The 72,089-nt window shown below is 39.1% G+C and overlaps 2 protein-coding genes across 2 annotated transcripts; one reads left to right on the plus strand and one right to left on the minus strand.

Annotated features, from left to right (window-relative positions):
* The first annotated feature begins 2,592 nt into the window (after window positions 1-2,592).
* Window positions 2,593-29,535, plus strand: LOC144640223 (uncharacterized). The gene is made up of 8 exons (XM_078499424.1): window positions 2,593-2,922; window positions 15,284-15,517; window positions 16,459-16,589; window positions 17,245-17,316; window positions 21,797-21,868; window positions 22,312-22,383; window positions 22,588-22,659; window positions 29,418-29,535. Exons 3-8 carry the CDS (start codon window positions 16,468-16,470, stop codon window positions 29,533-29,535), a joined length of 528 nt encoding a protein of 175 aa, XP_078355550.1. The 5' UTR covers window positions 2,593-2,922; window positions 15,284-15,517; window positions 16,459-16,467.
* On the minus strand, window positions 8,091-9,243 carry LOC144640173 (uncharacterized). The gene has a single exon (XM_078499386.1). The coding sequence runs from the start codon at window positions 9,241-9,243 to the stop codon at window positions 8,164-8,166; it is 1,080 nt and encodes a 359-aa protein (XP_078355512.1). The 3' UTR covers window positions 8,091-8,163.
* Window positions 29,536-72,089: the final 42,554 nt, after the last annotated feature.

Below are 72,089 nucleotides of genomic sequence, written 5' to 3' on the forward strand. Positions count from 1 at the left end.
AAAAAAACAAATTTGGGAAAACATGCTTATCAAAATTCCGTTGCCATGGCAATGTCAAGTTCCTGACACAACATTCTGTGCCACTAAATTTATTCCAGATAAATTTTAGATAAACTCACAAAGTTTGGCAGGGTTTGGTTGAATCGTGGAAAAGTTATAAGCGTTTAAAGTCAGGGCGGGTCTCAAAAGCCCCACCCCCCGGTCTGAATAGGAGGTATTCCGCCTATTGACGTTTTCGATAAAGAAAACAATTAAAACAATTGCGATAAAAACCATTTGCGGCACTGACTTAAACTGAGATACCTTAGAAAGAAGCCTTTCGGGCCATTTGTGACCCTGATTACGCCAGCATTACCCGCTGTCTAGTCAATGCCAATAAAAGTCCCTCCTAATTCACATGTTACGCATTTGCTGATAATGAAGCGCTTTTGATTTTCAGTAAGATCGTATCATAGGTAAAGGTAAAGGTAAACTTTATTTATGCAGGGTGGCCCATTCAGCACAGTGGCTGGTATCCGGAGGGGCCCTGCTAAATACAATTTATAAAAATATAATATATCTAAAATTTAAAAATAGTTATAAAAATAGAGTTAAAACTTATGTCTAATACTTGAAATAGTTATATAAAAGAGAGTTTAAAAACTGAAACGGATTACAAGCAAGTAATCAAAAGAGTCGGAAGTAATCAAAGGAGTCGGAAATCAAAAGAGTCGTAAGGTCCTCGGAAATACTCTGATACGTTTTCGACCACAAAACGTTTTCAATCCTTAATGAAATGTTTGAGAAAAACAGACGACCCCTGGCCAAAAACCACACCTGAACATTCTAAAACACATGGAAACCAACAAGAAACCGATTAACCAAATGCAAGGCTGATTGTCCGAACAGCCTTGCATTTGATTATCGTTTTACTCTATATTGCTGATCCTGATCTACGCCAAGATCCGGCTTCACTTTGCTTCTGTTTAATTTGTACAAGTGGGCCTTGCATTATTTTGGTACCGTTAACAAGAAACCACTCAGACGTTCTTTCACTGGGCAACATAGTGGCGCATTTTCTTAGGTGTAAAGTTCTACTTCTTTAGGTTATTTTATATAACTGGTCTCTTGTAACCCTTCCTCTATTGACTCTATCGCTTATAACTGACTTTCTTTATGCACATCTTATACGTATGCGCTTGGACGTGCTTTCGACCTTTACGGACCTCTTCCAGATTTGGCAGTGGTAGTCGTATGGTCGCTGTATAATGTTCTTTAGAATGTTCCAGATTTCCTGTAAGAGATCCGAAGCACTCGAATGCTCTTCGTAAACAATCGCGCGAGATCGACAGATAGTCCACACTAACAAAAAAAATGTAAAATTAAGGTGAGGTAAAACTAACTACTTTCTGTCAAAATTTGAACCGAAAGCTGAGAAATAGGTAAGATGTTATACGAAAGTTAAGAAATGGCTGAGATCTTAACTGATAACTAATATCCAGCACCCCACCCTACCCTTAAGTTGAATTTTTACCTGGCACATAAATTAAAAAAAATGTCGTTTCTTTCTTTTAGCAAAGTTTGAAAAGAACTTGTTAACGATGTGCAAGTGGATCTATTTATCGCTGCTAGCGATTCTCTTATCAGTATGGAAATTAAAAGGTAAGATGTTAGATGATAAAATCATTTGAGACGAAAACATTCCTGCGGCATGAAATACTTATAATTGTCATGACATGTATAAACATGGAAATATTTTGTTTACAGTAAAAGGTAGATACAGTAGGTAAAAATCGGACGAACGTCGTAAAATGCCGGTTATACCTTTCTGGGCTTAGAATTTTGTCAGGGGTTTTGGCTTGGCTGTTTACAGTTGAGTTTATTTCTGAGCGGGCTTATCAGTAACGTCATATAAAAACCGTTTCGCTAACATGCAGCGTTTTAAAGTATCTCATGAGCGATGTATTGCAAAAGCCACTCAGATGAAAAGATGTATATAATTGATGTGTACTTTGTTTGCAAACTTGTTTATTGTCCATTTTACATTGAACTGCAATGTTCTATGAGGACGTTACTGGGTTGACATGGACATTTTGAATGGAAGGGAGATTATATCCAGGGGGACTAATAATCGGAATAGGACGGGTATAACCGACATTGACGGATTAAACATTTAAAAGTCGGTTTTATAAATTAGATAGGGCTTTCATATGTCTAGCAGTAAGAGAAATTGTCTACTTGGCGCCGAGTTTGGATTTTTTTCCGCTGCGAAAAAAAAAAAACATAAAAACATTGCAATTTTGATTGGACCAACGACCTTGCTTACAAAACATAAAAAAAACATCACATGTACAAGGAGTAATCTGGAACAATTAAACTTCTACTTCTTAACAAACTGTTCGTTATTTTTGTTTTCGAGTTATTTGCCTTTTGCAACAGCCTAAACAATATCACGTTTCTCATAACAGTTTGATTTCTTTTATCTTACAAGTGTTGCTATTTCTTTTTTTAATTATAACGACATATCTGACATTATCGCATTCTATTTAACAGTTGTGTATTGCACACAATGCGACTTTGACTTAGACTTAGACGCCAGAAGGACCATTCACTTCGATTCATTGGGGAAGGATCGGCGGTTCTGTGCAAGAAGACCGTATTGCAGCTGTGTTATCACGGCCTTACCGGAACATCATATCCGGTTAAAATTTGTGATTTTCAATCTGGCGAACTATTATAACATTTACGGTGATTTGACACAAGACTGGCTTTACGTATATAATGGTAATTCATCACACCTGAATACGTTATTGGGGAGTTTTACCGGAACAAAGCAATCATTCGCAGTGCAGTCAAGTGGCCGTTTTATGATGATCCAGTTGAAAAGGGATGGCTGGTCTCGCACTATCTTCAAAGCCTCTTACAATTACAGCACAACAAAAGGTAAGCAGTGTTTATCGTCGTACAGAGGGTTTATTTCAGAGGTTGAAACTGTTACATTCCTACACTTATCAATTTAACTGTCAGACGGACGTTTGAACATCTTTGAGAGAAGCTTTAGTTGACGAACCTTATATTTTACACAGTTGCTTTTTTATCCTTTAAAAAACGCTTTGCACAAGGATCGGTAGAAGAGACGGAAATTTCTAAGAATAAGTGAGGTAAAGTTGCAGACAATTTGGATAGTTTTATGTGATAGGGAGGGAGAATAAATTATTTTTTGTTACTTTGAACTTGATTTATTTCCTGTTATCTTCATTGAAGTCATCGGCTTCTTAGTAAAATTCTGCTAGTATACTAATGCAAATGCTGTAATCTGATTGGCTCGGCTACTGTACAGTAAAGGGGCGGATCCAGGGGGGAGTGTATTGTGTGGCTAGCCATTCTCGATCCAGCAAAAACTAAAATAAATACAATGAAAAGGAAGTAAGGATAATGACACTTAGTAACGTGTAAAATTGTTGATATTGTTAGCTCAGACAAGGTTAAAATATTTGCTAACATCCACTCCTTCCATAACAAGCCTGGGGCTAAAATAAAATAATCAACAAAATATTTGTAAACAGCCACCCCCTTCGAAAAATTCTGGATCCGCCCCTGTACTATCAGCCATTGGTTTGCAGTGGCTGAAAGTCGTCAAGAGAATGGCGAAATTTTCTTGTTTCTCGTAAGTTTTGATAGAACGCCTAGAAATATAATTGGAAAAGACTAAAAGAAGGAAATTTACAGTCAAAACGTCAAAATTTACCGAAGGAACGGATTAGTTTCAAACCACAATTCAGTCCGCGAACGATTTCATAAAGCGCGAAGTTCAATGTTACTTCAAATGTGAAAAATAACTGCATGTGTCATTAGAAATTGTTATCTAGAGGGAAATGAGTTAGAAACAATAAGATTATTTTCTCTTGATTCTATTTAAACAATAGAGTGTATCTGTCGAGGAACTGTCGGCTGATAGTTGCCCCGCAGAAAATTGATGTTCTTAAAACAAATATTAGCCCGAGAAGCGTAGCTTCGAGGGCTAATATGCTAGTTTTAAGAACATCAAATTCCCAAGGGGCAACTATCAGACCGATAGTTCCGAGACAGAAACACTCTATTGTCTTTATTGTTTACCACTAACTTTTTTTCCGAGCGCCCATACAAAAACGAGCATCGTGAATTAGTTTTTACTTTTTAGGATAAAAATCTCAATTGAAAGCCGAAATTTAACACACGAAACAAAACCAGACAAGAAACCCACTAAATGTAGTGAATTTGGTTGGGTTTTTTTGTCTGCAGGCTCGCTTGTTTACAAAAAAAAGTCACGAGCGGGCACTATCGATCCGGGCATTTTTCTTCTGCGGGCACCATTTTAACAATAGTGTTTCTGTCGAGGAAACACTATTGTTGATGTTCTTAACACTATTGTTGATGTTCTTAAAACAAATATTAGCCCGAGAAGGGAAGCTACGAGGGCAAATATGCTAGTTTTAAGAACATCAAATTTCCAAGGGGCAACTATCAGACCGATAGTTCCGAGACAGAAACACTCTATTGTCTTTATTGTTCACCACTAAATTTTCTTCCGCGCACACATACAAAAACGAGCATCGTAAATTATTTTTACTTTTCAGGATAAAAAAACTCAATTGAAAGCCGAAATTTAACAAACGAAACAAAACCAGACAAGAAACCCACTAAATGCAGTGAATTTGGTTGGGTTTTTTGTCTGCAGGCAGCTTGTTTACAAAAAAAAAGGCACGGGCGGGCACTATCGATCCGGGCATTTTTCTTCGGCGGGGCACTATGGGCTGATAGTGCCCTCCGGCGGACGGGCACTATCGCGTCACGTGATCAATTTAAACCAATCAGAATCGGAGAAAATTTAGTGGTGAACTATAAGGGCTGAAAGTGCCCTCCGGTGGACGAACACTATCGCGTCACGTGATCAATTAAAACCAATCAAAATCGGAGAAAATTTAGTGGTGAATTATAAGGGCTGATAGTGCCCTCCGGTGTACGAACACCCCCCTATCGCGTCACGTGATCAATTTAAACCAATCTGAATCGGAGAAAATTTCAGTGGTGAACTATAAGAGGTGATAGCTGATTCGGCCATCGGCCTCAACTATACATCACCTCATAGAAATCTCGAGCTCATCTAATTGTTAAATAATATACGAAACAGACTTTTATAATTAAGAAGCTGGCTGTGTAAGATCGGACCAGTCAATTTTTAGCGGAAAATGAAAATCTTTTATTTTCTTTACGAAAGTTAAACATCCCGTGCCACACACAATTTAACAAATCGTTAACGTCACATCGTGCATTATTGAGTTAAGGATGAACGCGGGAGGTTGCTAGACAAGAAAGAACTAAGAGTCGCTCGAGGCGACTCTATATTGTTAAGTGTTTGACAAACCTCCCAAGTGCATCCAGTTTGTTTCCCATCAAGGGGAACATCGAAGGGAAACAAACTCACTGTTTCCCGCGGGACAGTCATTAAATGTTTTGTTATACCCCCTAACTGAAATTAAACGCTTTGTTGTCTTCATTTGTTCATCACTAAATTTTCCTTCGGTGAAAACTACATAAATTTATTCACTGAAATTGTTAACACTGCGCGATACTTCAAGCTTTCCAATTTGCATTGAGATGTTTTCTTCTTTGAGCCAAATGAAATTTTTGTATGTACAAAACATTTATATCTTAACTGTTGACTCCCGAGTACGAAAAAACACGATGACTAAAAGTTTACCATTTATCCACAACTTTGAATGGCTTTGCGTTGATTCCAGGACTTGATACCGTGGTTTCCTGATCACATGCAAGATCAAAGGTTCAACCTGTTGTCGCCCTAGGGAGTTAGTGAGTTTTCTTCGCCCTAGGGAGTTATACAGTTTTGACGCGCGTCACGTGATATGCTCTCTTCCATGCAGTAGAAAACTGCATTTCAGTTGGGGGTATAACAAATCTTGATAGTTCACGCTGTGGCGTTTACCTTTTTTTGTAGCACAATTTTATGCGCTTTACTGCAGTTTCTCTGTATTAAAACTGCGCGGGCAAAAGTTACTCTCTCAATTCAGAATTGAACTTTGAATTGGATTCTGAATTCTGAATTTTTGAATTTAAAGTAACATGTGTAGTACTCACCAAAAAAGAGGTAAATCTTTTTAATAGGTGATTTTTTTTTCTGTCTATATCTTTCTCAGGTCGTTTTCTTCTGGTCAGATTTTTCTCATTTTTCTTTCTTCGCTTGCATCACTTCCTTGATCTTCTTCCTCCATCTTTCCTTTTGCAGGATAATTCTTTATATTTTTTGTATCCTTTTTGGGGGTAAATGATTCGTTAATCCACCAAGACAGAACAGAGATGCTTGAAGAGTTCGCGGAGCAATAATAAATTTGAGGTTCGAAACGCGCTCAAAGCGGAGGAAAAAAACCGTTGATAAAACAAAGTGTTGTACAAAGTTGTCTTGTGTGGAAAAATAATTAAAAAATGTTGATCAAAAACATAAAATGCTAAAAGTCGAGAAAAACCAGAATGTCAATCAAGAAAGACAAGAATAAAATGTTGAACCAAAAATAATGTTTTGTCGTCTTTGCGCGTTCGAATCACAAATCTTCAAACTTTTTGAAAATAGGTCAAATAAAAAAAAAATAGAAAAAAGGTGACCAAAAAAAAGAAAAACATAAAAATGAGGTCTGCTGAAAATAAAAGATGTGGACTGAAAATAAAAGATGTGGAAAAGGTGCTAATGTCAACGTCTCTGAAGAAGAAAAATAACAGAAGATTGAAATTAAAAAAAACAAACAAACAAACAAAACCAATAACAAAGAAGGGACGACGCGGTAAGGGACATGAAGCAGTGGTGGCGCAGTGGCGAGAATGCTCGCCTCCCACCGATATCTCCTGGGTTCGATTCCCAGACGCGGCGTCATATGTGTGTTGAGTTTGTTGTTGGTTCTCGTCATTGCTTCCCGTTATCCTGATTCTGGAAGCCGGTGCACCAAGAGTGTTTAGAGAAGTGGAAGAAAACGAACTAAGAAAAGCACGAAAAAGGATCCGTTTTGTCCCCAACGCTGCAACCCGTTCGAAGGTGCACGTGGGACATGCCTTTCTGTTGTTTTTTTGTATTTGAGGCGGTTCGAGGGCCGTAGTGCAATGGACCCCCTTCCATTCACTACAGAAAAGAAAACAACAGAAACAAACGGGAATGAACCGCCAAAGGTGAGAGGGCACCCTCATACGAGGCCGGCCCGCCAACTTCGCCAGGGAGTCGAACCCCGCCTCACCTACAGGATAAAAAGACTGGATAAAAGACGCGAGAGGAAAAGCAATACGAAAGACCAAAAGAGAAAAGAGAACATGGTTAAAAACTCAATTCCAATTTGGCTAAAAATGCGACAAACAATTTCAAAAGACAAAAAGAAAGAAGAATTGGGTTAAAAATATCAATTTCGTAATTTGGCTAAAAAAGTAACAAACAATTTCAATTTCGTAATTTGACTAGAAAAGTAACAAACATTTCCCAATGCAGAATGCAACCTTATTTAGGTTTCCGCACAGATCATCTCACAACGTCCGCTAAGACCAACCAATTAACATCCAAATAAGGACCGAAACCACACAGTGGAGCCCACGAGAAGGAATAGCTTGAATAACTTAAAAAAGATACAAGAAAAAAGTGTCCAGACGGGAAAAAACCGAATACGAGTGACAAAGGACCTGGGAAATGTTTAGAGACATGGAGATGCTAAAAGGAAAGTCCCAAAGGCCTCCCATGCAGGATGCAACGATGTTCAGGCTTCCCTACTGATCTTCCGACAACGTCCACGAGGACCAACCAATTAAACGTCCCAATTAAGGCGACCGAGAGCACCCACCAATTCATAAGCAAACGGAAGAAACAGCTTAAATAACCTGAAAAAGAGGCAAGAAAAAAGTTCCGAAAGCAAGTGACAAAGAACCAGGAAGATGTTTAGAGACATAGAGATGCTTAAAGGAAAGTTCCAAAGGTCTCCATGCAGGATGCGACAACGTTTAGGATTCCCTACTGAACTTCCGACAACGTCCACGAGGACCAACCAATTAACCGTCCGAAAAGGACCCAACACGCACAGTACATCCAATTAAGGCGACCGCGCGAACCAACCAATTTACAACCAATTATTCAACCAATTAAAACGTGTGAGTAAAAAACTAAAAAGACAAAGAGACTAAAAGGCGAGGGAAAAAAACCCCATCTGAAACAGTTCCAATGGCACCGTTCGCACCCCATTGGCGATTGAAATAACGACGACGACGCTCAGAGATGAAACGCTTGAAGAGCAAGGGAAGATAAAAACGGACTCTAGACTTCAAACATGCCAGGAGCCGAAGGGCGCCCGGTCGCTCCGAGCGAAAGCGGAAATCATTCCGCTGACACCAAATGAGAAACTTACAGACATTTAAAAGATAAGCAAAGACCCTGGGCACGCAGCGGAATTCGTCCCTGCCAAAACCAAAGAGCACATGACGCACCTCAATGGACGGAGCCAAAGGAGATGCTCGTGTTAAAAGTGACTGGATCCAAGAGATGCCACTCTGGGCAAGCGGGCAGTCGAAGAAAAGGTGCCTAAGACTCTCGGTGTGATGACCACAAAAACAAGCCAGGGGAAAGTCGTAGCCGAAGGAAACTAAACGCTCGGCGGTGTACAGGACCCCGTGAGCAATCTTCCAACTAAGATCAATGACTTGCCTATCAAGAGGCAAGAGAAAAAGGGAGCTCCAGGTGGAAAGCCAGTCAATGTTAGGAAAAAACGGGCGAAATTTGACAACACAATGCGGAGTGCACGGGTTGAAAGACAGAAGGAGCTGGTAACACTGCTTGCAGGTGATAACATTGACCGGAATAGGACTAGCAGAAGAAGATGCAATGACAAGACCATTCGGAGATCCAGAGCCGTCAAGCGCGCGCCAAGCTTTCAACAAGGCCGCGTAAAAGGGGGGCAAAACATCCGGGTCAAAACTAAACGGGTCCGAAAAAACCTGCATAGGCGAAGCATTAAAATGGGAATAAAACCAAAAAGACATCAGGCCAACCCAACCACTCGGGGAGGACGCAAAACGCTTGCTCCATTGGACCAAGAGGGACTGCACTTTAAAACCGGTAGAGACGACGGAAAAGCCACCATTCTCTCTAGCATGGATGACCACATTCCGAGCAACCAAATCCCTCTTTCCACTCCAGAAAAACTTGAAGACAAGCGAAGCAAGCTCAGACTGGGCCCAGGGGGGCATGTGGACCAAGGAGGCCACATACCACACCCTAGACAGAGCTAAAGCGTTGGAAACCAGAGCCTTGCCACCAAAAGAAAGGGATCTCGAACGCCAGGAGCTCAAACACTTTTCAACCGCCTCAATACGAGGAAGCCAATTTGAGTCGTCCAAGAGGCCATTGCCAATGAAGACACCCAACACCTTGATTTTAACAGAGGTCCACTGAATGGCAACGGGCGCATCGGTGCGACCGCGCCACGCCCCCAGCCACAAACCTTCACACTTGGAGAGATTCAACTTCGAACCAGTGCCTTTCTCAAAACGGTCGTAGGTGAAGAAGACTGCACCAGTGGCATCGTCAGACAAGGAAATGACGGATGTGTCGTCGGCATATAGAGAAAGCACAGGAAGAGGCTCAGGGACCCAAGGGAGCCTGAGACCAACAATGGAGGGATGCGCACGCAAATTCGCGGCCAACACCTCCATGGTAACAACATAAAGCAAAGGCGACAAGGGGCAACCCTGGCGCACACCACGCGATTGCCAGAAAGGTCTACTAGTGTAGCCGTTAATGAGGACAGCGCTTCGAACATTAGTGTGCAAAAGCCGAACCCAAGATACAAAAGACGGTCCAAAACCCATGTGTCTAAGTGTAGAAAGGAGAAAACCCCAGTCGACTCTGTCTAAGGCCTTTTCCTGGTCAAGGGCAAGAATTGCGGCCGGTACATTAAATTCATTGGCATAATGGGCGACGTCACTGAGTAAGGCAACATTTTCACCGATGTAACGGCCCCTAACACCACAAGTTTGATCGGGATGGATAACCAAATGCAACACTTTCAAAAGGCGACCAGCCAGCGCACGGGCACACAGTTTGTAATCTACGTTTAACAAGCTGATGGGCCGCCAGTTTTTATGGAGAAGTCTATCTCCCTTCTTGAAGATGAGTGATATTAAAGCAACTCTCTGAGAGGAAGGTAAAAGACCAGCATCAAAGGAAGCATTCATGACCTCAACAAGGTCAGAACCAAGAATATCCCAAAAAGCAACGTAAAATTCCATCGGCAGGCCGTCCGAACCAGGCGACTTGCCTCTCGCCATACCACCAAGGGCAACACGGACCTCACTAACCGAAAGGTGACCCTCACAGACAGGCACTTGATCAGCGGGCAAAGACAATGTGACTTTCGACAAAAGGTCTGCTTGAATTTCGGAGTCCGTATCACAAGCAGAAAAGAGAGAAGAGTAGAAAGTCCTCCAGGAATCACAAATCCCATCCAAATCAGAAACAGTTGAACCATCCGGGTTCTTCATTGCCCCGATCCAGTCCAGGGCACCCCTCTTCTTTTCCAGCCTGAGAAAGTATCTCGATGAGGACTCTCCTTCCTCAGCCCACTTAACTCTGGACCTAACTTTGGCCCCCTGGGCGGCAGAAAGATCCAAGTCAGCAATTTTAGACAACACATTATGGTAGATAGGCAGAAGGGACACAGTTCCATAATCAATTTTCATTTTGAGATGGTCGGCTAAAGCGACAAGGACAGACCTAGAAACATTTTGGTTTTTGGCTCTCTTCTTTGAGAAATCAATAGCAATACCCTTTATTCGCTCCTTACCACGATCCCACCAAGAGAGGAGGGAGTCAAAGGAGTTCTTCCTGAGCTTCCAACCGCACCAGAAAGTCTTAACAGAGTCCACAAAGTCCGCATCAGAAAGGATGGAAGTATTGAGCTTCCACCTACCAGGCCCACGAGGGATCGGATCCGGAATAACACACTCAAGAGCAACAGCCGAGTGGTCCGAGTAAGGACAAGACAAGATGTCACAGGACTCGACTAAATGAAGCCAAGTGAGCGGACAACCAAAAAGATCAATGCGCGAGGAAAGCGAACCATCAGGCTTGAGCCAAGTGAAGGCCACAAATGAGGGATGTAAATGACGCCACACATCAGCAACACAACAATTGTTGAAGAAAGACGCAAGAGCAACGGAGCTCTCGCGAGAAATGTCAGACACATTTGAACCACGCCGATCCAAAGCCCGATCAAAAACAGCGTTAAAGTCACCCCCAATTAAAGTAGGAACGGAAAGATCAATTTTAGATGCATAAAAATCATAAAACACATCCCTCTCGGGGTTACGGTTCGGCGCGTAAACACAAGCGACACCAAAGGAAGAACCATTATGTTTGAAATGGGCCAAAACAAACCTTCCATCGGTATCAAAAGAAAAACTCGAGATCGTAAACACCGACCTGTACAAGATGACCGACCCACAAGAACGGGTGGTTCCAGGGGAGGACACAGTCAGGAAACCATAGGGGGAAAACCAGGAGTCACACTCGCTGCAAGTGGAGACATGAGTCTCTTGCAGTAAAACAAAATCAACATTAAGGTGGCTAAGCCACTGCAACAGAGACATCCGCTTGTTCGGGTCACGTAACCCGTTCACATTTAGAGTCAAAAACTTGAACGTAAGAGCAGGATGAAATAAATACAAAGGAACTACTTGCGTCTGACGGGTGGCCTAGAGTTCGCCACAGCCGGCAAAGACACATGAACACCAGGCTTATGCGAAGACTTGCTAACACCAGCTTGAGAGGCTGGCCTTCTTCGAAGTAACCTGTCAACAACACTCGATTTTTCAACAATTCTAGGGTCCCTAGGACCCTGATCAATGTCAGAAGACTCCAAACCAATTCGGGGGTCCCTAGGACCGTGATCAATGTCAGGAGACTCCAAAGACTCCAGGCTATCGATATCGTTATATCATTATCGACTTCAACGATCTCAGGACGTAAAATACTTTGACTATTTTGGCTTGAAGGATCAGAACCATTCTCCAAAGAAACACCACCAGAGGACTCCGTGGAGTCGACTCGCTGCCCACAAGTTAAGTGGTACGCCTCCTCAGCAGTAGAAAGCGGGGGGGGAGAGTCCTGAACGGAGGAAACAACATCACGGGACGGGGGAACAGAAGCAACACCCTCAGCATTTCCCTGGGAACCAGGCTGAGGGGACACGACCATAGAAACACCATCATCCGAAGGCATACTAGCATCATCAACAACACGGGGAACAGTGTCATTCCCATCGGGGAAAAGGCTGACACCGGAAACACCAACAGCGTCCGAGGATGCAACAGAACCCCCGGACGCAGCAGATCGGGAAGACATGATCAACCAACCCTCGGCTCTATCAGCCCTATCACGCTCACGCTCCTCTGCGTTAATTTCTGGGGGATCATTTTCATCCGCATCACCAGAACCAGATGCACGAGAATTAGAACCCCAAGGGTTTTTACACTGGCGGGCAAAGTGCCCCGATTGCCCACATTTACGACACTTGTCTTTATTCGGGCAGTTGGCAGATTTATGACCTTGAACGGCACACAAGTTACAGACGAGCGGCTGCCCGCGGTACCAAATGCGACACGCATAACCATTAATAGTGACAAAGCGAGGTAAGGTTTCCGAAAGGACAACGCTTACAAGACGGGTACCAGTATACACATTGGGGTTGCCGACGTAAGACTGGCACCTCACGTTTCGAACTTCACCAAAATCACTAAAAACCTCCTTAATGGCGTCATGATCCTCCTCATAAGGGTAATCAAAGAGGTGAACCAAGGTGGAGGGAGGTCCACCACCAAGAACAGCACAGTACATGCCAAAGAGATGAACACCGGAGTTCCTCTTTGCAGCGTCAAAATTGTCTGGGTTATCAAAAGTAACCCTAATGATATCATATCCAATTTGGCACGCAACAACACCGCGCGAAAAGACCCTCACAACCTCCTGCATAATTTCATCTTTAGATTTATCAGTCAGTTTCCTGCCCATCTGGACATTTAAGGTCTTGGGAAGCCGCATATTAAGGGCTTCCTTCTTAAATACAACAAGATATTTGTTTCAAACTAAATTAAATTCCTTTCTTCAATAGTTATTGTTTCTTAGATACTATTCACAAAATATTTCAAAGTTTATTTTCTTTCCTAAATAATATTTCCTTAAATAGTTTTTCAAACAAAACAACAGATTGTTTTTCAAATTAGATACACTTAAACTAAATTCCTTCTTTAAGTAATACTGAAAACTAGTTATTGTTTCTTAGGTAATATTCAAACTAAGTTAATTTTTCTTTCCTAAATAATATCTCCTTAGGTAATTTTGTTTCCTAAGGCAATATTTCACTAAGTATTTCAAACTAAATACACTTAATTAATTTTCTTTTAAAGTAATATTTCTTCAATACAATTAAACGTTTATTAAAGCAATTTTCACTAGTTATTTCTCTACAATTAATTTTCTTCAATTAGTTATTACTAAAGTAATTTCCTTATATATTTCACTCAAACAATTCTTAGCTAACAATTGAGAGAGAAAAAAGCAAGCAAATAGAAAAAAGAAGGAAAAACGACCAAAGGCCCAAGAAAGCGGTCAAAAAGACCAGCCAAAAACACACAAGCAAAAACCGGCCCCGAAAGTGACTGCAAAAACACGCCAAAAAAAGCGGCCAAAAAGACCGGCAAAAAACACACAAGCAAAAATCGGTCCCGAAAGTGACCGCAAAAAGCGAAAAAAGAAGGCCAAAAAGCCTCCCGAAAAACACGAGGGAAAAAACGGTCTAAAAAGCAGACCGTAAAAAGCTTGCCGCAAAAAACAGCCAGAAAAAAACACACAGAATCAACAAAAAGCTGGGTAACAGCAACCCAACCAAGAGTGCAAAAGGCAAAAAGCCGGATGGGCAATGGAGCCCAACCGCACGGAAGAAAGACGAAAAAGGGTTCAAAGAACCCAAAAGACTGGCTTACCCCAAGTTACGGCAAAGAACGCCGAGCATGTGTCCTTGGGAGGGTCACCAGTAGAAATTTGGACAAGAAATCAGGACGTAATTATACTTTACCAAATCCTGACCACAAACGACTTGAACTCTTGTACAGCACGTCTTCTAGGAAACAGCGGCACACCACAAGGCTCCGGGAGAAAGAAGAACACAACTAGTAACCATATGGGTTTTTCGTCCTGTCTGGCACTACCCGAACGGATCGGAGAATGTTTCGGCCTCATTCAGGACTCAGATTCGCGTAGACGCCATTGGTATAGGAAGGACGAAGACAAAAATACCAAGATAACATGTTTGTTGTTACGATCCCATACAAATATTTTGTAATATTAAACGTTAAACATTATTAGCTTTAAACGGCAGAGGAAGTCGAGCGACACCTTTCCTTCTGGGTAGAAGAAGGAGAAGGCCGGTTCCGAGATATCTACAATATTGAAACCAGTGGAACAGAAACTGTCTATCTAGGATACTATCAAAAAGACGATGTACTGGAGTACGGATGGTTTAAGAGAGCTGTTAAAAAAGCCATTTATATCTGAACTCACAAAACTTTCCTAAATGCGCACAGAGGCAGATATTAATTACCGCCCGTATGTAACAGCGTTCTGGAAAGCGGACCGAATCGAATTGAGCGGTGAACTGAGTCGAACTAAAAAAAATCAGACCGGCTTGATAGATTTGCTCTGCAGGTAGGGTTTAAAATCAGCCCTAGCAAGACAGAAGGTTTGCTTGTGAACATCACAGCACCATTGCCAATCAAGATTGGACAGTTGCACCTTGCGATGACTAAATGCTTCACCTATTTGGAAATTACACACTGCAGTAGAGAGGGAACCGACCTGGAAAACCGACTGATGATTAGTAAAGCTGAGGAGCCTCCACAAAATTGCGACCTTTGTGGAGGAGCTTTAAGTCAAGCCCAAGGCACAAGCAGAAAGATCTACCAAGCTTGTGAACTCTCCGCGCTACTGTCTTTGGATCTGATTGTTGAAAAACGATTATGTACGATCTAAAAAAGCTTAAGGTTAAACAGAAAACCATCGCCATATTAAACAAATAAATATGAACGTAAATTGTAAACGAAACTTTATCCCGCCTGAGCTCTCGGTACAAGATTATAAATGTTTCTCCGCGAGGGAAGGAGGGCTACATTCCTATACCTTTGATATCTGTTTAATGGTCCTTCGTTTCTTTCATATGTCACGATTTGCTTGCAGAAAGACCAAAAACAATTGTTCCATCGCCAGTTGTGAGGACAGTACCAGGTCATTTCCTGTGGTGTTCTGCTGAGGGGTTTCCACCCATTAACATGACGTTGCTTCGGCACTATACATCTTTGGCTAATGGAGTTGGAATGGTAATGGAAAAAGCAGACAAGGAAGACAACTACACCTGTTTTGCTAGGAATGGGGCTGGCACTGACTCTAAAGAGTTCCCAGTAACATTTGTGGGTGAGTCTCTCCTGTTGTTTTTTTTAGAAGCCATACCTAAAATTTACAGAAGTGAGCTCCTTCCTTTGATGATACAAATTTATAAATAGTGTGCTATTGTGCACTGTACGGTAGGGTGCGGTTAGTGTGATGCAGTATAGTGTGTTGATCGGTGTGATGCGGTGTGCTGTAGAGTGCTGCACGTGTGCGGTGAGATGCGGTACGGTGTGGTGTGGTGTGGTGCAGTTTGGGGTAGTGTGGCTTGGTGTAGTGTGGCTCGGTGTGGTGTGGTGTGCTTCGGTGTGGTGTGATGTGATGAGTATGGTTTTTTGTGTTGCGGGGTGGTGCGGTGCGGTGCGGTGCGGTGCGGTGCGGTGTGCCATGAGTTGTGGTGCGGTGCGGTACGGTGAGTGTCGTGCATGTGGAATGGTGTGTATGGTTGTTGTGGTTTGGTGTGCTGCGGAACTTTGTGGGGCAGTGTGGTGTGGTGAGTTGTGTTGTGGTGTGATGTGGTGTACTGTGCGTCGCAACGGGTGTGGTGAGGTGCGGCAGGTAAAGGCGTAGTTGAGTGTGGTGCGGTGTGGAATTGTTTGCTGCGGTACGGTGCAGTGTGGTGAGTGTGTGCGTGTGGGGTTGGGTGCGATGTCGTTCAATATGGTTCGGCTCGGCAGTTTGTGGTTTAGCGTGTTGTAACGCAGTGTGGTGTGGTGAGGTGTGGTGTGGTGTGCGGTAGTTTCTATGAAGGAATTTAAAAATATGCCAAGTGTGCACAATGGCTTATAATGTTGTAATCAGTAATGCATGCGACTGAAACAAACTGATATATTTTTGTTACACAGGCTCAATATCATCTGTTTTAACATTGCCTTGTTTTTATAAGGCGATAGTAACCCTCATAATTTTTAAGTAGAGAATCTACTTTAATCCGAATGCTAGCGCTGTTATACATGGATATTTTTCAGGTTGCGAGAATGTTTGCTCTGGCGATGGCAGAGTTGATGAAAAAGACCAAGTTAACAATGACTATAAGTTGCACGAATATCGGTTCAACGATTGACCTATTCAAATGCCTTCCGACAACAGCGACAAAGTTGTAAGATTTTGCTATTCTTTATAATATAATTTCCTCTGTTTTGGTGTCTGTCTGTCTGTCTGTCTGTCTGTCTGTCTGTCTGTCTGTCTGTCTCTCTTTGTCTCTGTCTACAAAAACTTCTTTTAAAGCCAGTTTAAATAAACAATTTTTATGTGACAAATTTATGCTCGTGTAGACGAGGGAAGTTGGCCAATTTTTATGTGACAAATATATTTGCTGAGAAGCTGGCGTGTTAGCTTTAAAGTGACAAATAAAAGCAGTCACATACAAAAAATTGCTCGTGTACACGACTCGTCACATAAAATGTAGCAAATATTGCGTTAGCACATATTTGGTGAAAACTAACCGCAAGAAAACCGGAGTAAAGGTTAATCGCAAGCAATCCGGAGAGAAAGTTTGAGTCCCGAGCTCGAGACCTGAGCTCGAGTCCTGGCTCGGCATTTAGGCATCCTCTTTTATTAGAAATTTATACGAACTTACACTAACGTTTCTGAAAAGAAGGGGCCATTATTTGACTCAAAGGGGGGGGGATTAATTTTAAAAAACGGTTGATTATTAATGGAAATACGGTTAAAATAGTATATGATTGTAAATGTGAATTAAGCATAGGATACTAAATTTTATCTCTCTCATGCACATTTTCAAATGGAAACAGGTCTTTACAAAGGAATAAGATCAGCAACCTTCCCACGGGTGCATTTCGTCATATGGCTGCGCTTAGAGTCCTGTAAGTTTATATAGATTAAGTCATAGAAAGAGCAACGTATGGAAAACGCGCAGCGAACGAGTGACGAATTTTTGCAGCGAGGGAATGAAACTTATTTTAATTATACATAACAAAAAAAAAAACATTGTAAAATCTTTAAGCGTTTTTCAATTTACAATCTGTCATACAAGGCAGCGCGAACAAAACAAAGCTGAAAAATGCACGTTGATTTTCTTTACATAACATCGCTTTTCCGGAAAAACCGCTAGAAATCGAAACTGAGCAGGAAAAAATAGTGGCATGAAACTCTCCTAGATAGAAGATTTATTTAAATAAACACACTGATGCGTTACAAGGAAACTTTGCCACAAGCGAATCAAATAAATACGCTGGCGACTACTTTTGAACAAAACTATGTTATTACGACGACATAACTCAAACACATTCAAATATGCAATTTATCTTACCATGGCGCTCGAATATCCTTTGAAAGCTTGCGGATGGGTTGTAAATTCCGAAGAACTAAAAATGAACGAGCGAACTTAAAATATCAGTGAAATCTACACAAATTAGCTAACCAAAATGACACAAAGAATACAAAGTATCTGAATATGCCTGCAAAATGTCTACAATTTATTGCAATAAATCATCGTAAAGTGTTCACATTTTCTTTGTAAAATCAACATGTAAAAACAAAAGTGTGTAGAGATCATAGCTCATAAATTCAAATAACCTCTACAAAAAGCGAAAAAATAAGTGCTTAATGTACATAACTATTGTGCATGCTTTAAATATCTGTAAAATATAACGCAACTAAAATCGTGACAGGGTAAGTGGGAGGTACTCAAACCCACCGTTATCTTGATTGTATGTATTTTGTAGTTTTATTTTAAAGTAATAAATAAAGTTTAAGCTGAGTTGAAGTTGTGACAAGAACAAAGCACGCAAATAACAATGTGGCTTGATGAGGGGGGGGGGGGGGGGAGGGGGCAGCAATGTGGCAGGTTAAGCAAGATTTTAAGTAATGTACGCAAAATACCTCACTTATTCCTCCCAATAATGTTGGAGTAAAATAAAAATATTGTAAGATTTTTCCTTACTGGCTGGATCGGACAAGATTAAGGCAAGAGTATATCATGAGATGGCAGCAAGACCGACACAACAAACGCTAAAAACTTAAGGGAAGTCGCTACGCAGACTTAACCGAACCACAAGGAGCTTACAAAGTTAATGATGTATACCTAATTGTCACTGCCCTTCACCAATGGAGGGAGGGTGGGTAAAACTAGATTATTACAATTTTAACTCTTTCGTGCAAAAGCTGCCAGAACAATACCCTGGGATATTTTTCTGCTGCTTTTGCAGCAGGACAATGCCTCAAAGTTCAGCCAAAAGATAAAGTTGTATTATAAACGAATCAAAGTGGCTATGAGCCGCTGAACTCTGAAAGTGACTATGAAACGAGAATATAAAACCGAGAACTTTGAAACATAAAGTTTGCCTAAAACAAGTCAAGTTTTGAACCGATAAGTTCAATCCCGGTATCTTAAAAACTATCTTTGTACTGATATGTATAACATCAACTTTTGTAACGGAAGCTCCAGCTTAATTTCCACACTTTTGCATTCGAGGTAAACTTCGACTACCAGCCTAATATATTTAAACTGTCATTAACTTAATTCAACCCGAAATCAAATCACTTTAACCCTATTCGGACCGGGCTTTTTTGGACCTTCTCTGACCGGGGGGGGGGGGGGTAACTTCCAGAATATTTAAGTAATCACAATGAAACTTATAGGATATATAGTATGTCTGAAAATCTTTCCTTTGGTATACGTCACGTAGGGTGATGACGTCACATCACGTGACAATTACATCATGACGTCAAAACAGGCGCCATCTTGGATCCGCCACCTTGGATTTCAAACTTTTTCCAAAATGCTAAAAAACCAAACAAAATTAGTACAAAGTAATTAAAATAAAAAAAAAATTTTAATAAAAAAAAAAAAAAAAAAAAAAATTTATAATAAAATTTTTTTTTTTATAAAAAAAAAAAAAAAAAAAAAAATTTGAAAAAAAAACTCTCCCAATAACCCTCCCCGGGGTTGTCTCCTCACTCCCACCCACCACCACCAAAACAAAAAAATTAAAAAAAAAAAAAAAAAAAAAAAAAAGAAAAAAAAGGGCAATAAAAAAAAAAAAAAAGTTATAAGAGTTCAAAGTCAGCGCGGGCCTCAAAAGCCCCCTCCCCCCCCCCCCCCGGGTCTGAATAGGGTTAACACTCCTGCGAAAGTTTGCCACGACTTCGGTACTGGCAGAACTCACTTAAGCCTGCTATGGTGCTGTTCATAACTGATTATCACCAAACAATTATGTTGTCGCGATGTAGTGTGATGGATGAGCTTCTGGACTTGTAATTCAAAATAGAAAGGGAAGTTGTGGGTTCGAATCGTTATCGGGAAACTTTTTTCTCCTTCATTTTTTTGTCCTCTTCTCTCTTTCTTTTTCTGTTTGTTTCGCTACGAATATACCATTTATTGTACCGTTGTCTGCATTTTAGAAACCATTTACTGAGACGCAAGCATTACCGAAGTCGTTGTTTGATCTTTTTGAATTTTGGACGATACAATCTTATCAATATTCTTGACATGAAGAACTTAACGTTTACTTTTTATTTACGTCACGTGACTCAGAAACGAATGTTACCGGTTGGGGACTTCGGATATAGGGTACAGAAAGTAAAGTTCAATTGATCATTTCTGTGTGTAGTTCTCTTAGTTTCTAAGAGTTCTTCAAGAAATATAATTGTATTTATGTACTCGTTGAATGAGAATCGCTTAAGTAAACGAATAGGTCGCGTGTCATAATAAATAATTTAATACCTTCTAATGCAAAATAAAAAGAAAACAAGTGGCAGCTTACAAGGCAGACATACAGTGCTATTATGCAGTTCGACAGTTAAACAATATTTGTTTAAATTTTTGCTGAATAACCTTACCCCATTTCAAAAACGTATTAAGTGACGTCACAGACAAAGGTTGGACCAATAAAAATTATATATGTTTGATTTCCTATTAAACTAGTGAAACAGAGGTCAGGTTAATTTTGAAGACTGACTAATGCTGTGTTCACACTAGGCCGAAAAAAAAGTAGTGTGATCGCGATGAAAACATGTTTCGCTATGAAAAGTGTTCACATCAGACTGCACATTGCGCGAATCATGATCGAAACATGTTAATTCTAGTCTGAGCATGACTAAACAACAACACGAGGTAGTTTCAATCATGATCAGACGAAACGCGTTAGACAGAATGACGGACATGCGGAGAGGAGGCAAACCGATTAGTTGATTTTTTTTTTTGCCTTAAGTTGATTTTCTATTGCCTTTGAGTTAATTTGCCATAACGCAGATATTCTCTTTTGCAATAACGCAGATTTTCCTTTGTCGTCAATCAGTGATTTTATATTGCCGTGCGTTGAGTTGCCTTTGCTGTGAATTAGTTTTCGTTTGTTGTGAGGTGATTTTCTTTTGCCGTGAGTTGATTTGCTTTTCTTACAGTGAGTAATTCTCTTTTGCCGTGAGTTGATTTTCTCTTACTGTAAGCTGAGTTTGTTTTACCCTGAGATGATTTTCTTTCGTCATAAGTTGATTTCCTTCATTTGCCGTAAATTGATTCTCTTTTGCGTTGAGTAAATTTTCTTTTGCCGAAATTTTATTTCTTTTTGGAGCGGGTTTATTGTCTTTTGCTCGGTTCATGAGCTGATTTTTTGGCGTGAGTTTTATATATAAGTTTATTTTCTTTTGCCGTGATTGATTTTCTTTTGCGGTGAGTTAATATTCTTTTACCATGAATTGAATACCTTTTTTTCCGTTAGTCGGTATTCAATTTATTCTATGGGCCACCGTACTTTAAATATTTTGTACGCTTAGTTACCACAGTAAATATATTATTGTAAATTCCTGTAAATAATGAATAACTGGGAAGCTCCGATTTTAGGCTTGATTAAATCTGTACCGATTTAAATTTTTTTGCGAGTTGTTTTCTTTTGCCGTAAATCAATTTTGTTCTGCTTTAAGATAATTGTCCCGTGAGCAAATTTTGCTGTGCTGTAAGACAATACCATAATTTTTATGTCGCTTAAAAACCAGAATGGAAAGTTAACACTATTAAAGTTAACACGTAAATTCTACAATAATAAAAATATAATTAAGTGGGGTGCTTCGCTATTGGGCTTGCATTATTCTAAATACTACTCTTACGCCATACTTACGCTATTCGAAATACTTGAAATAATGGAAATACTGCGCAAAAATTAATTTAACTTAATTAACTATAACGTTCATGATTTAATTAGTCCTGAATCCGAATCTTATGTACTTTAGTGACATAAAAAACAACCGAATTTAAGGCATCCGCTACAATAAGTTTATTTTAGAAGATTTGTTTTTGCTGCGACTCATTCCGATTTATTCATTGTTTTTTTCTCTATTTTTTAACAGAGATCTACAGCTGAATGAAATCAGTAGTATATCTTTAGACGCCTTTGCTGACGTGAAGGGACTTAATACGCTGTATGTTAATTTATAAATGTAACTACATCAATCGCAAGTCCCTAATGTCGCCTTTCACCAAGATTAACGCTTAAAGTTTAGCCTTCATAAACGCTTTAAGTTTTCTCCCCCAAGCAAATTATGCTAAGTAATTGGTTGCATTTGCCATTTAGATACAACAAAATCAAGAAATTTGTACGCCCTATTTAAGTACATCCTTACTCCCTGATTCGTGAAGGAATCCACAGTATCACAATAAAACAAATACGGTAAACAGGAACAAAGGTTGCTTTTCCTGGAATGACCAAGAGTATTAAGTAATTTTAAATAACTCAGTTTTCTTTCACTTTCTTATTATTAGGTCTGGATAAGGCAGGTGTTATTAATATAAGTGAACGTGGACAATTAACAAAAAGAATAACATCTGGATGATTTTGTTGTTCGTATTTTGTTTTTTCTCCTAGAAACTTACAAAACAACCGTATTCAGAATTTAACAGCAGATATTTTCTCACCTCTCCTGGCCTTGCAAATGCTGTAAGTACGTCAAAATTAACAATCGCTTTTAACGAAGAAGCCAGCCAACTTCAAAGAAGTCAGCAAATTTTGATAACTCAGTTTTCTTTCACTTTCTTATTTATTAGGACTAGGATTAGGCAGGGATCAGTAAGTAAACGTGGAAAGTAAACAGAAATAACATCTGGATGGTTTTTGATTGTTTGAATGTTTGTTTTCTCCTAGAAACGTAAAAGACAATCAAATTCAGAATTTAACAGCCGAAATTTTCTCTTCTCTCATGGGTTTGCGAGTGCTGTAAGTACATCAAAAATCGTTTTGAACGTAGAAGCCAGCCAATTTCAAATTATTGATTTTCTTTTCCTGTAAATAAAAAGTTTAATAGTTCCTCCCCGAATTATTGCACATTGATTAAAATAAATCGGATCAAGGTGTAATGATTTGCACGGTAATTTGTTAAAAAGCCTGAGATGATAACGTTTAATTGCCATCCAAAGCTTTACGTGAAAGTGCTAAAATTGGGTATCTTCAGAAGCTTACAATGTATCTTGGTATGTCGGATGCACAGATACAATTAGCGCGAACATCCTTAATATGTTGTTAGTCAATTGTGATTTTGTGCTTTTAATGTAATGTATAAAAATGAAAAGAAAAAGATGCACGCACCGTTAAATATCAGTGACAAGTTAGGGGTCGCATTTCACATCTGCCGAATTTAATACCCGAATTTGAAGAGTCGCAGTTAATTCATGAGCGAGTTTCATTCTCGTTACCATAGTCCTTTTCGCGTCTCTTAGCCGGTGGGTCTTGGCACGAGTAACGAAGGGCTCTGAAGACAAAGGGAATTCAAATAGTTTCAAAGTTTTTGATTGGCTGTTTAAAAACAAGGCTTGAACAGAAGTCAAAATGTTCGCGCCCATTGCGTACACGAAATTATAAACAGCCGTATTTTCGAAATGGAAGACATGAAGAATTTCGGAGAATATTCTCCCAAACTAATAGCGTTCAACCTGTTACTACTTTCTCCATCCTGGAGTCTCGTTTTTTTTTTCAAAACCCAAGCCCTTGATGCAGAATGGAAAAGCGCGTTTTAAACATGTGTATTTGAGAAAAACAAGAAAAACAATCGCACCCGATTCCGCCATTTTGTTTCTGCCGATCCGCTCATAGCATTTAGGAAAAAATGAAGAATTGTGAGTTAAACATAATTTAAATCATTTTGTTTAATTTATGCATTCGATTCGACACATGTCAAGTTCGTCGTATAAAGCGACTGTCGAACCTCTGTCAAATATTCGACTTGCCCAGTCGACGATGCAACAGAAGTTGCATTTAATCGATTGAAACGTCGAAATTTGCAACATTTAATTCCTGAATTAGATTCGGCAAACGCGAAATTCGACGTATAAACCGAGCCTAAACTCAGGCGGACTACTGCCTCGTCCCCAGGCGTCCTTCTCCTTGGTCGTGCACGGTTCGCTGGGCGTTGTGGGACTGATGTGCACGGTTCGCTTGGCGTTGTGGAACTAATGCGGACGGGAAAAAGGACACAACCTAGCCATCAACCCTCGCGCTACCTGCTTTCCCGCCTTACCTTAACCATCCGGCCGATCAGCGCCTGGGGACGAGGCAGGGCGGGATATATACTCGCTGTTACGTGACAAGCATCACGTCAATATGTTTTTGACAACTTTGATTCAGAATTAGCTTTCTTCATATTCAACATGGGTCAACATGAACAGTTCGTTTGCTCAGTTGTAACTGAGAATCCTAATTTTTTCGCGGAAAGGTCTGTACAAAAATATTACTCACACATGTGTGAGTGTGGTAAAGTGGTAAAGGGTTTTATTATGATCGATGAAAGGCCCTTTTTCCGTAAATTGTGTAATTTTTTTGTCGTTAAACGTGATTTGGTTACACTGTTGTGAACTGTGAAACGACTTTTCTATGAGAATTGCGAAATGACCGTTGTTAATTCTCGTTTACTGTGACTGTAAATCGTGCTTTTTTTTTCTTTCCAGAAGATTCCCCAGTAAACGTTTGAAAACAGGACTACGTGTGGTAAAGTGCGTGACTAGGGACTGATCGCCTGGCATAAATTTTAATCGAACTTTATCGAACTTACCTGCCATACGGAGGTAGATCCCGCAATATGAGCGGCGGGCAAAACTGAGTTTTCCTACGTCATCGCTACAAACATGAAGTGACACTTCACTGTCGACTTAATAAAGTATATTTCGATTTCCCATTGTTTTTCTCCACCAAGGCTCGAAAGTCGTGTATTTTTCCGAAGTTAATAAAAATAAAGCCCAACACAAACCTATTTCCTGCCATCTTGGAACTAATCTCACTGATACTGAGTTTCATTTGAAGAATTGCATCCCAAAACGTTAAAGAACTTGTTTGGTAAGCGCGTCGTCGGCTACCCGGTAGCTCAATTTTGCCGTCACTGATTTTTTATTTTGTAATTTTTGTTTGTGTTTTGGACTTCAAATGTGAAATTTGCCATTCGATCTGTAAGGTATGTGTTCACCTGACGGGGGTTCCTCCAACTTAAGGACGACAGAAGTGAACATCAACAAAAGAGATTGTTGCAAACTGACGAGAAGTGGCTAGTATCTCGACTGAAAAGAATGGCGAGGCTTTCTTTACAGTCTTTAGCATAAATCAATTGTCAATTTTCAGCCGCTGCTCGTCCACTTGAAATCACGAAAATGCCCATCCCCGGAGATATCAATCTACAAATAAACGACTTATAACGATGTACAAATTCGGCGTGACTAAAAAAAAGCAGTTACAATAATTCTATATGGCAAGCAGGACAACAGAAAAAGTTTTGGGGAAAAATTTTGGCAGAAAAAACTGGCCCTAATCAGAAACTCTTAAGGTAGGAGAATAAAATATAGACCTAAAAAAGCGGCTGTTTTGTATCAAAACACATTAATACAAAATATTAATGTAAATGCTGTTTTGAGACGTATTAAGAAATACCTATCGAGGGATTCTTTAATTACTTTGGTTCATGCTTTTATAACCAGCCGTCTTGACTATTGTAATGGTTTATTGTTTGGCTTACCAAAGGCGCAGATTGCTAAATTACAACGTGTACCAAATGCAGCAGCAAGACTTATTCTTGGCATCGGAAAGTTTTCTCACATTACACCGGCGCTTTACGAGCTGCACTGGCTGCCGGTTTCTTTGCGTATTGATTATAAGATTTTACTTTTGACTTTTAAATGTATTTATGGCCTGGCGCCAACTTATCTTAGCGATCTAATTAGGATAAAATCGAATTCATTATACAATCTTAGGTCTACTGGCATGCCCTTATTGGACCATCCCAAGGGAAAGATGCTGTCAACATTGGGAGCTAGATCATTTTCAGTGGCAGCTCCGAAACTTTGGAATGTTCTACCTGTGGAGCTTCGTCAAGCCACATCACTTGACTGTTTCAAATCTCAACTTAAAACTTATCTTTTTAAGAAGTATTTTTATAATCTATAACTTTATTTTTATTTTCATAAGATGAAAAGCGCTATTGATCAGAACATGAAAATATGCGCTATATAAATTAGCAAATTATTATTATTATTATTATTATTATTAAAAAATAAAATTTATGGCGTACTATCAAGGGACCAGTGATCAACAGTGTTTAACTGTTTTGTAACAGTGCTAATCAGTTACAACTCCAAAATATTGCACCTGTTTCTGATGAAGTAGCACTGAAGTGTTTATAATCTAGAAACTAAGAAAACCACCAAAATATTGGCACATTAAATCTCAGAATCAAGCACTGTTAACAGATCTTCACATGAGGGTTTCTAAACTCTTTGAGTAGCCATTTTTTCAACTTACAGGACTACAAATTCTGAAATCATTAAGCCTTTTTGCAAATGGATTACATCCTTTACAAGGATAATGGCAAGGCTGTTCTTATTTTAAAAATTGGATTTACACACGGGCATTATCCAATTAAGATGGAAAATATGTTGTTTTGTATTAGGGACTTAATTAACAAGCCTGAAAATCTAATCCTAAAAATAGAAACCAACAAAACAAAACTTGAAATACAAAATTTAAATTATTATAGTCAACCTTTGTATTAAAATTGAAGTGATATTTATTTTGTACTTTAATTAAACAGTCCCTTAATAAGGGCTTCCTAGTATTTACTGAGAAAGAATCTTTATAAACCTAAACGAAATTAAAAGCTCTTGCCAAATGAAATGAGACAAAAAGGACATAGCAGTTCACAGCAAAATTATTACAATTCTTAAACTGGAGAAGCCTGACTCTATCGATCTAGAACTTTGAAATTCAACAATTGAAAAGTTGATTTAAAAAGTTTAGTTTAGTAAATCTCACTCGAAAAGATTTATCTTTTCCTAAAGTAAGGATTTCAATTGTACTAAGAAATTTACATGCAGGCACAAAAACAAAACAGAAGATATCATCTTTAAAAATCAAACAAAACAAAGTTTCTACTCTACAGTTTCTACCTGACAAATGCTACAACTGTTTGAAAGGCATCCATATCCAGAATTCATCATGTCCTTTTACTATTCATGACTTCAGAACTATAGCTGCGAATTGAACAATCTTCACAGGAACATCCCAGTAGTACTCTACCCAACGCTAGTTAAAGCGGCGAACATAACAGCGATCAAACTTTTAAATGTGGTGAAGAAGAAAGCGAATTTCTCGTTAAAATGTACTTTGGTCTGGGAGGCAGTTTAACGAACTTCCTCGATGTCGAGTCCAACCATGGATAGTACTATCCATGGTCAACCGACCAGAGCGTCGGAGTCTTCAAATGCAGCATGAATCTCGCCCAGCGATCGCCATTCCAGCAAGTCAGACACGAACAGCATCGCACAGGAAATCAAAATCAGTCGCTGCACTTTGTTGAAAAAGACTGTTAACTCAGTGGGACGACATCAGAAACCAGCGATTCGACTTCGAGCCATGTTGAACATTTTCCGCACCTTACTTCATGTAATTTCTCTGTTTTTACCTCGTTAACCACAACCAATCAGAGAGCACAAAACCTAAGTGACGTAGGAAAACTCAGTTTTTCCCCGAAGCCGGGCTCTGATTGGCTAATTTAAATTTTGATGGCGCGGACCGTATGGCAGGTATACCTTGGATTGAGTTCGATTGAGTTCGACAATCGAACAAAATCGAACACGCGCAAACACAAAAAGTTGCAAAATGGTCCATTTTCATTAAAAATTGCTATATTAAAGCAACGAAATTAACAAGCATTTTTGGCTGCGGATGGCTAGGATGGAAATGGATTGCAATTGAAAAATTTAGTAAGGCTAAACTTTTCAAAGTTTTCAGTTCCGCTTGTCGTAAAAGATTGATATTTGTACCGAAGTTTGATTATGATTATCTACAAATTAAGGCTGTATCTCCCATTAGATCGATGTTCAAAAAATGTTTTTCATGGGTTTGGTCGCTATCACTAATTAATTCCGGAACAGTTTAGTTCAAAAATCTGCAAAATTCTCGTGACGTAGCTCCTTTAAAAAGTGTCCTCAAGATCTATCGACGGGAGCAGTTTATAAAACTAACTGCAGAGACTGTGAGAGAGTTTATATAAGACAAACATTACGAGTGTTAATATCTAGAACAAGAGAGCACAAAAGAGCTGTTTTTACTGTTGACAAGCTAGAACTCTCTATTGGTGCAAGAACTCTGATCTCAGTCTGTTGCATGCAAAACAATCGAAAATTCGATTTCGATGACGTAAAGATTATAGCCGTTGTTCTTTTGATCAGACTGTTTTCAAAAGCGTGGCATTCTATTCGAAGCCGAATTCGACTACCTTATTCTTACTAATTTTCGCGAGTACTAATTTTCGCGGTTTTCGCGATATACAAAAAAATGCGAAATTTAAAACGCGCGAAAAAAACATTGCGCGAAATTTAAACACGCGAAAATTGATACCATATATATCAAAACAATAAAAATATTAAATGTTTGGAACTGCATCTATCTACCCTTATAAATATCTTTCCGTCTTGTTTTCGACTAGCATCCTTCCTCTATAAGTGTTTTCTTAAGCTAATAAATTGGCCAAAACCTCTTCATTACAGTCACCAGTTTTCGTTTGCAGGTTTCCTGTAGTTACATTGAACCAGACCTTTGTATATTCCCAGTAGTCTTTGACAAACTGATCCATAAAACACTGACAAAATCGAGAAATTTAATACACTTTTGATCTAATTTTTCTTACAATCGCGAAAATTAATACTCGCAAAATTCGGCTCCTGAATTTTCGCGAAATTAAGTACGCGCGAAAATTAGTAAGAATAAGGTAAGAAACACATGAACACTCCCGACATGTACAGAATCCTGTTCTGAATCACTAGTGGGTTATCGCCTTTTTTTAATAAAGAAAAATATTTACATCTGGACGCCCTTTTCAATTTGTGCTGAAGAAGGTTACAGCATTTTTAACCGAAAAGCCAGATATTTTTTTACAGTTTTAGTCAGTGAGAACAATTATTTTTAGTTTTTATGCATAAAACGTGAAATAGCCAATTTATGTTTTGGGTGAAACGTGATTTAGATCACCTCTTTTACCAACCACTTCTACCACCCTCATGCGTGTCGCATTGCAAAATACAAGTTTGTCTTGAAAAACATTTAGGCCGTATTTTACTTGTTCTTTTTAACTTGATCAATCAAGTAACTCGATCGATCGTTTGGATATTCACCATTTAACTGAATTAATATTTTTCAAATTTGACAACAGCGGCGAACTTTCGTCTTTGCCAGCGCAAGCCCCATTTGCCCAGATTTTTTATTTAATATTTTGATAGCATCTGGTCATTTTGACTTGACGTCCAACACACCAAGATGCATTTTTCGCACAAAACTTGGGATGGTTATTATTGAAAGAGTGTTGTTCAATTACAGCAGATTTTTTAAAGTACCATTGCTAGAAAGAGGAACAGCAGCGCTCTCATTAACATGTGCAGTTAACGTCTCTTTTAATTTTTTATCGCCCTGTACTGACGATAATTTGTCTCCTTTTATTTCAGGGACTTGTCATCCAATAAAATTCCATATCTACCTACAGGGTTATTCACGAAGCAAACGAGCTTGAGACGGTTGTACGTTTGTCAGCATTTTTCGTTCTTTTCGTCGATCTTATTGTAGTATAAATTCAAAGGACCAGTGTCACGGCTTGGTTAAGTTTTGCCAAATACTCGCTATGAAACTCAAAATTTTGGCAAAGAACCATACCGCAATCCGTTAGGTGGCTTATTTTATGTTTTACTTAATTCTGTGGCCATTTTTTCATGTTTAAATTTGGCTTAAATTCATGACACAGTTCCCTTAAGAAAAGCCGTCGACTCATACAGAAGGTACAATCAATAACCAAATGTTGGCGCAGTTGCTGTTTTTCTTACAGCTTGTTATAAAAGTTAAGTAATTTCCCCGCTCCCCCTTTGCAATGTTGCGTAGCATGCAAAAAAATAATGCCTGCAATTGCTGCTTACTTTTGCTCATGAAACACACTGCACGGGGAGTCTGGGCACATTGTACTGTCCAACATTGAAATGGGGGGAGGGGGTGGGTGGGCCAACGACTTTTGTCAATGATTGCAATCAGTGACAAAATGTTGGCGCAGTTGCTGTTTTTCTTACTTGTAACATATAAAAGTTAAGTATTCCCCTCTCCCCCTTCGCAATGTTGCGTAGCATACAAAAAATAATGCCTGCAATTGCTGCTTACTCTTGCTCACAAACTGAGACGCAGTGCACGGGGAGCTTAGGCACATTGTACTATCCAACATTGAAACGGGGGGAGGGAGTGGATGGGCCAACGACTTTTGTCAATTATTGTAGGCCGCTTTTGTACGCGCGCTTTTCGTAGGTTCTTGGCATTAAAAAAATAAAAATCTTCTCGCAGGAAAATTTTTCAAGGAATTAAATTTGGAGCTAATCCTTGTTGTTTTTGTCTTATGATATATTAGGCGTCTTTTTTTCCCAGAAAACATGTCAGAGTTTGTTATTTGGGCGATCAGTGTTTATCATGTCAGCTTAAAAACTTGTTAAAAGTGTTCTAAAAATGTAAAATAATCTTATTAACAATTTTAAGAAACTAAATATTTGGCAAACGTTCTCTTGCCTTCGTCAGACGTAGTTTGAAACAGTGTAACTGCATGCATAATCGGATCTTATTTGCTGCTAGTCTCCAATGATGCAGACAAAGGTAACTAAACATTTATAAATGTAAATGTTTAGAAGCGAGAGAATAAAGTAAGCACTTGCAAACCTGCGGCACAAAATAGAATCATGTAAAATAGAATCATTCTGTAAATGTTCGTTTACGGAGTTTTGGTGTCGAATGGAATGCAAAACCTCTAGAAATAGGCGTTCTAGTCATTCAGGTTTCTTTCTAGAATTTCAACGTAGTCTTGTTTAATGTCGTAATCTGTTGCTCCCTCAGAGATTGGCCAAAAATCATGTCAAGAAAAAGAAAACTAAACAATAAAAATATTAATGGATATAAGCAAAGCAAGCCAATAGTACTGAGCTTAACATTGGCGACAAATTATTAAGTAATGAAATCCAAGACCAACTGGAGGAAGGAATCGTGGATAGAGTTAATGATTAGCCTCAGGAAGAAAGGGAGTTTGGATCTTCTTTACAACTAGGGTCATACAGGGATATTTTTGTGATGCGTGTTTAGCAGATTTGATTTTCCGTGAAACTTGCTTATTTTCGTCATGGTTCAAAACCTTTTCAAAGCTAGCTGTTGCGCTTTGTGGCGATTTTTAGCAGTCAGTCTTGCAGGTACACACAGGTTTTAGGCTTTGATATTCACTAGTCCGTTGATCGATTCAACACAGTCACTGTTTTTTCTTGGTGGAACTCTAAAGCAACAGCTAGAAAACTTGAAAGCCAAATATCACGAAGATTTTGAGGATCGTTAGTGGAAGAATTACCCTTGCCCAGGGCGCAATTTATAATTTGAAAAGGTTACAGTCTTAGTATATTGACAAGCGGAGTTTAAACTACATACATGCCACTCTTATGTGGTGAGATAGAAATCTCTAAAGAAATTTCGTGCGACTGTGTAGCGCATACAACTAGTGAAATAAAATGTAAATGAAAAGGAAAAATGCGCCAGATGGTGGTAAAAAGTTTCCATACGTTTCGGGGCTACTGCCCCTTCTTCAGTGGAAAATGTAAAATGCTATCTAACGGAAATCAGCACGTGCGCGTGATCAAAGTATTTGAAAGTTTACAAATCAAAAACGTACGCCACAAGCGCGCGCGCTTGTTAGAGTGAACATGAGAAGATCAAATAAAGCTGAAGTCCACATTCAATCCACGAGGTCGCAGGGTCTGGTGCCGGAAAATCAGCTTTGCCTCAAAACGCTTCCTTTCCATGGTGTCAGTTAGTCCGGCACGGAGCACTGACAGAAGCATGTCGTTTGTGCTATGTCCTGGCAGATTAAAATGTATAGCGACTGGAGCATCGCTTTGTATGGCGATAGATCGTAAATGCTCTCTGAATCTATCAGCCAGGCGCCGGCCAGTTTCCCCGATGTAACACTTGGCGCACGCGCGGCATTGAATTATATATACCGCATGCGTTGTGGTGCAGCTGTATCTTTGGCGAACATGGATTGATCCACCAGGTGTGTTGATAACAGGAGTCGCGTTGGTGTAATCGCATGTCTTACAACGGGGTCTCGCACAAGGGGATGTTCCAAAATCTGCGCGGTCGACAACAGTTCTTCCGTCTCCTAATGTGCTCCGAACCAAGGCATCGCGTAAGTTCGAGTCGCGGCGATATGCACCCAGAATTCGGACAGGCTGGAATATTTCACCTGTTTGAGGGTCGTCCTTCAGCAAGCCCAGATTCTTTGTCAAGATGTTTTTGACCCGTGCATTCGAGGGGTGATACGTGAGTACAAGCGGGATTGTTGGTTGTCCAGATGCTCTTTGTGTTGTTGTCTCTTGTAGCAAATCGTCCCGAGAGATGGATGCGACTTTATTGAAGGCCTGGTTGACAACATGTGGTGGATACTTGCGATCCAAGAAATAACTGACCATCTCCTTGCTTCTCTCATTGAAGTCATCGGCTTCACTGCAAATGCGCTTCAACCTGAGCAGCTGTCTGTAAGGGATCGATTGTTTGCAGCGGACAAGGTGAGAGGAGAAATAATTCAAGTATGAGTGAGTGTCAGTTTCCTTGTAATGGATGGTTGTTGTCAGCCGATGCCCGGAAGGTTTGATACAAAGGTCTAAGAACGACACCGCTTCTTCGGAAATGGACCACGTGAATTTCAAATTCGGATGGAAATTGTTCACAAATGATGCAAAATCTTCAATCTCTCTCTTGCTGCATGAGGCTGCTCCCATGATGTCGTCAATGTACCTTTTGAATAGGTCTGGCGTTCTGCCCGGATACTGTTCGAAGATCTGTTCCTCTATATGACCCATAAACAAGCAGGCATAGTTTGGACCAAGTCTACTGCCCATAGCTACCCCTCCGACCTGTTCGTAATAGTTGCCATTGAACCCAAATGTGTTCAGAGTCAATACAAGTTCAGCTAGGCGCAGCAGAGTATGCGTGGGAGGTTGAAGGACAGAACGCTTGTTCAGGAAGTGTTCAAGAGCAAGGAGACCATCCCGGTTGGGTATCACGGTGTAGAGGGATTTTACATCCATCGTAAACACGTAGTTGGTGAGTTCCGGGAAGCGAAATGACTCGGCAATTTGAAGCATGTGATTTGTGTCCTTTACAAAGCTGGGAAGATTGTGAACCAAAGGTGTAGTAATTTGGTCCAAATAAGTTGCAATCAGCTCCGTTGGACAATTACAAGCGGATACGATCGGCCTACCAGGATTACCAGGTTTATGGATCTTGGGCAGTAGGTAAAACTTGGATGTACGTGACTGGCCTACAATAAGATAAGATGCCGATGCGGGGAGTTCACCAGATTGGATCGCTTCCTTAACCACCACCTGAACTCTTTCGTTGTATTCGTTGGTATGGTCATGGCTAAGTTGTCTGTAGAAATTTGCATCGGAGAGATGTCTTTCTGCCTCCTGTACATATAGCTGGCGTGCCCACACAACAACTGCACCACCCTTGTCCGCCGGTTTGATAACAATGTCATCACGACGCCGCAGGGATGCGAGGGCGGCAATTTCTTCTTTTGTTAGGTTTGTCTTGTTGAGTCTCTCTTTAAAATTGATGCTGTTTACTTCACGACGACATTTGCTTATGTAGTAATCCAAAGCAGCAAACCTGCCAGGTGGTGGAGTCCAGTTTGAGGGTTTGTGCTTAAGAGACTCAAAGGATTTATCTTCAGACTCGTCAACTGAAGCCGGCTGGAAATCACCGCTACTAGGCTCCGAGGGATTGGCATCGAAATGTGCCGTGAGACGGAGACGGCGATAGAAGCGCTCACAGTCCGCCTTAGTATCGTATTCATCCGTCCTAGGTTTCACTGGGATGTATGAAAGTCCTTTGCTGAGAACGGATCGTTCTGGGTCTGTAAGTTGCAGGTCGTCTGGAATAGTAACGACCAATTTGGATGTTGTCGCTTCAGGTACAGAGTCAATGTCATTCTCGGAGCTAAGTGATGTCGAATTTATTAAAGCGTTAAGCTTTTCACTTTTCCCTGCTTTGAGGAAGTTGTACAGGTCCGAATTCAGATTGTGAATGATGGAACTGATCTGTCGATATCGCTCGACGCTGCATTCATTTTTTAGCTCATCACGAAAACGGTTGATTTCTGTCGTTAATGTTTGGCAGCGTCTTTGCATGGATTGTATGGTGACGAGCATTAGACGACTCGACGACCTCCTTAGAACAGCATTCACTTGATTTCGGTATCCTGTGGAGTGGTTCTGTTCGTGTTTCATAGCGTGAAAACCGAACAAGAAACCATTGGGAATGACGTTACGGCGGAGACACTTGCTCAGAAAACCAATGTGACTTGTGAACCGGGTCTTTGCGAATGTCTTGTCGGCAAGATGTAAGCCAATTGTCCTGCTTGGTTGATCTCGGTACACGGATAGTCCTCTGTTCAAATCCCTATACAAGTTCCTTTCGAAACCGCTAAGGTTTGGCATGTTAAGATGTTGAAATCACAGTCCATAAAATATCATAGTAACATAGAAATCTCTAAAGAAATTTCGTGCGACTGTGTAGCGCATACAACTAGTGAAATAAAATGTAAATGAAAATGAAAAATGCGCCAGATGGTGGTAAAAAGGTTCCATACGTTTCGGGGCTACTGCCCCTTCTTCAGTGGAAAATGTAAAATGCTATCTAACTGAAATCAGCACGTGCCCGTGATCAAAGTATTTGAAAGTTTACAAATCAAAAACGTACGCCACAAGCGCGCGCGCTTGTTAGAGTGAACACCACTCTTATGTGGTGGTGGCTAACGCTGAATAGAGAGACGAAGGGAAAATATATGACAAGGAAAACTTGTGCGTGAAATCAAAAAAACAGAGTTAACAAGACTTCCTTGGAGCAAGCAAAAAGATACCATGGTCGCGATATTTACTTAAGGTTCTGTGGAAACTAGTAAGAGAGAAATTCTGACTAGTTAGGCATTTGTATTTGACCCTCTTGGAGTGGCAAGCTTTCTAGCCCACAGCCTGAGTAAGGAGGCTAGAGGGCTTTTGCTTCTTAGAAGTGGCAAGTCCAACAGCTTGGGTAACACGATCTATACTACAAATCGACTCGCAGAGAGGTTTGCGAGCAACACCTACCTCGGGATTCGGTGCTAGAAACAGAGAAACTGGTAAAACAGTGTTGCATGTTCAAGGAATACCTATTTTATAAAGTACGACTTTCCTGCAGTCTAGCTACAGCCAAAGAACCAGTCCATTTTTTGTTTACATGCCTTCGGTGATACTAGTGGCACAGTAACTGCGACGGTAGTATACGGATTATTCTTTAAGAGTCGGGCGCAAACCTCGAACTGGTACCAAATTTAACGGATAAGCAGTTCATCAGTATCCGCACATTTTGCATCGCAAAGGAGCAAAGTCCAAAATGACCAACGCTAATAATGGTAGAAATTTTACAGGTACAGCAAACTTTGCTGTACCTGTAACAGATACAGTAAGGTGATAATCCCAACTTCACTTTGACGGCATTTTGCCAAAATACGCAATCAGTAACTATACAAGGAAATTTTCAAATACATCAGAGTTTTGACAGTTCGTACCATATTTCAGGTTCCGCCATGCAGTTAATATACAACACAGTTAACAGCACGATTCACTTTAACCCTAAACAATACAAAGAAGTTCAAAGATAGGAGTCCTTTCATCACTCTTGTTTCTGACGCAAGAGGGACTGGGTACACAGGCATCCCAGCGAAAATAACAACACTTACTCTTAGGGATGTGGGTGGGGATAACTATACAGGAGGTTATTACGAAAAGGGGATGCCTTTGTCAGACTGGAGGTATCTCACTCTGTATGTCTGCTTGCCTGTTTTTCTGTCCAAATCCCTACCTGCTGCATGCCTGTTTGCCTGCCTGTCTGCCTGTCTGTCTGTCTAGTCTGTTTGTCAGTCTGTCAGTATGTGTGTCTGTCTGTCTGTCTGTCTGTCTGGCTGTCTGCCTGTTTGTCCGACTGTCTGTGTGTGTGTCTGTCAGTCAAAATGTTGCTAAAAAACTTCTTAAAAGTGGCTCATATAAAATATTTTAAGTTTTAACTGTCGTGGGCCACATTATAATTGCAATTGGTGGCTTGACTCAAATACGACAATTTATCACTGTATATAATTTCCTTATCCAGCTTACGCTCGATTACTGTGATAAAATGCGGATTAATTTAAAGGCAAACGACCGTAAAGTTTTGAAAGTAACAACCATTGTTACTGTCACATTTAACAGTGGTTTCCTTTCATTACTTCTGGTGGGTAGCTTCGTTCGAGGGGTCGATACTTTTAATCATCTTAAAGGTGTGGCATATAAGGGTCGATCTGTCTTACTGTAATCGTACAATATGTGATTTTGTTTTTCGCAGGTACCTTGGCCACAATAAAATAGAAGTGCTGCCTGAAGGAATATTTGAGAACCTATCAAGTCTATATTGGTTGTAAGTACATGCATCTGACAAGTATTTAATTAAGGAGGCTATCAACGGTTTCCAGCACTTTCCATCTCTTATACCTTGATGGATCAGTACTGCAAACCTTTTACAGTTGCTCCTACAATAATGATACCAAACAAATGCCCAATCATTGGTAACAACAGTTTAACCTGTTAAGAACTGCTACAAACTGGATAATGATCAAAATATTAAAATACAACTTTTTGCAAAACTAAAAGGGCAGACTATAACTGAATATTAAGCTTGAGCTCTAACCTTTATGCCGAATATAAAACCGACTGACTTTTTGACTTGAACGTACCAAATCTCGTTCCATAAACTAAACTAATTAACTGAAGGTTTATGCTTTGTTTACTGGTATTTTATGTTGTTCTTGTTAACCCGTCTTGTCTGTTTCTCTGGCTGGCTGAATTGTTTTTGAATTACAAAATGGCAAAAATTGTTATAATGAGAATATTTAAAACTAGCTCATATCAAATAAATTAGTTTTAATCGCCTCAAAAACTAAATTTGAAAGTACTGCTTCTGATTATAACGTTGCCAACTTTGGCTATTCTCGTGACTTTAAGTCAGGAGTTACGAACAAGTCTACGCTGCCTAATCTCTCGGTATTTGCATGGATGATAAAAGACTGTCAAAGGAATACCCTAAATTGGCGAAAAAGGGGTCATTTGCAGTGGGTGGCAGTGGGAGGCTGTAGTGTATTACATGTAGCCCAGCGGTTACTCATAAGAGTACATCCGGGAGTGCGAAGAGTGTGTAGTGAACGGGAAAGCATGTACTGTGTGTACGGTCGTGTGTTCTGCTTTAAAAGCAGCTGTTTGCCTTTGTGGCCTTTAAACACTATATATATAGCTACAAATTGGCGACGAGGATGTCGCACTCAGCGGAACGAGCGTTACCGCCATAAGATTTAACCGGTTCTTCCTTTAAGGTCGCCAAACGGTGGCGACAGTGGAAGCGATCTTACCAATATTACATCGATGGCAAAGGAATTACGAACGCCTCTCGAAAGAAAGCTCAATTACTTCATTTAGCGGGCATGGAAGTCCAAGATATTTTCGAAGTCCTTCCGGATTCAGGACCGATCAATTCTGAGGAGGATAACGAGAATGTAGTGAGTCTTCGTAAGCTCGATGCTCATTTTCGCGCCGTGGAAAATGTGCCATACGAAGGCCATGTTTTTCCACAGGCCGCCCAGAAGAATACTTTGAAAATTGCTCGAAATAGTACTTGTATGAAAGATTTGAATAAAACTGTCTTACCTTTTGTTTATCTTGCGTTATTTTGACATTTCTGTGCCTCTGGAGTGGGTTAAAAGCCGTTTAGACGAGTTTTTCTTTCCGACGTTGTGCTTCCCCTAAAGAGAAACGAAAGGCAGGCGACCTAGTTCGCCAACGGTCCGCACTCGAAGCTCCATAAATACCACAAAAATGGTCGAATCTCGCCAAAATTTCTTCAATACAGCCGCCGATAATTCTTCTTTGGATTTACTTCGCCTAAGGTTCCAAAGTTTATTTTAACCGCCCGAGAAACGCTCGTTTTCGAGCGCTGGGTTTCCACTTTTGCTTTGTCTGAATGCGTGAAAAGTTAACTTGGGCACAAGATTCAAAGTTTTAGCTAAGTGACCGCGCCATAGCGACAAAAGTCACCCTCAACCGTGGGAAGGCACAGGGCAATTAGCGTCATGCAAACTTTTTAGCTTGTACGCTCGCTCGCTCAGCTGTACGCAGTGAGTTTACACGCTAGAGATTTCCCGCCTCTTCCGGTAAAAATTCCCCCAGGGACCATAGCACGGTGTTGAAGCAGGGACTAATGCTGTCGAAGAAAGGTCTGGGCGTGGATCGAAAGGTAAAAGGGTTTGTTTCAACTGTGGAAAAGAACGTCACTTGGCTAAAGACGGCAATTGTCCAGCTCGTTGACGGAAATGTAGTAATTGTGGCAAGTACGGACACTATGCTAGCTGTTGCAAGGAGGGAAGGATTCCAAAGTTTGGAAAAAACAAATTCCACTTAACGCAGGAGAGGAAGACATCATAGTCGAGAAAAGCAGGTCAGGCCAATCTTGTAGAGGGATCGTTGGAACCCCCCAGGTGAGAATGATTCATTTGCCTTTACCGTAGAAGAGCAGACATGCAATTTGGCCGCTTCTGCTGGCTGAGCCAGTGCTTTGTGTAAGCATTGGGGCAGTAAACAGGGATGTGTTGGTTGACTCTGGACCTGGGAGCAATCGTATAAGCATGGACACTGTTAAGGAGTTAAAACATCAGTAACTTCAGGCGCAACTCTGCACAAGAAAGTTGTATGCTTATGTGAGTCGTGCGCTTGAAATCGAAGGTCAGTTTCAGTCAGAAGACTCTGTTGGTAAAACGAAGATTGTGGCAGATTTCGTTGTTGTCAAAACAGGTCATTGTTTGCTAGGTTTTTCGACTGCCACAGACCTTGAAATCCATCGTGTGGATCCAGCAGGAACTCTTGCCACAAGGAACTGTAACACTGTTAATAGCACTTTTCAAGTCAACCGCAGACACCCTCAGAGGTTCGTAGCTTGTTGGGTCTCGTTGGATTCAGTGCCAGGTTTATGCCCAATTTTACAACAACTGCTGATCCCCTGAGAAGACTTGCAAGAAAAGGAAAACTGTTTATGTGGGGCGAGGAGCAAGAGAACTCATTTCAGAAATCGAAGAGTCAAGTTGCAAGTGCACCAGTCTTAGCGTACTTTGATAAGGACGCACCTACTACCTGTTTTTGAAGATGCCAGTCCGGTGGGGCTTGGAGCAGTGCTGGTCCAATAGAAGAATGGAGACAGTCGTTCTGTCTGTTACGCCAGTCGTAGTTTGAGCCAAGTGGAGGGCCGTTATAGTCAAACCGAGAAAGAAGCACTAGCCCTAGTTTGGGCATGTGAACGCTTCCACTTCTACTTGTATGGGCTGCCACAGTTTGACCTCGTAACAGACCATGAAGCACTCAAAGTAATCTATTCAAGGAAGTCCAAACCTTCAGCCCGGAAAGAGCGTAAAACTATACAACCGTAAAACTATCTGTCTGTAAGGTGTCATAGAGAAAGAATTCCGTAAAATTCCGCTTATAAGCCCTCCCCCCCCCCCCCGGTTATAGGCCCATCTATCTGGAAACAAAAAAATACATCCGATTTTAAGCCCTCCCGCATATAAGCCCCCCCCCTCCCCCCCCCCCCGGCCGGGTGGCAGTACTGAACAGGGCTAAATGTTGCTTTATTATGCGTTTTTTACTTAAAACTTTCAAAACGTTCTTTTTATTCCGCTTATAAGCCCTGCCGGATGTAAGCCCCTTGTATAAGCCCAGGGCTTATAACCGGAATTATACGGTATTGCAGATGCCATTTCCCGACTGACAACTGATACCTGCCTCAGATCAGTCCCCGGAGGACGATGGATACATACGCATGGTAGCTCTGTATGCTGTCTCCGCTGCGTTGATAATCAAAGAGATTGAACGTATTTCAGCACAAGATCTAGTGTTGCAATCAGTCATAAATTGCCTCATCGAAGAAAAATGGGACATTGCTCCTAAGTCATACTTGCCAGTGCGCAATGAGTTGACCTTTATCGGTCAGGTAATTCTACTGGGAACGAGAATTGTTGTACCCCAAGCTCTTCGCAAGAGAGTTGTCAGTTTGGCTGACAAGGGGCACCAAGGAGTCGTGAAGACAAAGGAGAGACTTAGAACGAAAGCCTGGTGGCCTGGAATGGATCGTGATGCAAAAAGAAGATTTTCAGAGTGTTACGGATGCCAGCTGGTTACTAAGAACGTCCCGCCCCCACCAGTGAAACCAACATCGCTACCCAGCCAACCGTGGGAAGAAGTAGCTGTGGATCTAATGGGTCCTTAATGTAACTGTTCCTTTCAGAATAATATAACCGCGACTTGTTGTTTGCTTATCCCACAAACTACTAATTAAAACAAACAATGACCCAAGTTGACGTTAATGGGGGAGCACAGCCTTGTGTTCAGTAAGACTGTGCGACTTCCGGAGATTGTGTGACAGAAGAACCTCAATTATCTCCCCAGCACTACAAGCTGACTGCAAAACAGCACGTGCTGGATCGGACAAGACCATTTTCACTGTAGTTGCGACTATAGTTTTGAGAAATTTGAAAATTAGAAACCGCTCAAAAACGAATTCTACGCCTCTCGGGCCATAACATTCTCGCTGTCATAATTACACATGTAAACAAGTACGGCACAATAAAACGTACTGTCTTGAAATGTACCAATCTTGTTTGAAGCACTATTATTAAAAATGATTAACTGGGTGTTTTTTTTTCTCGTTCATTGAAACGCTACATTTACTAGTTATTATTGTTCTTGTCAACCCGTACCGTTTGTCTGTCTGTCCGTCTGAATTTTATTAAATTACAGAATGGTACTTCAAAATAACAACGACATAATTAACTTGATAGCAAACAAGGGCAATATCAACTAAAGTTAACGGTATGCATAAACGTTCGCAGGAAGACCGACGACATAAAACAGGTACCTGTCACCTAATATCCCTAAGAGAATAAAAGTCACGATAATTGGCCTGTTCACAACCCCATCACTTTTGTGGGTACCTAAATTATAAAATGCTTGCCTAATTAATTATAGATAGCTGATCTTCAAAAGAACGATTCTAGGATTTCGATTTTTGATCTTTTACGTAATTCTTTATAATAGTTTGTCCAATTGAATTGACTCTCGAGATATTTATTAAAGTAAATAAGTACTCTGTATTATATATTTACTTAGCCTTAATTTTACTTGACTTTAATAAAAGCCAATTAGTGTCAATTTATGGAATTCGGAGTTTAAATAAAGTTTCAGTTTAATTCAGGTCAGATCTGTCCGTCTGTCTATCTATCGGTCTTGCCTATCCCTACTCGATTCGCACTATATCTTTTTCGGATTGAATCTAGTCCACAGCATTGGACAACCCTCCCGTTGCAAGCTGACTCTGTCTCTTTTAAAAGAGAAAAAAACTTATATACAGCGTTAAGAACATGAAAACATTATGTGTATTTTGCTAACATTTTGGTGGTTCTAATAAATATGAACTTATTGTTTTTAATCATCACCTTAACATTTTTCATGAACATAAATTCTCGTTTCATTTGTTACAGGGACCTTACCCACAATAAAATAGAAGCACTGCCTGAAGGAATATTCCAAAGCTCACCAGAGCTATCCGGTTTGTAAGTACATGAAACTTTTCATGGTTTAAATTTAAAGATTTCCAGAAAAATGTCTTCTGAACTACATCAAAGAGCAAATCATAAATTTTCGCAGCAATTTTTTTTATTGATCAATCTTTCGGAAAATCGTCTGATTTTAGCCAACTCGGCCTACGGCCTCGTCGGCTAGAGGCCGATATTCCGCGCGATTTCGCAGGATAACTGTTAAATACGGTCCATTGACGTCAGCACAAAGTTAATTATTAGTAATGAAGCCGATTCACACCCGATGTTGTTGGCTTGTTGGCTTGCTCCGCCACCTCAGAAACAAACCCAATATCACGCAAAAAATTTTTAAAATTGGCAGGAATTTTGGAGGAGTTTACTAAGAAATTAAACTGGAAGCAGAAGATCCTTGCCAAGATCTTGCCGCAATTATTTAGGCCATCCCAATAAAATGTTTCGTTTCCCATCGCCCGACCGACCCATTTTTTTCGAAAAGTAAAACAAAACAAAAAAAACAATTCCAGATTCACTAGTCAAAGAAGCAAGTACTTCAATTTACATGCACACGATCTTGTTTTATTAACAACAGTTGGTATGATGTAATGTCTTTGTCTTTGATAAACATCGATACTACGTTATTAAAGACTATTTAGACATTTGATAAGGAATAGCGATCGAAAAGACCACGTTTTCGAGTTTACTTTATAATCAGGCTTTCTTACATAGCAGCCCGGCCTTCTTTGGAACCCAATCCCTTTAAGTGTTCAATCTTTTTTTTTTTTTTTTTTTTTGCCCGACCGACTGACCCACCATCACAAGAAACGGGGCGATGGGAAACGAAACATTTTATTAGGATGGCCTTAAGCAAATTAAGCTATTTTTTTTTTTTTTTTATGGTGTTTGTGGTTTTTTGGTTTTTGGTTTTTTTTTTTTTTTTTTTTTTTTTTTTTTTTTTTTTTTTTTTTTTTTTGGGGGGGGGGGCAGAGGAATTTTTTTTCAGCGGCTCGTTTTTTTATATCCCCCCCCCCCCAAGGTCCATACAAATTTTCATAATCCCCCCAAGCAATCAGCCGAAAAATGAATACCCCCCCCCCCTCCCTCACAAGAAATATCAAAATAAATATCTGTATAATAGTACACTATATATTATGTCTGAATTTATCAAAACCAGGTCAAGGAAATTTTTACCGTTTTGAGCGCAAATCGTTGCACACCCGTTTTTTCTCGCCAGAAACTATCTCCAAACTCGACGATATAAAAACTAAAGGGAATGTCAGTCTTTTTTTCTCTTCTTCTCTCTCTTCTCTACCGTTCAGTGCTGTCTTTCTTTCTTTTTTTCCTTTCTTGTGGCGTTTTAAGCCAATTCGCGCAGTAACGTACATGTTCAAGAATACTGACGTCACTTTCCTTTGACCTGGTTTTGATAAATCCAGACATATATATGTTTGAAATTTCAAGAGACATGTTTAATAAGAACATCGAGAGAGCTTTGACTGTTTATGTCAAACCTATGTCATACCTAAGCCAGCCAGTCTAAGTAGCGCAAATTAGGTATAGATAGCCTGCCAGCTCGTGTACGAGTACTACCAGGAGTATTGACAGGAACCTCCGTTTCACTGTTGTCATTCTCGTCGACAAAAGCAACAACCTCATCATCACTTTCACTATCACACTCATCCACGGATTCATCTCCGCTGTTGCCATCCTCTTCACCCTCGTTTTCTGGCCGTTCAGCATCATTCCTCTCAAGTGCCACATGCGCCATTATTCTCCTTATCTTATCATTTTTCTTCCCAATGAGAGAAAGTTTATGATGGTCTAAATATTTGTTAAGTTCTTCGACGTATAGCTTGTTCATATTTTCAAACGTGGACGCGATAGTTTTCCAGTCATATTTTTCGTATCCTTTCATTGAACATTTAAGTGCACATTTGTTGTTCAATTTCATAAAACTGTGCACTGATTTACATTGTTTTCTTTTGCATTCATTGATTCAATAAAGTTGCACTGCTTAGACTGAGGTTGCAGTAAATGTTTCCATTTTAGATGTTTTTCTTTCTATACTGTATCAAAACATAACATCTACAGGCCAGGTACACTACTTGAAAAACTTCAAAATAGGTACTATAGTCTCTCAGAAAAATAGAGGTACCCTTGTTTCTTACAATCCTTGAAAGAATCATTTCTTTTTTCACTTTTTAAAAATATTACAAAAGTTAGACAGAATCTTACAAAAATAAGCATCCCCCAGGAGATATTTGAACAATTTTCATATCCCCCCTTTTTTTGCTCTAAAAATTTGAGAACCCCCCTAAAATCCCCCCCCCCCCCCCCTGTAGGATACATAATGAATGCAGCCTTACAAAGACAGCAGAATGGCAAGAGCGTCGCCATCTTCGATGGACGAGCAAAGCCTGGACGCCAGTCTTTTTGCCGGTTTTGACTAACTATCCCCTTAAAACAGCAGATTTTATTGGGCACCTCTTCTAATTTTATTTCGTAGGGTGTAAGCAAGCTGTATGCCAAATTTCACGCTTTTATCACTCTTGTCACGATCAAGCCTTTATTTTGCGTTAAGCTACCTGGCTACGATACTAAACTGAGCTAATTGCGAGAATAACCAAGCGTCTCAATGGAAAAGCGATCAATCACAAAGAACGGTTTACAAACTCTCGTTGGCAAATAGAATTTTGCAGCACGAGTGGTATTTGGCGGGCGAACGTTTCTCTGGCGAATGATTGACACTGTTAATAGCTTGCGACGCCAGCATCAACACATTCATCCCACCGCGGCACTCAAGGCTGATTTAACATGGTGGGCTGAGTATTAAAGCGTCCTTTACGTAATATGTTTCTTTGTCGAATCTGGACCGATTGATTCGGATGGGTTCTCTACAGTTTCGTGCCCGCTCGGTTCAGGGGGATTTCTTCATGGCGATTGGCTCTACATAGATTGGGCAGCCGACTGCTGTCGCTCTTTAGCTGGGGCGCGTATTAATTCACAAGAGACATACACTATCCTGGTTGCACTTAGAGGCTGGAACAGGAGCTTAACGGCAAATGGTTAACTGTACGCACCGATAACACTACAACTGTCAGCTTTATAAAGCAGCCTCACGCAACACGCGAACCATGCGTTTGGCTTCGCGAAATATTTTTGTTATCAGCGTTGTACAATTTTCGTCGAACCGCACGATAAATCAGCGCGCGTGACAACAACATAGTAGCAGACGCCTTATCGCGCCTCCACGAACCCTCTCGCTGCAATTGGTTTTTGTCTCATACTTATCAAAGCAACAGCGTTGCTACGTGTGTTCCTCGAGAGTCCCACATTTCCATGAACGCATATGCCTCTTTGCCTCTGCACAGTACATGCTCAGAAACAAGTCTCGACGCTGAACTACAGCGTTAGAGAAGACAAGCGTTTGAACCGTCGACAGTAGCGACATGCCGGTCGCAGTTGTGCGCATACCTCCGTTTCTGCCTCTATTTGTGCTACCAACCAGTGCACTGCAAGGGCCATCACCTCTTGCGCTATGTGGTCTTCCTCGCAAGAACTTCGTGAACTTTAAGCACTCCGTGCTACCTCAAAATAGTACGATACTGCATCTGCAGCATGGGTTTCCAAACCCTACTTTAAGCGCCATCATTCAAGTAAAAAAAAACTTACTTTATACGTGGCACAATACGCATAATCAGCAAAGCAGTTTTTCAAAAGCTACCTATCGCACCAGCCATCCTCACCAGAACAACTTGACCTTACTATATTGTTAAGCGCAACCTTCTGGACTGCGCGTTTGGTGGCCTTTTTCTCCTTTTATTCGTAAATCAAACCTTCTTTTTCAGACCGCAGCAGTTTTTGGTCCACAAAAACATCTACGACGACGTGACATACACCTCTTTAATTGGGGCATCGTGCTTTTTGTTTGCTGGTCCATAACTATTCAATATCGTAACCGTACAATTCTCAGACCCAGTTCCCAAAGTTGATCATTCTAACCTCTGCCCAATGTCCGTACTTGTTCACGCATTGAGGCTGCCAAAGTACTTCAAGCCACTAAATACGATTTGGGCCCTGCGTTTACATATAGAAAGAATGGCGCCCTAACATCACTAACATACTCGGTGTTCACTGATAAGATTAAGCTTTCACTCAAATGTTGCGGTATTGACAGTTCTAAATACTCTGGGCACTCCTTTTGTCGGGAAGGAGCGAGGTATGCCCAAAGATGCAGCGTCTCTGGCCATTACATTTAACTCCCAGGCGATTGGCGCTCGAACGGGTATGAACGCTATTTAGACTGTTGACGTTCTCTTCAATATAAATTAGCTGCTGTAAGCATATATGATGAGGGAGGCCATCACTCACTCATGATGCCAACAACTCCTTGGGGGAAATTTGGGGAATTCACGCGTTGGTCATTGCATTAAAGACCCGGAGACACCAAATGAGTTGTTGTGTATTTAGGGTATGAAAGACATGTTTATCGTGATTAAATACAATAGGCGAAAACGCTAGTCAAGCCCAACAGTACAGATCTATGTAGCGAGGTGACCGCAATTAACTGGCATATTGTGTTAGCAAATGAGCGAGCAACAACAGCAAGAGCGTAGTTAGCAAGTGTATTTGCTTTTGGAATTCACGCATTGGTCATTGGAATAAAGACCCTGAGACCCCAATGAGTTGCTATGTATTTAATAAACCCAAATCTTCATTTAATTTTTTTTACAGGCACATTTGCCACAATAAAACAAGTACGATACAATAAAACGTACTGTCTTAAAATGTACCAATCTTGTTTGAAGCACTATTATTAAAAAATGATTAACAGAGGAGTTTTTTCGTCGTTCATTGAAACGCTACATTTACTAGTTATTATTGTTCTTGTCAACCCGTACCGTTTGTCTGTCTGTCCGTCTGAATTTTATTAAATTACAGAAATGTACTACAAAATAACAACGACATAATTAACTTGATAGCAAACAAGGGCAATATCAACTAAAGTTAACTGTATGCATAAACGTTCTCAGGTAGACTAACGACATATTGAACACTACCTGTCAGCTAATATCCCTAAGAGAATAAAAGTCACGATTATTGGCCTGTTCACAACCCCATCACTTTTGCGGGCCTGTACAGTACCTAAATTATGAAATGCTTGCCTAATTAATTTGTAGATAGCTGATCTTCGACCTATCCTTAAAAGAACGATTCTAGGATTTCGATTTTTGCTATTTTACGCAATTCTTTATACATGTAATAGTTTGTCCAATTGAGTTGACTATCGTGATATTTATTAGAGTAAATAATTACTCTGTATTATATATTTACTTAGCATTAATTTTTCTCGACTTTAATAAATGCCAATTGGTGTCAATGTATGGAATTCGGAGTTTAAATAAAGTTTCAGTTTAATTTAGGTCAGATCTGTCTGTCTGTCTATCTATCGGTCTTGCCTATCCCTACTCGATTCGCACTATATCTTTTCCGGATGGAATCTTGTCCACAGTATTGGACAACCCTCCCGATTGCGTTGCAAGCTGACTCTGTCTCTTTTAAAAAACACTTATATACAGCGTTAAGAACATGAAAACATAATGTGTATTTTGCTTAACATTTTGGTGGTTCTAATAAATATGAAGCTTATTGTTTTTAATCATCACCTTAACATTTTTCACAAGCTTAAATTCTCGTTTCATTTGTTACAGGCACTTTAGCCACAATAAAATAGAAGCACTGCCTGAAGGAATATTCCAAAGCTTACCAGAGCTATGGTTCTTGTAAGTACATACACCTGTTCAGTATATAAATTTAAAGATTTCAGGAAAAATGTCTTCAGAACTACATCGAATAGCAAATCATAAATTTTCGCAGCAAATGTTTTTTATTGATGTTTACTTTCCCTGGGAAGTTGCAAAGTATTTAAATTGCATAAATTTTACATTTCGTAAAGAAGTTCGATTTTGATATTTTGTAGTTTAGTGTTTTTTGCTGTTTTCATTTCTCGTGGTCGTTACTCTAAGTGTAAGAGCTATAGTAACGTGATGATAAGAAGAAAGAAATCATTAAGAACAGACAATACCTCACTGAGACGCTAAGTACGTTCACTTACGCTGTTCTTGTCCATCCGTCCTTTGCCTGTCGGTCAGTCTGTCTGTCTCTCCGTCTGTTTATCTGTTAAATTCTCGTTTCATTTGTTACAGGGACCTTAGTGACAATAAAATAGAAGCGCTGCCTGGAGGAATATTCCTTATTCTTATTTAAATTTAAAGATTTCAGGAAAAATGTCTTTAACAAACAACATCAGAAAGAAAGAAAAAAGAAAAAGAAAAAAGGCAAATCAAACTAAATTACATAATTCCTTACTTTATAAGCCACTTCCCTTTAAAATTTTGAATAATCTATTTATTTTCTTCACAGTTTCATATTTAATAATCATTTTGTTCTAAAAAACTTTGTATTTATGTCCGGTTTCTTCTGCAGTCCCACAGAAACAATTTTACAATAATAATAAAGAAGTTTAGTAAATCCAAAGAAGGGCACTGCTTTGATGTTATTCGAAATAAAACATTTTGCAAAATAAGACGAGCTACTTGATTTCATAAGAGGTACCAGCAAGATTCAAAATAATTTCAAAACTGTCTGACGTGGGGACACTGGTAAAAAAATGACACAAAGTTTCTGGTTCAGCCTCACAAAAAGTAAATAAATAATCAGTTTTGAAACCAGTTTTGTTTTATTATGCATTCGTGAAATGTCTTGGTATTCACATGGATAAAATACTGTCGCGAGCGAAAAATTGGTTATCTACAGCTCGTGATGATAATATGTTTTGAACTGACATGAAACGTCCGTTTTAACTGAAATATAGATAATTTCAAATCCATTTTTCTCTCGCGGGGTCAGCTTGGGTGCTAAAGTTTCAGCAGGTTTTGGTTAGCTGTACTTAAGCTGTTGCCATGGTAAGAGATTTCTTTGGTACCTTTATTTTGGCCTGTATTGCTCGAATGTTGAGTGGAAACCATCTTAACTTGAGGACAGGATAATTGCCTATCGTTCTTGGTGCCTGATATTTCAACTTTTATTTCCCAGAAAGTCTAATAACACTTGGGATCGCTACTAATGGTGAAAGTTTAGCGATACTCTATGGATGGTCGTAACTTTTAAAGGATTGTTATCTTCGGAACTTTACAATGACGTTAAGTATGACGTAAAGTCAAAGGATGTCTCAGAAAGCATATAGATGGTCTGACTTAAAAACCCAATACTCTTTCACAACTGTCACTCCAAGCAACCCCTGAACCAAGGAAAAACCTTTCGAATCTAAACCTGGTATAAGGCGTTATTAGAAAAGTAATGAGACGGGGAATTATCGTCATTATCACTGTAGTTGCGACTATAGTTTTGAGAAATTTGAAAATTAGAAACCGCTCAAAAACGAATTCTACGCCTCTCGGGCCATAACATTCTTGCTGTCATAATTACACATGTAAACAAGTACGACACAATAAAACGTACTGTCTTGAAATGTACCAATCTTGTTTGAAGCACTATTTTTAAAAATGATTAACTAAGTGTTTTTTTTTTTCTCGTTCATTGAAACGCTACATTTACTGGTTATTATTGTTCTTGTCAACCCGTATAGTTTGTCTGTCTGTCAGTCTGAATTTTATTAACTTACAGAATGGTACTACAAAATAACAACGACATAAGTAACTTGATAGCAAACAAGGGCAATATCAACTAAAGTTAACGGTATGCATAAACGTTCGCAGGTAGACCAACGACATATTAAACAGGTACCTGTCAGCTAATATCCCTAAGAGAATAAAAGTCACGATAATTGGCCTGTTCACAACCCCATCACTTTTGTGGGTACCTAAATTATAAAATGCTTGCCTAATTAATTATAGATAGCTGATCTTCAAAAGAACGATTGTAGGATTTCGATTTTTGCTCTTTTCCGTAATTCTTTATAATAGTTTGTCCAATTGAGTTGTCTATCGAGATATTTATTAGAGTAAATAACTACTCTCTATTATATATTTACTTAGCATTAATTTTTCTCGACTTTAATACAAGCCAATCGGTGTCAATTTATGGTATTCGGAGTTTAAATAAAGTTTCAGTTTAATTCATGTCAGTTCTGTCTGTCTGTCTATCTATCGGTCTTGCCTATCCCTACTCGATTCGCACTATATCTTTTCCGGAAGGAATCTAGTCCACAGTATTGTACAACCCTCCCGATTGCGTTGCAAGCTGACTCTGTCTCTTTTAAAAGAGAAAAAAAAAACTTATATACAGCGTTAAGAACATGAAAACATAATGTGTATTTTGTTTAACATTTTGGTGGTTCTAATTAATATGAACTTATTGTTTTTAATCATCACCTTAACATTTATCATGAACATAAATTCTCGTTTCATTTGTTACAGGGACCTTAGCCACAATAAAATAGAAGCGCTGCCTGAAGAAATATTCCAAAGCTCACCAAAGCTATATTATTTGTAAGTACATGCACCTGTTCAGTATATAAATTTAAAGATTTCAGGAAAAATGTCTTCAGAACTACATCGAATAGCAAATCATAAATTTTCGCAGCAAATGTTTTTTATTGATGTTTACTTTCCCTGGGAAGTTGCAAAGTATTTAAATTGCATAAATTTTACATTTCGTAAAGAAGTTCGATTTTGATATTTTGTAGTTTAGTGTTTTTTGCTGTTTTCATTTCTCGTGGTCGTTACTCTAAGTGTAAGAGCTATAGTAACGTGATGATAAGAAGAAAGAAATCATTAAGAACAGACAATACCTCACTGAGACGCTAAGTACGTTCACTTACGCTGTTCTTGTCCATCCGTCCTTTGCCTGTCGGTCAGTCTGTCTGTCTCTCCGTCTGTTTATCTGTTAAATTCTCGTTTCATTTGTTACAGGGACCTTAGTGACAATAAAATAGAAGCGCTGCCTGAAGGAATATTCCTTATTTTTATTTAAATTTAAAGATTTCAGGAAAACTGTCTTTAACAAACAACATCAGAAAGAAAGAAAAAAGAAAAAGAAAAAAGGCAAATCAAACTAAATTACATAATTCCTTACTTTATATGCCACTTCCCTTTAAAATTTTGAATAATCTATTTATTTTTTTCGCAGTTTCATATTTAATAATCATTTTGTTCTAAAAACTTTGAATTTATGTCCGGTTTCTTCTGCAGTCCCACAGAAACAATTTTACAATAATAATAAAGTAGTTTTGTAAATCCAAAGAAGAGCACTGCTTTGATATTATTCCAAATACAAAATTTTGTAAAGTAAGACGAGCTACTTGATTTCATAAGAGGTTCCAGCAAGATTCAAAATCATTCCAAGACTGTCTGACGTGGGGACACTGGTAAAAAAATGATACAACGTTTCTGGTTCAGCCTCACAGAAAGTAAATAAATAATCAGTTTTGAAACCAGTTTTGTTTTATTTCGCATTCGTGAAATGTCTTGGTATTCATGTGGATAAAATACTGTTGCGGGCGAAAAATTGGTTATCTACAGCTCGTGATGATAATTTGTTTTGAACTGCAATGAAACGTCCGTTTTAACCGAAATATAGATAATTTCAAATCCATTTTTACTCGTGAATGTATAATGAACGAGTATAGTGGGGAAGTTGAGCCATCCGTTTATCCTTCCATCGTTGTTAACATTATGCAAATTAGGGCGCTTTCTAAATTTCGTTTCCCTCGGCTGTGAATAAAAACACAGCGTTACAAAGGTATCATTTCAAAGAAATAAGTGTAGAAAATACTTCACCCCTGTAAATGAGAAACAATCGTTTCCCAAACGATGAAATATTGCCTTTTCTTATATAATAATCGCGAACATTCGGAAACGATGAGCAGTGACTTTACGTATGTGTTATTAAAAGACTGGGAAGGTAAGAGCACGGCACGATTTATTAAAGGATAATCAGTAAAAGAGTAACGAAACTCTATACAAGACAGATATGTATATAATATCCGTAAAAAAAAATGAATTTTAGCCACACGGTATGAGAGTCGATCTCGGGTCACACGCTTTAGAACGAAGAGCTGTACCACTGAGCAATCGGTTTACTAAGCAATTAAAGTAATGAAAAGAGTAGTCTTATACCTAAGTGACCTGATATATGTATAACTTTACTTTGGCCTGTATTGCTCGAATGTTGAGTAGAAACCATCTTAACATGAGAACAGGATAATTGCTAATCGTTCTTGGTACCTGTTATTTCAACTTTTATTTCCCAGAAAGTCTAATAACACTTGGGATCGCTACTAATGGTGAATGTTTAGCGATACCCTATGGATGGTCGTAACATTTAGGGGATCGTTACCTTCGGAACTTTACAGTATGACGTCAAGTCAAAGGATGTCTTAGATAACCTTAGATGGTATGACTAAAAACTCAAAGACCTAGGAATAAAGCTACACCTATAAACAAAATAACCGCGGTTTTAGTTGCAGCCTATCTAACTGAGAAAGGTTCCAAAGTCGAAGCACGAAATCGATAAAAACATAGTAACAGTGAATTAAGTTTTAATTTGTAATTACCAAAAAAACAGAAAGCTTGAAAAAGTACTTGTTTTTTATAAAACATCTTTTTCACTTTTGTAAACCAACTTTACTAAAACCTACATATTTCAGGTTTACCAGCACGAAAAATATAATACAGATTCGATAAATAGATGCAAACCGAACACTAAAAGTCACAATAATCTTATCGACTTACCAAACGTTTTGCAACCAAAAATAAAGAAATAAACAGCGACGCCTCAAGCAGCGACAATATTAAACAATTATTCCATGAGCGCGCGTTGGATATGAGACGGTAGATAGCCAACGAGGCGACTAGCGCCGAGTTGGTTATAACTATCTCATATCCAACATTATTAAATTCTCAACCTCGGATATTGCATTTCTAGCTTTTTGATTGGTTCACTGAATCCCGGTTATCAGCTCGTATACCTATGTTTGATCTTATATAGGAAATAAGTGCGGCAAGTGCCGCTCAGCGTAAAATTTTTCCGCGGGAAGTGACAGTTCCATCAGAAAAATGGTCGAAAACAGCAAATTTGGCGAGCTTTAGGAACAAGAAATAATCAGCGGTGCGTACAAAAACCACAGAAATGCCATAGTAAAAAAGAAAAGTTTAATTAAAAATTCTTGTAAACGCACAACAAGAGCGAGTGAATAAAGTAGAATACCAGCAAATAATTTACGAAAGCGGAACGGCAAACTGACACAGTTTCATTTAGTGTACATCATAAAATTAGGCTCAGCACTTCTTTCAAACTTGGTCTTGCCCTTTCATACTTCAATAAACCTGTTCCACTTTGAGCTCAATTTCGCTTTTAATAATATAGCAGTCTTGATGGCATCCGTGGAGTCGTAAACAAGTACAATGTAACTCCTGCTTCGTCCGACTTGCACAAGACTTGTAGTTTCCAGAAAAGCTTTTGCTTCGGATCATCCCGTAAATCTTAACTGTTGTCACAATTTCCAGGATATATAGACGACTTTAGAGGAGATTGTTCGTAGAAAATCTTGGAAAGAAAACTTTCTCACTCGCTTTCCTCGTGTGTTTCATTCAACTCAAGAAGTGAACACCGCGCCACAAATTTTCCCGCCTCGATCCTCATACTATCACTTTGTTTACATCAAAATAAAGGGTCCAGTCGATTTAAACTTAAAGAAGAATTTACTAAAACAATTATTCCATTCGCCCTTGTTGGATACGAGTAGTTATAGCTAACGCGGGCTCATAGAATAATTGTTAAATATATCCTACTGCTACTTCTTGGCTACTGTTACTGCTTTTGCTACTGCTACTGCTACTGCTACTGCTACTGCTACTGCTACTGCTACTGCTACTGCTACTGCTACTGCTACTGCTACTGCTACTGCTACTGCTACTGCTACCGCTACTGCTACTGCTACTGCTACTGCTACTGCTACTGCTACTTCTACTGCTACTGCTACTGCTACTGCTACTGCTACTGCTACTGCTACTGCTACTGCTACTGCTACTGCTACTGCTACTGCTACTTCTACTGCTACTGCTACTTCTACTGCTACTGCTACTGCTACTGCTACTGCTACTGCTACTGCTACTGCTACTGCTACTGCTACTTCTACTGCTACTGCTACTGCTACTGCTACTGCTACTGCTACTGCTACTTCTACTGCTACTGCTACTTCTACTGCTACTGCTACTGCTACTGCTACTGCTACTGCTACTGCTACTGCTACTACTACTGCTACTGCTACTGCTACTGCTACTGCTACTGCTACTGCTACTGCTACTTCTACTGCTACTGCTACTTCTACTGCTACTGCTACTGCTACTGCTACTGCTACTGCTACTGCTACTGCTACTGCTACTGCTACTGCTACTGCTACTGCTTGCGTTGACTTGCGTGCAAATTTGGTCTCGACCAAAGTGAACGCAATTTATCGCAAGTCAACGCAAATTCAAGAACCCAAGTCCTGGCCAAACGGAGACGCAAGTGGACTTAAGTTCAAAGCTTCTGGCTACTTGCATCTCTGTTTGGCCAGGCTTTACATACACGTGCAGTGATATTTCATTAGCAGCATTACGTCAAGGAAACATATTTCCTTGTTTAGATTTCTTAGAGACGCTAAATGACAATGTCTTGCATTTCTTCTTTCCAGGTACCTGCAATGGAATCAACTTAGCAATCTAACCTCCGGATTATTCTCCAATCTGAGGAAACTGATTATGTTGTAAGTTCGTTACCATTTTCTCCTTACATTTTAATTCTTCAAGGGAATGTCATGGGATCGGACTATTTTCTTGGCTTCTTTGCACGCTGACGCCATCGCTGTAGTAAAAGGAAAATAAGTTTACATTTGGTGAAGAACATGAACACATTATGTTACATTTCTTTAATAATCTGGTGATTGTGATAGATATGAAACTCGTTTTTTCTTTATAATTGCTTTACTTTGGTTTTTACAGGGATGTTAGCCACAATAAAATGGAAGTGCTGCCTGAAGGAATATTCCAAAGCTTACAATGGCTACAATATTTGTAAGTACATACATGTGGCAAGTATTTCAAGTAGAAGATTCAAAAAATGTCTTCAGAACTACATCTAAAAATTGTCACAGTAAATTTTTAATCGATGGATACTTTCCCTTGCAAGTCGCAGGTTGTTTACGTTCCCCTAAATCTTAAATTTTTTAAAGGAGAGTGATTCTTCAATCTTGTACGTAGTTTAGCGCTTTTCCTGTTTTCATTCTTTTGGGCACTACTCCAAAATTTACAGTTACTGCTCCTGATTATAACGTTGCCAACCTTGGGCGGCCCTTACTTGATAACTTTTACACAGTGTGCATGGGATAACCTATCAAAAGGTGTCGCAACCAGAGATTACAGATGTTGCGGAATTAGGGCTAGAAAGGTTATTTTTACGACAGACTACCGTAACGTTTTGTAAGTAACGACACTTGCTAAGGTTGAGATGTTGGTCCACAACATAAATACGCACGCACAGACAGTCCAACAACTGTATTAAACGGCGAATATTTTTGTTAATTCCTAATGATGATTACAAATGAATTAAAACAAAACAACACACAATGAGGGGCGACAAAAATAAAATAAAAACACAAGTAATACAGCGAAACATGGCTTACCAATTGCTGAAAAGAAAAAAAGGTCTGGGGAACCGACTGCAAACGTGATACGAAGTGAGAGAGAAAAAGGCCGCACGAATAAAAAGAGTAAATTAGCATACGGCCAGCGAAAAATATAGGCATGCAGAGTAAATACACAAAGCAAATATTACAATTTGGTAAATTGACGCAGCAGAGACTTTCCCTGCCGAATTGACCTGCTTAGCCACTCGCGTAGGTGCAGATAAACCAAACTGGACGCTACACCATCGTTTCTCGTAGACGGAAGGATGCCAACTACAAAAAGTGACGAAATTATAACAAATATTTGTTTTAAGAACATTAACTTTCCGCGGGGCAACTATCAGCCGATAGTTCCTCGACAGAAACACTCCATTGTTTAAACAGAACATACCTAAAAACAATAGATGCCCGGAACCCCAGATGTGCGCACGGATTGTTGAGTATCGCTGAACGACTTCGCCTCCATTCTCTTGTTTTGTTGTTTTAATGATCCTCAATACGGCGGCGCCTTAATGGATCATCGCTTTATCCACATATCTATCTCCCATACCTCATTTCATACTCTTACCCATACCAGAGATTGAAACGTGTAACGCTCGTTCACAGCGTTTGAATATTCGGCTTAAAGAGTCCACTGTTCCAAAAGCTCAGCGTCATAAACACAGTTTTTATCGTGAACCACAGTTTTCCACCTCCTGTCTTTCCAGATAAGAAAGCTAACTGCATCACCGGGATAAGCTGTCGTAATATCTCTATAAGACGTAGTTTGTGCAAGAAAACACGATAGTTCTTTTTCTAAAGGCGATCTTTTTTTTTCGAATAAGGAGTCATTTCTGCTTTCTCCAACAAAGCTTGTCGCCTTTTTTTAATGGCGTTCATATTAACAGGAGGCTCAGAGATCTCCCTATATTCCCTAAGGGGTGTTTGAAGCTGACGTTTATAACCGCAACGTTGCCAAAATCGAAAGTCAACGAAGATCGTTAGCACTAACGTAAATTGCAGCAAAAAGTAGATACGAAAAAACAGTAAGAATCTAGTAGTCATTTCCCACCTGGAAAGCCCAGAGAGAAGAGCTACTTGCTTTCGGCCTCAAACCAGACTTGGACGGAAAAAGGACCGCATCCGAACAATCTTTGGAAGCAATGAGTGTGCGCCGTTTGGCCATAGCATTTATCACCGACCACAAGGGAGGTAAAGGAGAAGGTTCTGAAACAACCAAAGTGACCATCGCATGCTGGGAGCATATACAGCTAATTCGAGAAAAGTTGTCGGAAAAAGCACAAAGTGCACGCGACAAGACCGAAAGGTAGTTTGGGTAGAGGTAAAGGGCTTCTACACGACCCGTGCTGAATACTAATAAGGTGGTGACATGACAAACACGAATTTGCATGTTTTCTTTCTCTTCAGACATATGAAAACAAAGTACTTTAAGCCACATTAAATTTTAGAAGAATGATTAAAACTCAATGACAAGCGACTGTAAAAGTAAAGCTACAGAAAAAGGCCTCCTGAGAGAAAAAAAAAATCTTCACGTTCAAAAATACAAACTTGTATATTTCTTCTAGGCCAATAAGAAAAATTCAAGTGAATACCGACTTCATTTCGGTCTTGTGGCGTGCACTTTTGTACTTTTTTTCCGACAACGTTTCTCAAATTAGCTGTAAAACACAAAAAGGACCAATTGATGCTTATGGTGGAAAAACGTAGGCGTTTATGATAACACTATCACATGACGACTAATCCTGGTTAAAAACGTTTACACCAGCCGATTTTGGGGTGGGAAAAGGTGAAAAGTTGGTTAAACAAGCACCTGCGAGGTCGTGCTGGGCATTCGAGTTCAGTGCCATAAGATCTTAAGTATGCCCGGTCAATCCACCGAAAATAAATTGATCACATACAATGTCCCAGCAACGCGGAATTAACGTGGCAACATTGAGAAAGCCAGGTTCTTGCTTGTAACATCATGAAAGATGCTGCAAGCTACTTCATTGAGTTTTAAGGACCTGGGACCGCGAGCATGCCAAGCATTCAGAGTTGCTTGATTATCGACTTGCGTGTCCATTGTTCAGTCCCTGACACCGGATGAAAAAGACTCCAACTTTTGCGTTAATGTGCTCGTTCACCAGACTGTCGTCCCAGTAGTCGTCCAGACTGCGATCAGCTGGATGTTGGTGGAAAACTACGTACTGCTGTCCAACGAAAAGCAGAAGCATCAGTTGACAAAGATACGGAAAAATGACGTTCCTGGATACAAAGAATGGCCGGTATTGCCAGTCGTCAAGAAAACGCCAAAACCCTATTTCATTTCTTAAGGAAGGTGTTAGGATTATTTCACTACCCCACAGCTGACACTTGCTTCCCTAATATAAAATAATTTTGCGCCAGGGAATGCCAAACAAAAAGATACGCACTTCCCTATTAATTTCTGGATCGACGTGAGGGAAATGGTAGACTCTCTGGACAGAATGGACTCGCGAAGCTCGGCAAACTGGACTCTCTTTTCTTCCGGCATCACAAACGCGAGACTTGTCGAATCAATGACCATTCCTAGGAAAGTTAACCGCATCGAGGCTGACAAAACACATTTATTCAATCCCAGAAAGTAACCCAAGTTGATAAATACTTTGCAGACTACAAACAGAGCTTCTAAGGCTGACTAGCCGGGTGAATCCAGGGCTCCTTCATTCCATAGGTCGAGACTAAATACCCCCACAGGCGAAAATCTCATTTACTGACCTGTGATCAATGAACAGGGTTCCCATAGTTCCCTAATTCCTAAAATATTTAGTGGAGCTAAAGCTCAGCGTCCGATAGACGAAAGAAGAGTTTTTCCAGCCAAAAGGAAAGGTTGTTGACACCAAGTACCAGCCCTTCCATTCCACACCAAAAAAATGTTCTGAATCAGTAGAAATTAAAATATGATCATATCCTCATTTGTCGTCTATTTTAGAAAAATGGCAGTTCTGGTAAGCGAAACAAGGGACAAAGAGGTTGTAGAATCTTGCATTTACGCATGACATAAGCTTGTAAGGCTTAACTGTTAGGGAAAAGAAGCCAAACCGAAAGAAACAGCTTATCCACATCATGTACCGTACCGGTAGATTAACACTGTATCAAGGACTGGGTATTAAAATCTTCAAATTGCTCATACACTTAAAAATTCTAAAACAAAACCTTACGAGTGGCACTAGGGAATCATACTTGACTGAAAAAAGCCACATGGCTGGGAAAAAATACAAACGATAGAGCGTGCCAATGCCCAACAAGTAAAACCTACACCGGCGCTAAAAGAGAAAAACTAGAAGAATAAATGTTACCTCTAAACTCTTTTTCCCTGGAGGCCCATGGGTTTCTTTGACGACGTTTAACCTGAGTTCGAAGTGGTAGTAAGCGTGGTCGGCTGCGACGCTGAAGACTTAGCCGTAACAGTAGTGGGCAGCATGGAAGCGGAGGAAGAAACCGGAACCGTTCAAGAGCCCGAAACCGATGTAAGGTTGGAAATTGGAGCTTGTGTCGGTGAACACAGCTGTAAAACGGCAATAATTCAGGCTTCCTGTCGAGAATCCACACTGGTCAGGGGCGGTATGTTGAAGGACCACGCCTCGCCTTTCCATGGCCAACGTACGCAACAACTGACAATTCTAAATAATTAAATAAGCTTTATATAACGTCAATGACGTCACTAGGGATGCTAATGAACTACCAATAGCAACAAATTGACAAGTATTAACGGTATACATAAATGTTCGCGGTTACAGTGCACCCCTATTGAACAGCTACGTACCAGCTAATATTGATAAGGACATAAATAGTCACGAATATTAGCGTGCCCACGACATCACTTATGCGGGACCTCAATAGACCTTATCACGATTTTCGACGTCATTTTGACGAGCAGGCAAAGCGGGTAGAAATTTAAGTGTTTGTATGGGAATCTGACGGCAAATATCTTCTACGAAAATTGAATTTTGGACAGCTTATGAATTGTAAAGTTAAGATACTAGGCTAAAGTTTTTATTTGCCGAGTTTGAAGGATGTAGCTGGGCTAGAAAGCGTTCAGTTAAGTTTTTAACTTTTCCATACATTTGTCTGTACTTTTTTCCGCATGATTGACGCGGTTCGCGGGAAAAATTATAGACAAATGTAAGGGAAATTAAAAACGTGACTGAACGCTTTCTATCCCAGCTACATATTTCCATTATGGCGAATAAAATCTTTTGCTTAGTATCTAACTTTACGATTTATGAGTTGTCCAAATTTATGCAAAAGATATTTTCCGGCAGATTCCCAAACAAACACTGCAATTTCTACCTACTCGTCAAGAAAACCGTGATAAGGTCTATTTTGGAAGGCCTTACCTAAATAATGAGAGGCACGTGATTCTAAAGCTACCTCTTCTAAAAAAAATAAAAAGTTTGGGAGACTTTCAGTTCATTTCGGCTATAACTAATTTCTTGATGATAGTTTGTAAGACTGGTGTTGACTAGTTTGCTTTTTTGATGCACAGAACTTCAAATATTTATCCCTTAGAAATGTGGCAGACAATAAAATCAAGAGCATCGAAGATGGGCATTTTTCCAATCTGAAGTACCTTCAAAATCTGTAAGTACCTATTCACTAGAGGATAGAATTGTTAAGCTGCTGCTGCAGCTTCTACTACTACTAATCGGACTAAGTCACCTGCGTGGAAATGTTTAGAATAAATTTACTGAAAGTAAACTTCAAAGAATGTTACATAGAATGAGCTATAATGATAAGTGTCAGAAAAATGTGTATTTGTTATTTTTAGTATCTGCCCTTGAGGGGTGTCCATTCTACTCACTTGATCTAATACAACCCATGAATGGCATTACATGCACGATCCATACAATCCGTTAGATCATTTTTTTGTATTGATATATCTTTTGGTGATTATTATTATTTATTTATTTTTACTAGATTTTTACAAAATAACAAGATAAGCCATATACCAAGTAAGGCGTTTAGCAGCCACACAAACCTTGAATATGTGTAAGTATGGAAGCGACACCATTGACCTTGTTACGACAAATAACGATGATTTTAACCATCGGACGTACCAAATTCATACACCAAGTCACCAGCGTGATACAAGGTGGAGGGAAAGAAGGTGTATAAACCCCCCTAAAGATTTCGTTCTATTAAGGCGAAGCGAAATAACTTTTCACCGCGTAGAAAATAGATTCGCCAACTTGGATTTGACCAATTTTTTAGAAAGTCACAAAATAACGGAAATTGATACAAAATTAAATCAAAATGCTTGTGGAATATAAAACTACGCAAATCTTACAATTTTGTTGTAAAAAAAAAACTGGAAAAAATAAAGAAAAATGTCAAAATTGGCGATCATTGGCCAGACATGCTTGTAATTATGACGTTGCCATGGCAACGTCAAAAATAATGGACAGGTGGTTGACATCTTAAAATTTTTGTAAGGGAAGAATTAACAACTATTGAGAGTTTCAGCATTATAAAAAAATCTTACGGGGGGGGGGGGGTGGGTGGTAGCATCCACTCCCCCCGCCCTCTTTGTACATCCGAGGGTTAATATATAACGAGCTAAGTGCTCGAGTTACCAATATTTTAAAAAAGCTGAACAAGTAACTTAAATACAACAGTGAAAACGGGAAAGTGCAAATTTTGTTAAACAATGATATCGGCAGCTCCGATCGAGTTGAAATATTACGAAATTTCCTTTCCATTCTGTTGGTATTAGCTTCAATACCACCAGAATATGTTTCGTCAATAAAAAGAACTTTCAACGCACGATCCATCAAGACAAGTGAATAATGCGACCGCTGTAATTACATTTGTTCCCCTGTGAAAAACAATCGTCGTTAAGAAGATATGCGAATGAGGCGAAATCATAATGGTCTATATATAGGTAAACAAAATGCAGAAAGAGCCATTTTTGTCGTATTCCTATGTCAAACCTCTAATAACTGTAATAACAGCTATTGCGTCGGCACTGCACGATAGAGTCGTAGCATGTAAAGCCAGTGATTTTTTTTATATCTTCAGAAGTGTTGTGTCATGTTATCATGTTTATTTAAAGTAGACAACGGGAATTCTCTAATTTTTCTCAGGGTGCAGTCGAGTAGTCGACTACGCAAGCTGCCGAGAAAATCACTTCGTACAAAAAGGGACGCCCGCGCTCGTCACGTCTCCTTGTGCGAATATATTCTCTCGCGTGCTTCCGTGATTAGTCGACCTCGAGCTGTTGAAATTTTGTTTAAAATACTAAACGATTAGTTGAAAGTTTTGCATCCTACACAGAGACGCTTGGTTCACTGATTATTTACGTCGTTCTTGTTCAACCTTCTACAGCCCGTCTAGTAGCTTCTAGTATGCTCTCGGTAGATGTTATCATTTAGCGCGGCAAATGTGCCGGCTGACAAAGATCAAAGAAAATCGTTATCCTGGACTTCTTTAATTTGAAACAAAAATTACCAAGCTCTCTGCCCGCCTTACTTAGTTAAACATTTCGTCTTACTAAACAGTTTAAGCGATTCTGAACTCAAACTTTCGATTGCAATCAATGTATGCTGAGTTTATTTTCAATTTTACCTAACGTAACAGCGGAACGGCGTTTCTGAGAAAAAAAAATAGCATCACAACAATAAACAATCTTGTACGATAAAAGAAAACAAGCGATAAAAGTTATTTTGAATTCTATCGCTGGGTTATTAGAGTTAAAAGAGCAGAGAAAGCGAATAACACGTTCGCTTTCAGACAACGCAAAAACGACTAGTCTCAAATCGGGGCCAAACAAGAACGTCAATTTTTTTCGCCTGTCATGCGCAGTTGATTTTGTGACCTTTTCCTTAGCCTCTGGCTTCTCGGTCATCGTCCGTGCATACCGCGTTTTCTTTACTTGAAGTCCCTATTATGTTGAAGTGATTCCTCAGTACCGCCTTGCACATCCTTACCGCGCATAATTTTACGCGTAAATTGCGCGCGCACATAAGCAAAACGGCGGCCAGGGAAATAAATCTTCGTTTTCTTGTAAACGAATATAGTTACCTATATTTTTATTACATAATTTTGGCATACAGATTGTCCTCCCTGAGTTAGAAAGTTAGGATTTTTTTCGGAAGGAAAAACGGTATAGTTAAAAGCGTTCACGTTCCTTTACTTGTCGACGCAATGAATATCCTTGAACACAATGACAAGTACTGGAGGAATATTTTGAGTTGTTGTCGTTTCGATTTGTGTGATTTTTCCTATAAGTTTATTATATGTTACAGTGTTCGTTATGCTAGGGACTTTCTAGCAATTAAGTTTTGCCACCGCAAAATGTAATGTGGACAGATCATAACGTGATAAATAAATGGGGCGTACATGGCCAGGGATAAGATTGACCCATCATATCTCTTTTAGCGAGCATGGTGACCTACTGTATCTTTTTTATTGTATTTTTCGGAAAAGCGCTTGGTAGAGAACATTCAGGAAAAGTTTCAGAAAAAGACTCTTTCGACAACATCTATATCTGAGAAAGTACTTTAACTGTATACAATTCCCTTATCCAACCCTGTTGAGATATAGTGTGAGATAACCGATTAAAAGGGCTTCGCACCCAGGCGGACATAGAATACAAAATAGAGCTGGAAGGTTATTTTTTATGGCTGACAACGGTTTCCCAACGGTTTCTATAAGTTTCTGTAAGTTCATTATATGTTACACTGTTCGTTATGGTGGCGCCTTTCTAGCAATTAAGTTTGTTTAAGCATCACATTAATAAACTGTGCTTCCAGCCACCACAAATTGTAATATGGACCGATCATAACGCACGTGATAAATAAATGGAGCGTAAACGGGGTAAGATTGACCCATCATATCTCTTTTTGCGAGCAATGGTGACCTATCTTTTTATTGTATTTTTCGAAAAAGCGCTTGGTAGAGAACATTCAGGAAAAGTTTTAGAAAAAGACTCGTTCGACAACATCTATCTCTGGAAAGTTAAGGTTTATACACCGCTTATGGATTGAAAATTTGATAATTCATCTCCACTGAGTGTTCCAGCTTGAAATGTTCTTTCACCGTAATATTTCTTTAACAATTTCTTACAAAAGTTTACCCACTTTCAAGTCGAAAGTTCGAGGCGGCGAAGACCGGATGTGACGTCAACTTTTGCGTTTGACCGCTGTGAAACTGGGAGCATAAAATACCAGTTTTGCTAGCATAATCGGGGTGGGCCTAGCGCCAAGTAGTAAACAGTGGTAATATTGATTCATCAAAGTATAAGAGCTTGAAAGTGCTTAAAACTAATTACCAGCCATCTTACAAGAAGACTGCAAGCTTGCGAGAGGCGAGCATGGTAGCGTGTCAGAAAATTTCTTCGCTTGAGAAGATACGACACGCGAGCGCATCCTCCTCGTACGAAATGATTTTCCACGAACTCGCATGCTCGTCCACTTGATTGACCCTGAGAAAAACGAGGGAAACTCTTTTGTCTACAATTATTGGCAATAGGCCAGTGGCTATAGCTACTGCACTGTTTATTCATCACAATAGGATGAGCAAGTATCTTATCTTGTGCATCCTTGGGTTGTCTATGTCAAGACATGTCAGGTTATTTTGTCCGCTCGTCACTTCTAATCGAAGGAAATCTTAACTTTAACATTTCTGAATTAGGTAAAAAAACAGCAATGATGTAATAGTAAACCAATAAAGGAAAAAGTATATTTTAAATTAATTGGAAAATACAGAGATGGGTTAGGTTAGAAAAATTTAAGAACTGTTGGCCATTTTTTTGTATGAATACTTTTGCCTTCGAGGATGTACTTAAGCGATAGCGCAAACAAAACAAAAAAAGAGAGATTTCCAAAATTATTTGAATTTAAAGTGCAAGTCGTAAGGATAACATTTGTGTGATTGAATAAGTACTTCTCTTTCATATGCTGTTATATTTTTCGTAGAATGCTTTCAGACAATCCTATCAAGTCAATTTCGTATGGAGCCTTCACGATTCCAAATAGCGGGAAGCTTTCTATGTAAGTATTGCTCTTAACTGTTTGCAACAAGTTAACCTGCTTGCAATAAGTCGTGGCCGTATTTTTTCCTAGATGTTTAGACATCTTAAAGATGACTGGCAACGGTTTAAAGCTCATGTATATGTTCTTGCACATTAAAAATGCAAGTGTTATAAACCATTGCCAAGCCACCTTCAGGGCTGGTTAACACGAGAGATGCAAATGCAAACGCAAATACAAGGAAAAACGAGTGTGAACTAGCATAACACAAGCGGAAATGCAAGCTCAAGGAATGGAGACTTGTCATTTTTTTGTATTTGGTTTGCTCTTGCATTTGCACTTGCAAGCAAGCAAGCGAAGCGTGAATTGTCTGCCATCTTGCGCCTGAATTCAACGGGTGAATGAAATTATTGTTATATAGCTGGAATCTTTTCCCCAACAGCGCGCGCTCTCATGGCTACTTCAGGTCACATGATATCTAACAATAAAACTGTTTCCCGTCATAAGTATCTGAGAGGACACATTGCAAAATCTATGACGTCAGCGGTAACAGTGCACTGTTGCTTACGAATGTTGACTGACCACCGCCGTTCTTCTTAAGTCTTTGCTGTGACCATACAACAAATCACTTAATTACTGTTCCCTGGGGAAACCAGGTTAACTTTGTTTACCTCGAATCTCAATGTTTCCCGCCGCTCCGCCTCGGCTCCGAGAAACAAAATTGACTGTTTCCCTCGGAACCAGTCATTAAGTGTTACTATTCGACGGTAGTTCAGCGTGACCTTCATTTGGTTTAACTTCGAAGATTAAAAACCAATTGTGCCATTTCGCGTGTGCAGTTTTGAACTTTACTTCAGTTTGTTTAATATCGCTCGAAATTCAACTCTGCTTCCACAAATTAGTAAATTAGTGATGAAAAACCTACAGGGCAACAGCTAGCTTGGTTCTATGACTGACCTAGAAAGACCGCGAACTTGTTTTTATCCGTCGGTGGGGCGATTAAAAAAACCTGATTAGTCAGTTCTTAATTGAAACTAACCATAATGATGCCCACTGTCAATGATTTAGAGTTTCATTTGCATTCGGCTTAATACAAATATTCGCCCTCCATATCAAACTCAGTGCGCGAGATCGAGAGGGCTCGAACGGTGCTCCCATGAGTTTCCTTGCAGTACAAAACTGGAAGCATCAAGGTCTCAAAAGTAACGGGTTGTTAGAAGAAAACCCAGAATCATTGGGAAAATATTCGTAAAGCTTGAAGTCTACTAACATTTCATTTCCATCACTGTCAAGTTTAAAATGTTTCACTTTATGCACTGGTCAGCGATTTGCAAACAAATGTTTACGTACAACTGATAGACCACAATACTCCTGAATACTCAGACGTGTTACTGTTGTTACAGCTTTTCGAAATGTACGGTTGCTTACTTAGTGATTTTACTTTCATTAGATATATGATACGGACGGACCTAAAATCAGTGAGTCTTCGATCTTTCACTGAAGACTTTTCTAATCTGACAGCAGACATGTAAGTATGACGCAATTCGGTTTATCCACTGCACTTAGAAATAGAAAAAGTAAAAATTCAAAAATGAAGCAAGAAAGTTGAAACCAAGGTAATTTTGTATTGTTTCTCACGCGTTCTTTTGCGTTGAATATAATAGTCTACAAACAAAACGTTTCTCTGTATAATATATTTTATGAATGGACAGCAAATAGACGGACATAGTAACCAACTAGTAAAGCCTGGGCTAATAGCAAAGGGAAACCATCCCAATCTTGCCAGTTTTGACAATTACTGGGCAAACAGCATTACAGTTGTTTTAACAAGCTTTGACATAATATCTTTTGTGTCCTGTAGAAGCATGGAAGATGGACAAATCGGCACCGTGAAAATTGTGGACTCTAATCAGGAAGAACGTTGTATTGTACAGCTGTATGTAACTTGCCGTAACAATTTGTATACATTTATGTCGGAATATGATACATTTGTGGGAGGCGCGGTGGCGTAATGGTTAGCGCGCTAGACTCCGAGTCGAACGGCCCGGTTTCAAGCCCTGGCCGGGGCGCTGCGTTGTGTTCTTGGGCAAGACACTTTACTGTCAAAGTGCCTCTCTCCATCTGAATTTACTGCTGGGGGTAACGGCATACGATGGATAAGCACCCCATCCAGGAGGAGTAGCAATAGTCCTAGTCGCTTCATGTTACGGAAACCGGGATAAGCTCCGGCTGTATGAGACTTGGCTCGGACACAGACTTTTATGATACATTTGATTTCCAGAGGTATTTCTTTCTTTTATTCTCTATTTGTTATGGGGTGAGAGGTGCAGTGGTTTGTCAACTGGATTGAGAGGCTTCGAGTTTTAGCCTTGGCGTGGGTCGCTGTTTAGTAACTACGTTAAGTAGGAATACGGGCAGAAATACAAGGTAAAATTGGAATTGCTAAACTAACCATTAATCCAGTGAAAACTGTTCACAAAATTATCCGCAAAAACGCAGTTCAGCTTCTAAATTACATTGACAACACAACTTTCCCGCTCACCACCGATATTCAGGTCTGAAGCGTCAATAAACACCCTCGTCAGTTTTCGCTCTAAGGTTGCATTGGTTTCTTTAGTTTTAACCTATAAATTTTAGATGATTTCCTCATTGAAGACTACTAGATTTGTGGTATGATTCTTGCCTTATTAAGAATGCAGCGCTGAATCAGTGCTGCAAAGTTTGACAAAACTTTCGCTGATTGAGTCAGCTTTTCAAACTTCATCCGTCTTTACTCTAATTGACAAAAACAATTAGCCAATCAGCGCGCGGAAATTTGCTCAGTTACTGTAAAATAATAAATCGACAAATTTTTTCCATGGTCTACACGATAGACATGACGTCATAAAATGTTTATAACTCAAGTGAAGCCACGGGCCGTAAGGGGAGAGGTTTCACTGTAAAGTTTAGGACATTTTATGGCGTCATTTCTTTGGTGTAAAACAGCGTAGGCCATGAAAACACGTGGTCAATTTTTTCATGCAATAACATTGTAAATTTACTGGCGATTTAGACGGAATATCAGCGCGAAAATCCGGCGCGTGTGACAGCTCGTAAGATAGCGGTTCTTTCACTTGAAGCCGTCCAAAGTGTGGTAAAGTTCGCTCCAAATGGTCCTAATGTACAGCTGAAATTTCACAACTTGACGTCATTTTCATGGTCCAAACTCTCATCGACCATTGCTCCCGACCAATAAGCGCACCAGAATTCTCTCAGTTGAGTATTGTATAAATATTCTAGCAACTTCAAGGTATGCACAGAGGATAAGCTTTGGCTGCGTTAGCGATTATCCATTGCACACACTTTATCTTTTTATTACAGGACTTTAAATTTCTAGTCTTTTTTCGATAAAACTTTAACATACCCCGGAACATAGGAGCAACTGATAAGGTCCACTGAAGGAGCGAAACTCGAGTCTTGCTTAAGATAAAACATTTGCCATAAGAGATCGTTGCAGTATCCTATAGAGACTTCAAATGTAGTAATCAAACTGCCATATAATTTATTTGTTGAATGCAAGTAACGCAACAAAACAGATAAAAAATAATGGAGGTAAAGTTTTATAGCTCCCAGAGCGCAAATCACAACCACAAAAACTAAGGGGAGTTAACAACTTAAAGAAACCATCACTCTCAATGCTTAGAGATTGCAGTAGCCTTACAAAAGACTCGGATCTTAGACCCTAACAACCGTGGTAACGAAACGTTAGTAGTAATGTACTACACTCTGAGGCAAAAAATTTTTTGCCTTAGAGATTTAGTACATAACTACTATCAGCACTGGATTCCAAAAACTGAAGCCAAATCTGAAACCAAAACTGAAGCCAAATCTGAAAAACTAAATCTGAAAAACTAAATCTGAAGCCAAAGTGAAAAACCTAAACTGAAATCAAATCTCAGAATCAACCCTAGGTCAACCCAAGGTCAAAAAATGGAAACCAAGCCTGAAACATCACTACTTCCAGGGCTGGAAAACAAAATATGAGATAAAAATGGATTCTAATATTTGAGTCCAATATTAGAATCAAAAGCCTGTAAAACCAAGCCTGAAAAAACTTCTTATACTTTTTTTATATTACTCTCCATCCTTTGTTATATCACAATATTGTAAATTGATAGTTTCATCAGGTCCATTTTTGAAACAAAATATTATTTTATACAAATTTTGATCTTTGCTTATTTGATATTTTAATTCATAATAAACACTCAGTAATCTGTTATATTCGCCTAAAACCCATGATTGTGTTTTTAGATCATCAGATAAACTGTTTCTGAAATTGCTTAATTCCTTATTGAATGTGATGAATTTCATTATTTTAAAGCAGCTTTCGGGAATGTTTTTTAAATCTAATGCTTTTTCATGTATTTCATTTAATGTCTCCATATTTATGTCACACATTTTTACTATATATTATATATATGATTTTATTTTTATACCATTTTATGCATGCGTTTAAAACTCGATTAAAAATCAAATCGCTTGCTCTGCTCAAACCCTAGGTCAAATTAATATCCATATGGATATGTTTCTATATTGGTATCTGATTTGTATTTTATTGCGCGCTTGTCATATCCAAAGTTGTATACCTTTTCCTCATATTTGTTAACAATTTGTTTATTCTGTCTGGTTATCTTATTTTCATTTACTAATGTGAGTTCTTTGATATCGCCCTTAACCATCTTAATCATATTTGTGTGATTTAGTATTTGTGAATTTTCATGATTAAGGGAAAAACCTTTAATAACACATTTCTGTTTATTATCGCCATATATGAAACTGTAGTTTTTAGGGCCACCGCTTACAAAGCTTCCTTTTATAACATCACCGTCTAATTCATCTGATAAATCACCTAGCATATCTCCTGTTTCTATTGTTTTACTATCCTTGGATTCGATATAAATAATACTATCAGTATCAAAATATAACACCTGTTTATCTAAATAGTCTAGTTTTTCATATAACATTAGTCGAGCTGAGCTAGTTGTAAAGCATGCAATGTATATATTCGTATTATAGCTGTTATCAATGAACTGATTTTTGTAAGTGTAGCTCATTTGAACCATTTCTTCATTTATGAAATTCATGTTTAAATTATCTATTGTGTCGTCGAGAAGTACTTGATAAAATTCATTTATGTCAGTTACGTATTTACATTGATTCATGTTATTTCGTTGCCCAAATTTTCCCCAAAGACTGTTTAAACACATCTTTGCAATGGCTCGTAAACCTGAATTTTCATTTAATTCACCTAAATCAATATCTAAATTCTTTTTGACTTTATTTCTGAAATTCATCTCGTCATTGTTATTTTTAAAATTATATTTCGTTGATTCAAGTTTGAGTTTCATAAATTTTTTTATATATCCCTTGAATAGATCGTCGGATGAGTTTTCAAAATGCCAAACTTCATATATTTTTGTAATTCTATACCCTTTTTCAATGGCTTTGTTGACTTCATCGGTTGTCCATGTGCCTATGAATGATCGTTCATTTTCATTATGTTGGCATCTTTCTTGTTGCTTTGTTTTTGCACATGATATACACAGAGGGAACATTAGCTTTTCAGCTTTTTCACATTGGATTTTCACTGGTAAAACAGGATGATATAACCCTTTTGGTGGTAAAATTTTACATTTTATTAGTCCATACCATTTTTTATCGTATTTTTCTGGTGATATAATTTTTATAGGGTGTCCAATGGGGTATTTTTTATAGAACTGGACAGTGGGATATAAGGAGCAAAAATCTACGTATTTTCCGTATTCATCATCTTTGAATTTATAAAGTAGCTTTGTAGCATTTGTTCGACCACCAAAGAAAGCATCTCTCGGGTTTAGTGGTGCAACCACTTCTCTATTCCAATCATTTTTATAATATTTTTGGAAACATTTATCATTTTTTAATTTACATTCCCACATTTCAGTGAGATTGTAACCAGCAGTTGTTATTTTGTTATTTTTAACTTGTGTTTTATTATATAAAGTACCCATATCACATTGATTCTTATTATTGATTACATCAGGTTTGTAACAATGTGGACAACCATGCCAGAAACAGCCTTGAAATTCATAAATAGTATTTGTAGATGCACAAAAACCATCTACTTTTAATTTGTTATTGTTGCATTTGATAACTTTTTCGCCACCTTCTAAGGCATGTTGAATTTTAATATTATTTTTCTTACTTATGTAATCAAGCCATGCAATACTAACTGCACTATGGTTTTCTGTTTGAACAACATTATCAGCCACAGCTATAGTATCGTTTGGCATATAATTACCTCTGTAAATAGCCATACAAACACCAGCTATTGTGATGTATTTTAATGGATCGATATTTTCTTGATTCATGAAATCTTGCCTGAATTTTAACATACATCTTCTTAATATATCGACATCTGACCTACAGTATTCAATTAATTCTTTTTTGAAATCAAAAACATAATTTTCATTAACACGATCGTCATACCATTGTAAAAATTTCTGTCTATCTTCTGTTTTCATTTGATTATAGCCATAATGTTTTTTGGAAGGCATCTCTCCTATATACTTTTGATTGCAAACTTTGTTGAAATAATGTGGAAAATATCCTTTTTTCAACTCGTTTAAACCAAACGTTTTAGGAAACGATGATAACGATTGTTGAATGAAATTTAAGCTGTCGATTATTTTGATTCTTAATTGTGAAATTTCTATCATCATAATTTTTGCACCATTGTAAATACAATAAGGTTTGAAACCATTATCTATACACCATTTTAGTATAAAATGACTGTCATACCCTTTGCTATTATGAGCCAAAAGTGTATATCCTTTATATTTTTCATTGACGATTTTATTACAAAAACTATTAATATCATTGAAGATTAATTCATTACCATCGAAATCATGACAGATAGCTAAATTGACTTCGTGTATTCCAGTGTTTTGGGTACATTCGAAATCAAAAAATAAATATTTTTCATTATACGTTTTACATGAGTAGCAATAATCTTTTTTGAGAATGTTTTTATTTAATCGGCATGGTTTTTTGCTATTTTTGATGCAATTTCCACCCATAACTTTTATCTTTTTCATGAAACATTCATGTTTGCTTTCACAATATTTATTACAATTATTACACATTTTGAAACCGCATTTATGTAGTTTAATATATGGTTTTAGTATGATTTGATTGCATTTTAAACATTTTGCTACACTGCTACATACTGAATCATCACTATCTTTTTTCGATCGGTTACTAGTATGGTTTTTGAAGCAAGTATTACCATGAAAAACACGATTGCATTGATTACATGTAACGTCTTTGCCTTTACATTTATTCCCATCTGGAAAATATTCAAAACAAGAAAGGCATTTTTGGGGGCATTTGTGTTTATCACGTCTTGTATAAGCTTTTTTGCAACTATGGCAGTAATATGGTACATCTAAAAAAGCTGTCATTGATTTTATGACATCAAAATGATTCCGTGTTTTGTATAAATAAATTTTGTCTGTTTTACCATTATTGGCTGTATATATGATTTCATTGAACTGTTCAGAATCTATGATATTAATCTCTACATCTAAATGTGATGCAAAGCTATTTACATCTTCTAAAGAATTTCCATAATCGTTAATTTCAACATTAGCATTATTATGAAGTTCTTTGGCTTGAATTTCTTGTAGTTTTCGGCTTTTATTGAACCCATCTTTCA

This window comes from Oculina patagonica, unplaced genomic scaffold (genome assembly GCF_052425735.1).
Source record: "Oculina patagonica isolate OP01 unplaced genomic scaffold, crgOcupat unplaced2, whole genome shotgun sequence".
Taxonomy (NCBI): Eukaryota; Metazoa; Cnidaria; class Anthozoa; order Scleractinia; family Oculinidae; genus Oculina; species Oculina patagonica.

Coding starts and splice junctions, on each gene's coding strand:
- LOC144640173 (XM_078499386.1), bottom strand. CDS start 9,243: ATGCCCCCCTGGGCCCAGTCTGAGCTTGCTTCGCTTGTCTTCAAGTTT.
- LOC144640223 (XM_078499424.1), top strand. CDS start 16,468: ATGTTTGCTCTGGCGATGGCAGAGTTGATGAAAAAGACCAAGTTAACA. Junction 16,590..17,244: donor CCGACAACAGCGACAAAGTT/GTAAGATTTTGC, acceptor AAATGGAAACAG/GTCTTTACAAAGGAATAAGA. Junction 21,869..22,311: donor GTGAAGGGACTTAATACGCT/GTATGTTAATTT, acceptor TTTTTCTCCTAG/AAACTTACAAAACAACCGTA.